Genomic DNA, 72089 nt, shown 5'->3' on the forward strand with positions numbered 1-72089 from the left:
CATGAGCAAAACTATGTGACACATAATTTGAAGCTCTTAGCAATATTTGTTTAGAAAGAATTTCATCCTAATCATAAATAGGAATATGATGGACAAGGCAAGGAGAATATAGTTACAAGATTTTTTCAACGACCAAGCTGTAGGAGTCCTCATCTAGGAGGAGTTCCTAGGGTAGGTAGGTAGTTTAGACCACCACTCAGGATGGCATTTTTGATAGTTTTTTTTTGCCAGGCTATGTTGGAGTAGTTGGTTAGCGACTAGCTCCCAATTTCTGTTAGATCATGCTGAGCCTAGCCCTTGTGGATTTCATGCCTTGATTTTGTCAGGGGATAGGGTGAGAGATGATCTTGTGCTTTGTTGAGTATTTTGTTTTGTGGCAGCTTGATGCTTTTTATGGTTGTTGTTTGTGCAGATTGGTTTGTGAATTCGATGGGCTGAGTTGCCCTATCCCATGGGTGGTTGCCAATGAGAGCTTGATTTTGAGGCCCATTTTTTGAGCGCAAAAGTGACTTGAGAGATGCGTAGACGAGTAATTTTTCATGGAAAATGAGTCGAGCATAGATCAATGAGCTAGAGTTTTCCTAGATGGATTTCGATGCCAGGAACCCAACACAAGTCTCCGTTCATCAATTGAAGGTCATTTGACCCCCATTTAATACCCGTAAGGTTTGATGATATGAAGCGATTATTAGATCCGCGAGTTGGAAAGAATGGGATGGAAGCCAAGTTGATAGATTTCGATGCCACAAAGCTAGCTATCTAGTCAAATCTTGATTTTGAGGTCGTGTACCCCCTCAATGGAGCCAAAATCCCTTTCGTCCAAGTGTGAACACATGGAATATGAACTAGATAATTAGTAATTAAGTTAGGGATTAATAAAAAACATTTTTTCTCATAATTTGGGGGCACAAATTTTTTTGCACCACCTCAAATAATTAATTTGTCAAATCTACAAGTGTTGGAGAGGAGGAGAGGCATCGGAGGCATGAGATCAACAATTTCCATGCTTCTTATCACTTAAACTCTCACAAAAAATGGTGTAATGAACAAAATATTTTGATTTTAGTCTTTCTCTCTTGTCTCTCTCTCTCTCTCTCTCCTCTTAGTGCTTGTTTCCATGGCTAATTCTACGTGAGAGAGGGGTGGGATGAGATGAAATATTTTGAACGCGGAATGATGTTGAAGCATTATGGAGCATAGATCGATGGTCAGAGAGGCATCAACGGCCACAGATGAGTGTCAGTAGCTTCCCGAGCGCACGAGATACATATAGATTTTTATGCATAAATATGATTTTTCATAGTTTTATGATGCATTTTGGTTTGTTGGAAATGGTTGCTATTGCTAGGTTCACAAGTTGAAGACTCATCATTAGACATCTTGCCAAGAATATGTGGGTTGAGAAGAGTATGGATCTCTAATAGGTATGCAATTCTAGAAAAAAAGTTGATTTTCAAATTCGATCTATATAAGAGATTGCATGTGCTGACATCACTTACCATATTAATCATCATACATGAATGCCCACACATGTCAAATTTATTGTATGTGTTTTTGTGACATGTGAAATCATCAAGGCTATAAAGGCCTCAACCATCATCAAATCCACCTTTCATTTTTATGGTCTCTCTTTCTTTCTCTCTCTCTCTCTCTCATTCTCTCTCTCTCTCTCTCTCTCTCTCTCTCTCTCTCTCTCTCTCTCTCTCTCTCTCTCTCTCTCTCTCTCTCTCTCTCTCTCTCTCTCTCTCTCTCTCTCTCTCTCTCTCTCTCTCTCTCTCTCTCTCTCTCTCTCTCTCTCTCTCTCTCTCTCTCTCTCTCTCTCTCTCTCTCTCTCTCTCGTGTTGTATACCCTCTTCATTACGATTGAAGCTTCATCTATCCTAAGGTTAGCCCTCAATTTAGTTCTTTTTTCTCCCCCTCCCATATGTATAGCTAGGCTAGCATAATGCAAGGGCACTATCTCCAAGATCCCCCTCCATGTTGTGTAGGTCCTGGATCTACACAACATGACCAGGGCTCTCAAAATCTCTAGGCCTCCCCCTTGTGTTGTGCATATCTAGGACCTACGCAAGGTGATGGGGGACCCTCCAAAAAATTCCACCCCCCCCCCCCCCCTCCGCCACCTTGTGTTGTGTAGGTCCTACAACATGAGTGGGGGCTCACAGATGGTAAGAGTCCAATCCTTGCATTTAGTTGGCCCACCACACTTTCCCCTCACATTGTGGGGATCTAAGATCCATACAATGCGAGGAGGGGCCTTTGAAAATTCTTAAGGGCTCCTTTTATGTTGTGAGGGTTTAGGATCCACATAACATGAGGGGATCCTCCAAAATTCTTGATGGCCCATGTTGACACAACATAAGGAGGGCCCTATGAAAATCTTTAGGTCTCCCCCTCATATTTTGTGGGTCTTTTACCCACACAATGTGATGGGGGCCATAAAAAAATATCCAAGCCCCCTTCTCATGTTGTGTGGGTCCTAGATCCACACAACAAGGAGAGGACCTCGAGACAGTCAGAGCCCCATCACCCTTTGCATTCTATTGCCTAGCACACCCTCTCCTTACATTGTGTGGGTCTAAGATTTTCATGACACAAGAGGGACCTCTGAAATTCTCGAGGATCCTCCCTTAGGTTGTGTAGGTCTTACATACACAACATGAGAGGGGACCTTTGAAATTCTTGAGGCTCCTCCCTCACATTATGTTGGCTTCCTCCCATTCCCCTCCATGGAGTCTAAGGGGAATAGCCATTTTCGCGATATTGATATAATTATATGTTTGTAGATGGATATTACTGACGCGCAAGATATGGAGAAGGCTCAATATCCTAGAAGGAGTGAAGACACTCCTAACAATATGCTTTAATATTTCCTTTCTCCAATGGGACAAGAGTATCTGCAGCCACAAGTCTCCTAGGTATTTTTTGTCACTACCTCTATAGAGGATGTGTGAGGGCTTCATGAAGCTACCTTGAAGAGCAAGAGGCCACTTTCTTCGAGTGTGCATTTGCTAGAGAGGTTCATATAGAGGGTGCTGAATACATGCACATCAATGATATCTTTGTCAAAAAGTCCCTAAGGAAGAAATTCAAGCAGGCATTATCGAGGGTTATAGAAATATTGAAAAAGGTAGACTTCTAGTGCCCTAAACACAATCAAAGGTATAGTGTCATGGAACATTTTTGTAATGTGTTCCCCTGTCCACTTGTAGGACACGTCTTAGTAGCCCATCGAGAAGAGAGTCTAGAAAGCGCCGCTCGGCACTCATAAGGAATGTCACGGGATTTGCGATCAAGGTCTTCCCAAGTCTACCACGAATCAGAAACATCTGGCCGTTTCCACTTAGGACCGACCTGAATTAGGGTTTTCCTACTAGTCAAGTTCCTAGGATGTAGCTAGCGTCGAGCCCCAGACGAACCACTTTGTGTAGAACATCAGGGTCAAAGCGGATTTATACTGCACTTGGTTCAAGGAGAATGGGAAATGAGAGGGATGCGAAGCTCAACCTCTCTGCCTGTAAGGCATAGTCCCATTCCGTTCCCCTAAAACAACATAAAACAGGACTCTAGCTCTATTGATTCTAGGTCATTGTTACCTCGCTGTCAATTCCTTTGAGAAAAGTTCCCGGTCAACTGGGACCAGCCTTCCGTAGGACGGACCTAGAGTCGCGTCCACTGCACTTTCCTCGGGTTGCTTAGTTATCTAATTACCTACCATATTTAGTTTGACAAGCAAAAACAGCTTCCTTAATTAACCAATTAATCATTGGTTCATTCACCTAACTTAGGCACTGACACAGAAAAAAAATGTGAAGCAAGTTCCTTTTTCAACATTTGATCTTTATTTATCATAGTCTTTGGAATACATCAAATAACCTGCCCGAAGGCTATCCCAGCAATCCTTAGGGATCGCTATTCCAAGTTCCACCCGTTGACTAGTATACGGGCTTCAAGATTCCATCTCGAGTCACGTTAGCCTCTTGTGCAGGATTCGGAGGCAAGGAATTTATGGCTAGAGCCTCCCCTGGCACCCAAGTGTCCTCCTGTTCCAAGTAGCACCCATGGAGAGACCTCTTGCGGTGGGTTCGGTCCATGTACCCGGCATGGCTAACAACCCCCTTGGATAGGGTCAGGTAGACAGTCAGAGGTAACTGATACTGCCTCTCCCTCTAGGCTTTTAACCTAAAGCATTAGTTGTTTTTCCTGAATTAGTTCCTTGAGCAAAGAAGTACAAACAATGCACCTAAGTATACAATCATGAGCATTCCAGTGGTCGTTCGTACGGCTAACTGCTAAGGTGTGATTCCTTCTCCCCGAATACTTCCAGTATTCGATCGTGGATCATCCGCGACTTGGCAAGATCCCAAGGGTTTCATGAGCTGAGTTGCTTGTTTACCATTTTTCCTTGGGTTAGGGTTTATACCCTGTTGACCCAAATTGTCACTACCTTAGGTTTCCTTATATTATGGTCAATAAATCCTGGACACCCCTGTCGCCCTAACTTGGTTGGTCAATTGCTTTCTTGGAAATTCATAACTACCCTAGCTTGACAAATCAGTCCCAAGGAAGAGTGTTGTAGCAAGATGACTACCCAATTTCTAGAAAATTAGACTTGTAATTAGAACTCGCCAAACTCGGTCTAAGGTGTAGCAGTACTATTTTGTGATTTAGACGCAAGGGCATATGACGTTGCAGCTTGTTACACGAGATAGGTGTCAATACCTAACTTGTGGGATTATATCTCCCATCATAGAGTATTTCTTGATCACGATATAGGGTTTGGGAGTACTATTGACCCCAATCCAAAACCCTAATCCTACTAGGCTGATAAACGTTTTGGCCCTAGGGTCCCTAAATTCCTTGCGGGAGTCTAGCATTTGGTCAACTGATGCTTAGGGTGAGAATCCCTAGATCATTCTTACACGGGCGATTTGATAACCCTAACATTTCATGAACGTGGGTAGAACTTTTAAGATCAAAAATATTAATTCAATATCCCAAGTATGATACTAAGCAGAATTTTATCATAGCTTAACCCTACCTAGCACATTGAGGTGACCATCATATGTTAACTAATCATATCTTTATGAATTTCATGTAAGTTACTCAATTACACGCGAGTTACTTAGTTGATCTAACCAACCCACGATTAAAGATGATCCTCCCTTTAAAGATGCAAATACTTTCTTCTAACTTGCAAGTACTTTCCCTAAAAGATGTGAGTAACTGCAAGATGTGTGAGAAGTATCATTCCATGCCCTATACTATAATGATTGACATTTAGAGCTAATTCTTATAAACCCTATGTTGATGCATTGAATTCAAAGCTTTAGTATTTTAATGAAGATGCATCCTTTCCCAATTTCGAACTATGATAAAAGAACTCTATGCATAGATGCATCATTTTTTCATGACCAGATGCCAATGAATACATCATTGATTTAATCCTTCTTTTATCGCTTATCTCAACCTAAAATGTAACTATCATTGCATGTGAATTGCATAATATATGTTTTATTGCCAAAGTTCATAAATCTTTTCCTTTCATTGCAACTATTTAGACATCATTTAATGACCGTCTACGATTATCTTATACACGAGTCACAACTAGGAATTTATTACATGAGTGCATTATGTGTTATATGCCCTATCCTTTGTGTGATGCAACAAGGATGCAGTCTTAGCACAATTTCATCTTTTAACTTATGCATCCTACGTTCAAAAATGCGACTACCCTTGACCATGGAAGTGCAAGCAAATGCAAGTACTCGTCATGCAACTGAATTTTGTAAATCGAACAAGTATATGGATTTTGCAATGCATTTAAGTTTCCCTATGTGAATAAAAAAAATGCTTTATGCATTATTTCCATGCGGGGATATTTTTCGAAACCTGGGCATTCAATGTCGGGGCATTGTCCACTCTCGTACTTTGGGTGGAAGCTCCCGCATGCGCTTCTCTCGACTTTTGCTTAGGAGCCATTGACAAAGTAAGTTTCGACTCAGCAAACTCCCCCTTTGGCACCCCTTACGAGTTTCGAAGTTGCTACTACCCCAGATCTCCTCTCCTGCATAGGAATCGAGCCTTGCAAGACATGGTCTAAAAAAAAACCGGGAGGCAGGGTTCTCAAGCTTCTGGAAGAAACAGAGATGACATGTGTTGGTGAGGATGATTGGAGTGATGATGGTGAGGATGACGATGAAGATGATGATGGCGATGGGGGCAGCAGCAGCCAGGCGGTGTGGCGTAGATAGGCAGCGGCAGCAACTCGACGGTGGGTAGCACACACGATTCCCCTCTCTCCCCTTTGAAGCTTGGGAGGGGGGGTTCATATATAAGGTGAAGGTGGGGGGTGGCCACACAAGTGGCAGATTGCATGCCCTCCTCCCCATGCCCCTCCACAAGCTCCAACACATACTCTCTCTCTCCCCGCCATGCAATGGGTGAAGGAGAGGGAGTTAATATTTAAAAAATTTGCAATTTATTGATTATTCCTTTTCCCCTTGAAGGGGAGTTCCCGCGGTGGGTTACGGTTTTGATCCACGGTTTCGTATGCACAAGGCGGGGGATGGTATTATTAATACACGAGGATGGAGCACTTAGGCCAGAGTTTCTTGGTTGCGGGAGACTACTTCGGATTGCTTTTGCACGGGATGTAGGGTCTTTAATATTTTGTTGTAGAAATATTACAATTTTCATAGGATGGTTTACTTTTGTATGTGTTGCTAGGGGATAAAGGGCTATTGAAGTAGATATTGATGAGATGTGAGAGATCTCTTATCCATTAGATATGGCTGTTGAGAGGGAGCAAAGTGCTCAATTGGATGTTGATGCTTTGAGAAGGGAGAACACGCTAGTGGGTTTGGTTGATGGGCAAGTAGCTGAGGTGGATGATGATGAACTTCCTACAACTCTACTCCCCACCTTCCTTATTAGTAGAAAAAGGCAATATCACATTCTCCTAATTGATATCCAAGGCCTTTTTGACATTAGGGAGGACTATTACTTAGCCATTATAGCATAAAATCTTAAAGAAGATTTTAAATTTTTTGTTCTAGATTGGGATAAGTATCTATTTGTGAATTCAAATGTCAAAGATATAGAATACTCTATAGCACAGACTTTGATCATGATCTCCAAGGGTACACTCTGATATGATTCAACAATTCCTTCCGAGGGAGAATTCGAAGAAACACAAAAAGAAATGGTTGTATGTAATGTCCCCATTACTTAGTTTATTTTAATGTGCATATACATTCTAAAGAAAATTGATTTATGTTGCACATTAAAAAAAAAACTAGCTCTAATTATGAAACTGACTCTCATTATGAAGATAATTATTATTATGAATAAAGTATTATATACAAGCTCATGGAAGAAAGACTTGGGAGACCCTCCCAATACTAGCTTATTAAAACTATGTTTGTAGTATAGAACAACAAAAAGAACTAGCCTAGTGGATAGTCACTTGGCAGTTAAGTGCACTTGGGTGACGACACTACTGGGATGGGTGACCTCCTAGGAATATTTTCCAACAAGCTAGTGGGAGCTTTTCGTGCGTAGCCAATGACACCAATGAAGCCTTCATAGCCCATTGCCAGGCATGTCAAGGCTAAGATGCCAAGGTCTATGCCTTGGTCGCCACCTTGGTCGTAAGCCTTGGAGTGACGGCCACCTGACGACACACCACGTGGTGCTCGCCCATAGATTTGTAAATTTTTATCTTCATGCTACAAAAATGGAGCTCCCTCTTTGATGTCATCAATGATGTCATCAGAAGCACTAAAAGAAAGTGTTATCTCTTTGTCATCGATGATGTCATCAAAAAATGCTAAAAAGCAAGGGTCCTCTCTTTTACCCCCCTTACAAAACTATAAATTTAGGGCTTGGGGATGACTAGGAAGAGGAACAATAGCAATATTGACAAGGAGAGACACTGATCGAGAAGGAGGAGACTCTATTTCGCGAGACGAAGAGACATCATTCCATTCAACCCAAGGAAGGGGATACACAAAAGGTCTCTCATCCTCTTCTACTCTAATCTGAGAAGAGAAGACATTGAAGAACTTTATCCTATTCTATAAATTCGGTTAGAAGTCATACCTCTACTCTCGTCCCTATTCCGCCTACTAGAGAGAGAGAAGTATTGCTCTCCACGAGGTAAGAAGAACCATCTGCGAGGCCTACATCATCATCATCATCTCGAGAGTCTTACACCCTTGCCAACCGATATTACTACCGTGTTTTTCTTCTTCTACGAATCATATTTCCATCATGGCCTCAAAGAAAAGAATTCAAAAGAAGAAATCACGATTGACCCTACTAACGTGGAAGCAAGAATTGGAGTTGCAAGTGCATGGGAGTCACTAACGGAGTCACGTGCACGGATAACAACCCTTTACCAATCGCGGTAGCACAAGTTTTTCTAAACATTTCTATTCGAATTACTTGGTTCCCTGTATGGCCCAAGTTCTACTTGGGACACCTAAAAATGCTAGCTATAGGTGGATTTGATCTTGGTGAGGTAATTTTTCTTCTGTATGGGTGGGAGGACACACATTATGGAACATATTCAATGAATTTGTTTTATTTTGATTGTATGTCTGTGAGTAAATCATGCAAATGAACAATTGTGCATAAAATGATTCTTTTCATTTAATGAAGCTATTTTTATATGTTTCACATAATGTGGTAGGTAATTAGCTCGGGGGGTCACTCTATACAAATCCTATATATTACGTGCATTCATGGCATGTTTTATATATCCCTATGTGACCTTTTTTGTGATATTTGTTTGACCCTTCTATGTTTTTTACCATAATTTATAAATCCCTTTCTATAAGTTTATTTTTTTAATACAAGAATTTAAGAGACGCTTATGTAATAAATACAAAATACTAGTTTTATCGTAGAATTGATCGTGAACTAGTTGCATCAATGCCTATCTGCCACAGCACCTGATTTGCTACATTTTACTCCTTTGCATCTTTGCCAGGCTATCAACTCATCAGCCACTGCTATGTTTGCTGTTTTTAGCCTTAACTACTCTATTAGACATTGATCTAACCTTCTTGAGCTGTGTTTACTGCTGCATGACATCTCTGGAGATTTTTTGCTGTGTTTCGGGATCCCTCAAAGTATGACACACTCTTCAACTCATACTCTTTGCCCTGGTCCTCAAGACACGAGAGTTCAATGTTTAATATTCACCCTACATAGTGTGTTTGTTGCATTGAGAATGATATATATATTCATCCTACAAATTGTTGAATGGGTGTTTGATGATGTCAATAGCCATACATCCTCCAACAAGCAGGCGGCTAGTAGGGTAGCATGTCTCGACAGCAAACATGTGCAATAGCTCCAAGCTGATGCAGTAATTGCAAATGTTGAGAGTGCTAGAGGTAGTAGGTAGACCATGAATTGACTAGGCAACAATTAAATAGGCATGTAACAGCTCAAGAGTGTCCCAAACCAACCAAGCAACAATAGTAGGATAGCTAGTAACAAGGCCGGTAATCAGGTCACCTTCACTGTAATAGTTGTAGACAATAGAATAGTACTTCAACAAAACTCCACAAACTAGAAATGTCCTTCCAAAGGAGTGAGGCCAATAGTGGGCATCAGAGGGATGAATGATAGCTAGCTAAAATAAATAAATACTCTATTAATAGACTCCTATTTATAGAGCATTTGAGATGTAATCTATTACAAAAAACAAGCCATTTAATAATAATAAAATAGCACGGATGTGCTTTTGGGGCTGGTTTAAGGAGTCTTAACCATGGATTACTAGAAACCCTAAAATTAGTGGCTAAACAATTACTCCATGTCTACGACAGCTTTCCATGCCTCAATGAGTTACCTAGATGTTGCCAAAAGGCCAACCATACAAGAAAAGTGATCTAGAGTAGGTGTCATGCTATGGTCTTTATGCATTAGCTTGAAGTACTTCACCCAAGGGGAATAAGCTAGCATGGACGCATGCAACAAACACACAAGTATGTAATGGAATCTACCTTAACACTTTGTTGTGGCATGTGCTCAAAGCAATGTCTGAACATTTCATCCTCTTGGTTTTCACCATAGGTCTTAATCATTGTTGTCCATGCCACCACACCTTGGGAAGGCATCTTGTCAAACACTCCACAAGCTTTTCCTATCAAGCCATATTTTCGATACATGTCTATCAACATAGTATCCACAAAAAAATCATTGTCTAGAATTTCCATGACCTCTGTTGTCATGGCATGTTTCGATAGCTGCTAAGGTGCTACAAGATTCAAGCAAAGAACATATGTGGAAGGATCTATAGACATGCCTACAAATTACATCATCTAAAATAGTCCAGCACCTCATTGGCACACCCATATTCGGAGTACTTTGCAACTGACAAATTGTTAAACATATTTCTTTTATTGACAAACCACTGAACATAAGTGAGCCATATTGGTGAAGTGGGATTGTGTAAAAGGATGTCTTAAAAATGATAATAATGGTTGGAATCTCGAATGACGGCACCAAGTTTGTGGAGTTCTTCTATCTACACTATTTTAATAAAGGAAAAAAGAAATAAGGGTCCTCTATGCTATAGAAAACTTCAAGGATGTAGCATGAAACTAACATCTTCAAGGAAACTTATGCTTATTCAAGGTAAATTTGAAGGATGTAACATGTAATAGTGCATTAAAAAGAAAACTTGGGTTACCTATCGTAGAAGGATGGACAAAACTATGTAGGTATCTTGGAAACATGTAGGTATCCTCCCTAACTTTACAAGAAACCCCTCCTCATCAAGTGCTCCTAAGCAGTACATCTGCTCCACATCAGAGATCAGAACCTGAGAAAAAAGTGGGGGCGGTTGTCTCCATAAAGTCAAATGATAATAAATCATTAATGACCATAGACTTCATCTGTGAAGTTATCATACCAAGATTGATTCTTTGAATCTCTGGCATAGTTGTTGGTAGCATCTCATTTCTGTATGCACTTTCTGTGTAGATCCAGTAGCACTTGCCTGGTCCAGTATAGCCATCTCTCCATGCGTGTTGTTTTGCAGATGCTTGATAAATGGGCGTAATGATAAGGGAGTCTAAACCAAGCTTGGGATTGTAGACATTCTATTCTACAAATCCTGATCAACTACATAATAAATGCCATCAATTTCAAAGAGGCTTTAGCAATGTTGGTGGCTACTACCGCTTTTCTTATTCCTAGAGGAGCTAGCTCAAAAATTTGTCTACATCTATTAGGGAGGGTACTATAGACAGGGAGGATGATTAGCTCAGGTACTATAGACAGGGAGGATGATTAGCTCAGGGAGGATGATTAGTTTCATCCTTTCATTTAGAATTTGGTGCTCATTTTCATAAAATACCCTCATCTAGTAGACCTAAGTGATTGCATGCATTGAGCATGCAAACAAAGGTACCTGGGTTTGGAGACATACCCTTATAATGCATCTGTTCTAAATAGTCCAATGCATTTGTACTACGGGCCTGACTTGCAAACCCTGTGATTAATGCATTCTAGGAGACCACATCCCACACAAGAAGTTCATCAAGCACTTCCCATGCTTTTGTGAATGTGCCACACTTGGCATACATATCCACTAGAGCATTGGAAGTGCCCACATTTCAATGCTTCAGATTGTTCACTAGAAACTTGCTCACTAGGAACCCATCCTGTTGCCATAGCTCATTGCCATCGGCAAAAGGAATGCTGATGGACTCACCAACCCCAGAGAGAAGAGCCTTATGAGCCTTGCACTCCTGAGTTCTTAGAGGAACATTTTCCATAATTCTATGACCATAATTCTTTGCTTCTGTATCTCATATATGAGTGCTGTAGCTCTATGAAAATCATTACAAACTCGGATATTCGTAGCAACAGTTATAGTTGACCATTCCCATGTGTTGATCAAGGCACAAGCAATTGCAAACTTCTCATTGTGCCCATAGAACACATCCTTCTTCATTGCATCAAATATGTTTTTTGAAACCAGACCCAAGCTTGGACAATAACCCTCCCGTGACATCTTTTTTGTTAGATCTTGTAGCATACATATTCATCAAAGCATTTCCGGGCACAGCATTTTCCTCCAACAACCCTAGCGTAACAATCTCTTCATGATTTTTTAAACCCTTGTCAATGGCTCCTATCTCAGCACATGCTTTGAAGGTGCTCAAGAAGGTGATTGCATTAGGAACATGACCCTCCCATCACATCTTGTCAAAACATTTCAGTGCTTCCTTACCTTCCCCATGCTGTACATATCTTGCAATTAGTGAACTCCAAGAGACAACATCCCTAACAAAAATCTCGTACAACACTCCCTCTGCTTTTGCAAATACACCACACTTGGCATACATATTCACCACAAAATTGCTAGGCACACTATGTCTCTCCAACCACCCTAGTCAATTTATCTCATCATGAATTTATTCACCCTTTACAATTGTTCCTACATCTCTCCTGCATTTGCATATGCTTTCAATGCACAAGTAAACGAGACTACAGTGGGGCAATGCAACTCATGTCACATCTTATCAAAACATTTCAATGCCTCCTTCCCTTACCCATGCTATGCATACCCTACAATTAATGCACTCCAAGACACTACATCGCAAACAAGAAGCACATCCAAGAGCTCTTGCGCTTTGCAAGTGCACCACATTTGGCATACATATCCACCAAAGCATTGCCAAGCACAACATTTCTCCCCAGTCACCCCAGTCTAACAATCTCATCATAGATTTGTTTGCCCTTGTCAAGTGCTCCTATGTTGGCACATGCTTTCAAGGCACAAATAAAGGTGAATGCAGTGAGGGAGTGCCCCTCATGTTGCATCTTATTGAAAAATTTCAATTAATGCATTCCAAGTGACTGCAAAACTGATCAACATTTGATGTGCTTCTACAAACAAACCGCAATTGCCATACATATCTAACAATGTGCAGCAAACACAGTGCTCACTTTCCAAACCCTTCATGATCAACTTGGCATGTATTCCCTGACCTATTTCTAAAGCTCTTGATGCACTGCAAGCTTTCAAGGCACATACAAAAGTGAAAATCCTTGCAGACACACTTTTTAGCTGCAGTTTCAGCATGTCCAAGTTCCACATAGCCTGCCCCATGAGTGTATTCCATGAGACTTCATCACGAAGTGGCAACATGTCAAAAGCATGATGTGCTTCTGAAAGGGAGTCACATTCGACATAAACATCTACTAATGCATTGCCCACATAAAGCTCTCTTTCATATCCCCTTTTGATGATTTCTACATGTAATTATTGACATGTTTCAAGGGCTCATATAGTGGCACAAGCTTTTAAGCTACAAACGAAGGTGACAAAATCAGGGCAGATACCCTTCAACTGTGTTTGGTTAAAAATATCACTGCCCGCTCACCAAGCTTCTGTTCAACATATCCTGCAATTAATGCATTCCATGATGTAACATCTCAAATTTGTAGTTTATGATAGACTTCTCGGGCTTCTTCAATCAAGCCACATTTCCCATACATGTCTACCAACATTAAGTTCCCCTTCCAAATCCTCAAAAGTGCAGAGCCAACATTAAGCTCCCCTTCCAATCCTCTTCTAGTTGTTTCAACATGCATTCTTGATACCAGTCTAGCATGATGCACATGTGCCACCATCATGTCCTGATATTAACACATGATATGCAAATCCTTTCAAAACTCCACTAGCTATAACTCCAGCTTCAGACACAAGCTTCACACTAATACGAGCTCTTGGATTTGAATTCTAAAATGACATAGGAGATATACTAGTAAGAAGTTCTCAAGGCAATCAAATTAGACACATAAAATATTAGCACGTGGAACTATAGTACCGACAGTATAGAGATACATCAAACTTAGAAATCTATCTTGAGAGCCTACCTTTAAATCATAGATTAATTGTGCAAGGTGCTCAATGGAATAAATATCATGGTGTGGTGGCAGATTGATAAGTCCCACACCAAGAGTGGAATTTCTTGTCACTACAATGTCACCTACTACTTTATGACTGGGAAGCTCACCACCCTCACTTGGTTTTGCTCCCTATTAAAATGTGGAATGTCAAGGTTACGAACCTGCACAAAATAAGTCTTGTATAAGAAACAATAATGTTATGCAAAACTTCCTAACCTGTGCCATCTTGATCTGTAGCTCAATTGCATTTGTCAGATAGTAGCTTTCACACCAAAATGACCACTTGCAACTTATTTAATTGCACTTCTTCTGGGATTTGGAGACCCGTTTGGAAGCTCTTCCAAATGAGAGGCATTCTACCCACCTTCACCTGCATGTACAGAAAGATTAAGATAAATAGTTAGCAACCAGGACATGAATCAACACAAGGACTAGAGTAGACCATTGAAGCATAGTAGAGCTGACTTGAGTTTGATTTACCACCAATAGTGTTCATAGCCAATATTGTTTTCATCAGAAGTGTTAACCTAGAAAATGCATCTAGGAGACTTTAGCAAACAATTATCACATTCAGATATCGTTCATTATAGCAAGCTCAAACAACAGAAGACACAAACTAGGGATGACAAAACATACATTAATAGAACCAATTATATGCAGTGCCACCAAATCTCTTTCTGGAACTAAATCCACAATCTCCTTCAAGATTATCTTTTGATTGCGCAACTACTTTGAGTATGGACGAGCAATGGCAAACTGCATTTTTAATTGATCATCATGCACAACAACATGCTTCTCAAAGTCCACTAGAAGCATCATTCCTGGATTAAGCCATCCCTTCTTACTAACATCCTCGGGGGGAATATCAACCACGCCTGCTTCACTTGCCATAACCACACGACCGCTGTGTGTCTCATAGTATCTTTTTGGATGAAGCCCATTTCGATCCAAAGTTGCACCAAGATACCAAACATCTATAACTGTACCACACAAAAGAACATTAGAGGCACCTCAAAACCTTCAACATAGCATACAACTAGATAAATTCAGGTATTCCATACAAGCTATAGGAGCTAGCCCATCCCACGGCTCCATCAATGCAGAGAAGTACTCATACAAAGCCTTCCGATAAGGCTCCATGTTTGGGTCATTTTGCCATGCCTCCAGAATCATCATCATTATGGCTTCAGGGAGGCTTCGACCACTGCATACCAGCAATTCCAGTACATCATCAAAGGCACTTGCAACATTCATCATCAGAGATCAGTCTACACGTACAAAACTCTTTCGAACAAACAGTATTCCACCACTGCTCTACATCTAAACAGAGTCCATAAGTAAGACTTCCAAGTTCAAATTCATGAAAACTTGAATCTGATGAGCTTGTGTTAACTATTGGTAAAAGTTTCTACATTTCATGTGGTGAAAGATTCAATGCCTTGCATTTGAGAAGTCCCTCCTGAGCTTGCATCCTATTTATCAAGGAAATAGAAAGGTTAAGTATTTATCATGGAAACAAAAAGGTGAAGCTAGACCCTTGAATATATAGTATTGACAGTAGAAACTATTACATCACAACACATTGAGACTATTCTTTTACTTCGTAGTCCCTTGAGAGCATGCATCACACCAGAACAATTAGATGCAAGTCCTAACCAACCCTTTTAACAGTCCAAAAAACACATCAGTATGTATCGTCTTTTCATGTGTCCCATCAAGCATGATCAGAGAATAAGCTAAAAGATTTCCATCAACAAGTACCTCTCTCAAGAGCATACCAGTTGTCATGTACTTTATTACTGTCTCTAATACTGTATTTGGATATCCATGCCAAATACTTGTCCTGGCATCTCTAGAGCCTTCTTGTAAAGATCATTACGAGGTTTTTGGATACACAAGAACCCAAGTTATTGTCAAGATTGTGGGAGAGAAGGAAGGAGTCTCACTTGTAGCTTTCTTGCTTGCACAATGGGGGAATACACACAAGGGTGGAGGCTGAAAACAGTTTTCCTCTTCTTAGTTGTGGAAGCCAAAATGAACTCTCTTACAAAGAAATAGAAGAACCATGTATATATGGGTCTCAAACCAAACTCAACTAACTAAGGTGGCATGCTAACTGAGCCACAAACTAGAGTAGATAAGGATAGCTATCGTGTAGCTATTATTCAGGGGCGGTGTACCAACTGCGTCTGCAACTAACACGTCGGTGACATAAATGCACAACGGTCACCCTGGCGTATCACGAGTGGAGCTCGATATCTCAACACTCCCCCTCGAGCTCAATCCCAATTCCTGCACACCAAGCAGGTCTCTGAACTTGCGCAGCTTCTCTGCGCCCAATGCCTTCGTGAATATGTCAGCTACCTGATCCTCTGTGCTGACATAAACTAGATCAATAAGACCTAGTAAAACCCTCTCTCGCACATAGTGATAATGCACCTCAATGTGCTTTGTTCTAGCATGATAGACTGGGTTATTTGCCAAGTGTATACTACTCATGTTGTCACAATAAATGACAACTGGCCCATCTGTAGACTGATGCATATCATAAAGTAGCTTATGCAACCAAGCTACCTCACATGCAGCCATTGCTGCACCCCTGTACTCAGCCTCTGTGCTCGACAAGGCAACTGTAGCCTGTTTCTTGCTGCTCCAAGTGACTGCAGCACTCCCAAAAGAGAACACATATCCACTGGTAGATCGTCTATCAGAAATACTACCAGCCCAATCAGCATCAGTGTATCCATGCAACTGTATCTGAACCCCAGTCTCATAAAATAGTCCATACTGCAATGTGGACTTCACATACCTGAGTATGCGTCTAGCCGCATCCAAATGTGGTTTCCTTGGAGCCTGCATAAACTGACTTACCAATCCAACAGCATAGCTCAAATCTGGCCTGGTAATAGTCATATAAATCAAGCTTCCTACTATGCGTCTGTACATAGTAGGGTCTTCCAGAAGCTCACCTGCATCTGCGCTCAGCTTCACATTCTGCTCCAAAGGAACTGAAATAGGCTTACAGCCTGTCATCCCATATTTGGACAGCATGTCCAATCCATACTGCCTCTGCAAGAGCTGTATCCCACTTGGTGATCTAATCACCTCAATGCCCAAGAAATAACGCAGCTCTCCCAAATCCTTCATCTCAAACTTCTGCTTCAATAGCATTTTCACATGAAGGATATCTTCATCACTGTCACCTGTCATAATCAAATCATCAACATAAATGACAAGTAGCATAATACCTTTCTCTGTTTTTCTCACATAAAGTGAGAAATCTGCCTTGGAAATCTGAAAGCCAATAGTGACAAGATACTGTCCTATCTTGTCAGACCATGCTCTAGGTGCTTGCTTCAAGCCATACAAGGCTTTCTTCAACTTGCAAACAAACTCAGGATGAACAGCATGCACATAACCTGGTGGCTGCTCCATATAGACCTCTTCTTGCAAATCACCATGCAAGAAGGCATTCTTTACATCCATCTGATGTAAAGACCATCCCTTTGATGCAGCCATAGCAATGACTGCTCTTACGGTTGCCATCCTTGCAACCGGACTGAATGTTTCTTCATAGTCAATGCCATATGTTTGTGCATACCCCTTGACTACTAATCTTGCCTTGTATCTGTTCACAGAACCATCAGCATTGTGCTTCACCTTATAAACCCACTTACAGCCAATTGCATTCTTACCTTTAGGCAAAGGCACCAATTCCCATGTAGTGTTTGCTTCCAAGGCATCCATTTCTTCATCCATGGCTTTCTCCCATTTTTCTTTTCCCATGGCTTGCTCAAAAGAAGTGGGTTCTGGTTCCTGTATCACCTTGACCATATATGCATAGTGAATGGCTGTAAATCCATCATATTTCAGCCTATCCACAGGATACCTAACTCTGGTAGACCTGCGCAAAGTGGGTTCACTCCCAGGTGCTCTCAAAACATCCCTAGTCTTCCTTACTCCAGGTGTAACAATAGAAGGAATACCCAACTCATCATCAATGCTCTGTTCTGAGCCACTGGATTCTCCATCCACATAAGAGTGACCTGCATTCACATCAAACATGGGCTGATCAACCTTCTCTTTTCCTTTTCGTGATACATGCATACCACTATCTGCATTACTTTGAGAAGATTCTCCTGATCTCAATCTGCCTGTCCATGGCGAAGAATGTGAACCACTGCTAGAGGACACTCCAGGTCCACTAATATTTTGTGACTGCTGCTGTGAATTCTGTGCAGCATTACCATTTTGTGCATCTACATCATCAATCACATTTACTGGTTTATACCAGCTACTCATCTCATCAAAAACAACATCTCTGCTCACTGTAAACTTACGAGTAGAAGGGTTATAGCATCTATACCCTTTTTGCTGCAGAGAGTAACCAATAAAGATGCACTTCTCAGCTTTTGGATCCAACTTGGATCTCAACTCATCTGGCACATGTACATAGGCAATGCAACCAAAAATTTTCAAATGAGAAATATCTGGTTTCCTACCAGTATACCTCTCCTCTGGAGTCATTCCATGTATTGCTGCAGTGGGAGTCCTGTTCATTATGTAGACTGCTGTAGCAACTGCTTCAGCCCAATAAAAATCTGGCAGGTCTTTTTCATTGAGAATGGCACGAGACACCTCTCCAATATGTCTGTTTTTTCTTTCTGCAATTCCATTTTGCTGTGGGGTATGACTGCATGAATATTGCTGCTTTATGCCATGCTCCTGCAAGAACCTTGCAAACTCATTTGAGAGGTACTCTCCCCCTCCATCTGACCTTAGGCATTTTATCTGCAGACCTGTTTCTTTTTCAACCATAGCTTTAAGAGTTTTGAAATGCCCAAAAACTTCACTTTTCTTTTTCATAAAATACACCCAAACTTTTCTGCTATAGTCATCAATAAAACTGACAAAATAATGACAGCCTCCAAGAGATGCAGCTTTAGTAGTCCACACATCAAAGTGGATTAATTCCAATGGCTTCTTACTCTCTTGAACATGTCTAGGAAATGGTTTCCTTGCCTGTTTTCCAAACTGACAGGCTTCACATACCTTATGCATTTCTGCAACCTTGAACTTAGGCAATCCTGCAACAATATTTTGGGCCTGCATTGATTTAAGTCTCTGTACATTAACATGACCAATGCGTTTATGCCAGATATCAATATCTGCAACTACACTGGTCCCATGTGCAAACATTGCTGCACTCAATTCAGGCATGTCTGCATCCAATGTAAACATTCTGTCCTTCTTCTTTCCTTTTGCTATCAAGCGACCTTTATTTTTCATATCCTCAACAAAGCATCCATGAGGATTAAATCTGACCTGCAAGCCCTGCTCAACCATTTGACCAACAGAAACCAGATTCTTGGTGATATTCGGGACATGAAATACATCGGACAGGTATTTCTTTTTCCCATCCTGCATAGACAAGGGAATTTTTCCAATCTGCACAATAGGATGTGCAGTATCATCACCAATCTCCACAAATCCTGGTTTTTCCATTTTCCTTGCATCCTCCATCCATTCTGCATGACCTGTCATATGGTTTGATGCACCTGAGTCAACATACCATACATCGTTGCTTTCTTCTCCACTTGTCACAGAATTGTTCATGTGCTGCACCATGAACAAATGCTCATTTCTGTCATCACCCTGTCTGCTAGAAGATGCGTAATTCCCTTGTTGCAGTTTTCCATTCATGATGTCATTCTGCTTTTTATAGCAGTCTTTAGCCATATGACCCATTTTACCACAGTAGTAGCATTCAACATTACTGTTTGCATTTTGACCTCTCTGCCATCCACCACGACCTCTTTGGCTCCCCCTGCCTCTAGAGTTACCACGTCCTCCTCCGTAGGACTGGTTTTCTTGAGTTTGCTGCATATTTTGATTTCTACCACGGCCTCCAAATCGGCCTCCTCTACCTCTGCCTCTACCTCTTCCAGCATTTGAGTAGAAGACAGCTTCTTTTGAAGTTCCTCCTGAAGAAGATGCACCACCATTTCTCTGCTCCTCAGAAATTAGAAGAGAAATCAACTCTTCAAAATCAGGAAATCTTTCACGGACGGAAATGGATGTCCGAAACTGCGCATAATCCTTTCCTAGACCATTCAAGGTCACAGAAACTAAATCATCATCTTCCACTGGCGACCCAATGGAAGCAAGTGCATCTGCAATCTTCTTCACCTTCATGTGGTAGTCATTGATGCTCATATTTTCTCTTTGCACATTATGCAACTCTTGCTTGAGCTGCATTTTCCTCGCTTGCGTATTTGTGCTATACATTTTTGACAGAGTATCCCATGCCTCCTTTGGCGTACTTGCATCCTGAATATGCACAATCATAGAGTCTGAAATGCTGATAGACAGCCAGTACATAACTTTCCTGGCTCTCTCATGCCATGCTTTAAATGCCTGCATTTGCTGTTGATTGGGGACATCAGGAAGAACTGGTTCTTCTTCATTTCCTGCAACAAATTCCCAATATCCTTTTCCCATAAGGAAATTCGTCATTCTAAACTTCCATGCTTGGAAGTTGTTCTTGTCAAGCTTTTCAGTGACAATCTGTGAAAGAGAATCAGATGCCATTACAGAAGACTGCAAAAAATTCTGTCACTGCAAAAACCACAGCTTCACCCTCACAAGGGAAAATCTGCAAAACTGGCGAAAGTGGTATTTGACCACACAGTCACTTCCTAGTGACGATTTTGCATCAACAGGCAATAGGGATGATTTTGTAGCTCCCAATGTCTCTGCGCACAAGCATACAATGCAATGTTTACAGTAACTATTCACCGACCTGTAGAACAGTGGCTGCATAGCATAAAACTGGGCCTTTTCCTGAGTGCGTGCAGAAAACTTCCGCCTCCAAAACAGGCCCCGAAATGGCCTCAAATCAAAAAACAGGGTCGCCGAGAGCTAAAGCTTTCTCCCGCAGCATATACTGCCCTCTTGCTTCATCGCGAAGGGCGTCTCAACCTGAGACAATGCACTCCTGCAATTTCCGGCTGTGCTACCTGCAGAGATCTGCTCCCAAAACAGAAAATGAAAGCAACACTGCTCCTCTTACCAGAACACCGCGAGCTTGGCTTGCTTTCTTGAGCTCCTTACCACGAACAAGGCTCTGATACCATGTCAAGATTGTGGGAGAGAAGGAAGGAGTCTCACTTGTAGCTTTCTTGCTTGCACAATGGGGGAATACACACAAGGGTGGAGGCTGAAAACAGTTTTCCTCTTCTTAGTTGTGGAAGCCAAAATGAACTCTCTTACAAAGAAATAGAAGAACCCTGTATATATGGGTCTCCAACCAAACTCAACTAACTAAGGTGGCATGCTAACTGAGCCACAAACTAGAGTAGATAAGGATAGCTATCGTGTAGCTATTATTCAGGGGCGGTGTACCAACCGCGTCTGCAACTAACACGTCGGTGACATAAATGCACAACGGTCACCCTGGCGTATCACGAGTGGAGCTCGATATCTCAACAGTTATTAGGAAAACCTATCTTAATAAAGCTAATAAATCTCAACAATGAAAATTAGGCTCTGGCAATACCTCATCTAAAGCTTGTTAAAAGCATTTGGAGGCCTTTTTGAATAGTTCATTGGCCTTCTTAGACTCTGTTAACAGAAATTTGTTAGACTTTATTAAGAGAAATCCATGTACTTTATTACTGTCGTGTACTTTATTATTGTCTCAAGAGCATGCTAGCTATCTCAAGCACCTCTCTCAAGAGCATACTAGCTGTCATGTACTTTATTACCTCTCAGGTCTAGATAAACCATAATACTATATTCAGATATCCATGCCAAATACCTTTCCTCACATCTCTAGAGCCTTCTTGCAAAGATCATTACGAGGTTCCTGGATACACAAGAACCCAAGTTACTCTGATAGCCTATCTCAATAAAGCTAATAAATCTCAGCAATGACAATTGCCCAAGCATCATAGTGTGTTAAGAGAAACACATGGGAAGTATGGGCATTGCCCAAGCACCTAAGGCCAAGCACACTTTAGCTATAAAACTATAATATAAGAATCCCCATTGTACTACCTTCCACCATGTTGATAGATTCGTGGCCCTGCTGAAATTGTACCAACTCTAGAAGGGCCCCTCCCCATCTCAAAAATGTGTATCTGAAAACCTGTTTGATTCAAGGTGCTGCAAAAGCAATAAAAAAAAGGACTCCATCATTTCTATTTTTATGAGCCTCTGACATTGACAACAATATCCCATCTATTTCTCTGAGCCATTGACATTGACAACATACACATGTACAAGACAACTATTGTACTTACCTGGCGATGTTCCTGATAACACAAGAATGAGTCCAAAAAACAAGACAAGAATATACAACATGGTCAGATATTCTTGTAAAACCTTGCTGCAATACATGACAAAGAATAGAGTTAGAACCCATTTTCTCACTTGCATTCAAAACCTTATGATAAAGCACACTATAACATACATGGAGTACTAATTTAAACCCACTTTCTCCACCTTGGTTCAAAACCTTACTGTAATAAATCTTCAAAACCTTATGATAAAGCACACTATAACATACATGGAGTACTAATTTAAACCCACTTTCTCCACCTTGGTTCAAAACCTTACTGTAATAAATCTGGAGGTATGATACTCGATGCTTTATTTGCAGCATGCTAAGATGTAGTAATCATGTAAGAGCATGCACTATCACATCAAGTCTAAATCCCATCTCAAAAATAAGTACAATGCAGTTTAGCATTTTGCTACACTGCATCTATTTCTATGAGCCACTGACATTGACAACGTACACATGTACAAGTGACTGGAGAAATTACCTAACGATGTTCTTGATATTAAAATTATGGGAGGTAGCCTGCATTTAACAGCAAAAGAAAGCCAGCATGGAAAATGGGTCTCCCGTCAAGTAACACAAGAATGAGTCCAAAATCTACCAAAACAACACAAGAATATACAACATGGCTAGATATTCCTAGAAAACCTTGCTGCAACACATGACAAAGAATAGAGTTAGAACCCATTTTCTTGCTTGCGTTCAAAAGCTTATGATAATGCACACTAAAACATACCTGAAGTACTAATTTAAATCCCCTTTCTCCACCTTGGTGCAAAAATTTGCTATAATAACCCCAGAGATATAGTACTCAATGCTGTATTTGCTGCATGCGAAGATATAGTAATCGAGTGAGATTTGCACTATCACATCAAGTCTAAATCCCATCTCAAAAATGTGTATCCAAAAACTTGTTTGATTCAAGGCCCTACAAAAGTGATAAAACAAAGAACTCCATCATGCCAACTCTATTCCAAGAAAAATCACAAAGTTGTGCTTCTTGTATGAGAAAAAAGAAGAAATAAAGTGTAATAAAAGATTAATAAAAGTACAAAGAAGAAAAACCTATTAAATGTTTTTAATGCCCCTTCACAAAGTCATTGAAAACATTCCAATCGTTATCATCTAGTTTGTACTTGTTTGTATTGCAATCGTAGGTCAGATTTGCCAAGGCAATGATACTATAAATGTCTATTATAGCAGGATCCGTAAGGTCATATGTAAAGCATCGTGAGCCTTTTGTCTTTTGGTACCATCCAAGTTGGACTTCCACTCCTAAAGGCCTATCTGAAAGGTTAAACCCTCTCCTATACTCCACATAACCCCCTCCGACCTTTCTCCTCATCTTTTGCACTCTTCCAAGGTACCATACAGTGTGTGTCCTTTTCTTACTTTGCAAAGAGCTTAGTTTGCATTTTCTTGTGCTCTTCCTTGTTGTGTCCTCTTGAAAGTATACAGCACAATCTGAAACTATCCCAAATAGATTCTCATTTGACATAGCAAAAGGCTTCTCTTCCTTGTTATAGTATACTCCTTGGAGAAGCCTAGTAAGTCTATCTTTTGAGAGTGTGGGATTTACATTGAGCTGACTCACTAATGTAGATTTGAAGAAATATTTACCCTCAGTAGAAACAATTGGGTTCATAGCTTCTTGTTCGTCTAGCAGAGAATCCACTACATGTCTAATCTCACTTAAGCATGCATCATTGTCACTATCCTCACTATTTATTGACTCTTGGCTAGTTGGTTGATCTTATTCTTCTAAGTCAGATTCTTGTGCGTATGCATTTGTAAAGCTAATTGACCAAGGCTCAAGCCACCATTTCATTTCATTCTTGCCATTCGGTTTTACATGTAGTCATTCACAAATTTCATGAGCACTTTTCAGCCCCTTCTTCAAAGCATCAATAATTTTATCATCACTTGACACGCAATCATAGTCTCTTAGATTAGCTTCTGGCATGGTCTTTGAGATTCAACACCCTCCAAAAAAGCTCTTGCTTCTTGTGTGCTCTTGCAAACAAAGGACCATTCTCTTTACACTCCAAGTAGGCAAGCCTATTCAAACTCCCAGAAGTATGCAACATATCCATCATGTCATACGAGCGTTCTTGACCCACCATGCTCCCAATCTTGCTAAAGAAGATTTCAATTGCATCTAAGATTGTAAGATGTAAAGGGCATTTGAGACTCGGAAAGAAGTCTCTGAAATACTTGATTAACAAGACAACAAAATGGCATGAGAGCTACACATCCAAAAATGCCTCCTTGCTTATGAAGTTTACACTCAGCGTATAAGTGGTATGATGCATAATCCACGACCTCCAAATCTGAAAAAAGAAAGAGACTTTTCCTACAAGATAGACTTGATCCACCAAGCTCAAGTGTGGAGACAAAAATATGTCAATGTAGTCTCCAGCAATTTCAAGATACGCTTGCATTCCGAACATACCCCACTCTGTTCTGCGTACTCCATTATTTCCTAGTTCTCCCAAACACCATTGCACTTGCCTACTACATATTCTTTGAGCTCTTGCCTAGTTTTGACGATCATCTTTCCTAATGTCTCCCTCTCTTAGCATATGCTTGTCAACAGAGAAAGCATCATACACGATGAGAACATGATTTAGGGTGATCCAAACATCATCAATAGCCAAGTGACGCTTAGGCTTGTCAAGAACATTGACTAACTTTTTCCCATTGTGTACAAAGTCCTAGTCATGAAGCCCATAAACTTCATTTTTTGAATGTTTTGATGAGCGTGGCCATCCATTCCACTTGAGTCTAAATCTACTGCCAAACTTGTCTACATAATCTGAAAGCATCAACTTTCATCGCCAACTATCACCATTGGATGCATGTCCAATGATTGGGCCAACTGTGGGCCCTAGCTTCTCATCCCACAAACTTAAAATGTCTGCCCATTGCTTGCGAACAAAGCTTGCACCAAACCGATTCCAAGTACAATGAAGAACTAGGACTAAGCGAGGGAGAGCACCATGCAAAGGGTTTGCAAGGAAAACTCTTGCATGCTCACCAATAACACAATTCTGAAATGCACCAACAATCTTCTCATACCCTTCTTGTCCTTCTCCCACTTTGATCATGCATGCTGTCAAGCACTCGTGATTGTTTGATTTATATCTGTCAAACCCCATAACTGTATCATCCTTTGGGTTCCACCTGCAAGCATTGGTGAAAAAAGCACAAACTCTTTTACAATACTTTGTTAATTCAAACAAGGTATGAATCCATTTTTATTGGAAAGACCACAATATTGTTACCTGACCCGCTTCTTTATGGTAGTTTTGTCTTCCACTAAAATGAAAGGAACCTTCAACATTATGAGCAACATGTCTTTGCCCTCTCTTTGTTGTTGATAAAGAGGGTCCATTGGTTGGAACTTAGGAAATCATGTAGCCTTGGGCCCCCCCACATCCTCACAACTTCAAATACCGCCTTTGTGCTTTCACTATATCTTTGTCCCGCACTTGACCTAATCATGTTTGTGGAAATGTCTTGTAGAAAGTCCCACAAGGCAGCTTTACCACCAAACTTGCCCAACCTATGGGCTTCAATTATGTTGTTGTAGAACCTTTTTACATCCTTATGATTAAGAGACTCTATGTTGGCTTCTCTTAAAGTTTGGACTCTCACAGAAAGAATGGCAACTTGAGATTTTTTCCACCATGGTTGCATGCTAAGTTCCCTTACTTGCTTTTGAGCAGAAATAGATGCCATTCTAAGCTCATTATTTGTGAGATAATCTAGTCTTCTTCCACATCTAGTCCCCCTATATCCTCTTTTGGTCTTAACCTTCTCATCTCTATACAATCTCATTCTAAAGTCAGACGACTTAACTATCCCTTTGCAGTGGTGGCATGTGAATCCTTCAAATGGATGCCCATCCTGTGAAATGCGTAGGCAGTTAATGTGACGAAAGCATCCATTCACATGAAAGTTTGTCCCTCCATCTTGTAAGGTTACCTTGGTGTGTGGCTCAGCAAACCAATTATTTCCATCATATTGATAATGTAAGAAGGGCTTTATCTTAATATACTTGTTGTTTACCTTAACTTACTCAATATTTCTTTTGAAGAAGGCACACTTCTTCTTCTTGGCATACAACTTGTGTGTTCTCATTGTCTCTAGGACAATGCGAAGATGTGGTTCATGATCTTCCTCCTCCTTAGAATAAGTTAGAACGTCATCAAAGAATACAAGAACAAAATCATCAAGAATGAGGTTTGAAAATGCCCTGCATTAACCTGCTCAAGGTAGCTGGAGCATTTGTCAAACCAAATGGCATCACGATGAATTCGAAATGATCGTATCTTGTGTTAAAGGCGGTCTTTGGAATATCTTCATTCTTGACTCTAATATGATAATATCTTGACCGGAGATGGATCTTAGAAAAGATCTTTACTCCTTGTAGATGATCAAGAAGCTTGTCTATCCTCGGGATCGGGTACTTATTCTTTACTGTTACCTGGTTTAGCCCTCAGTATAGTCGATAAAAAGACGGAGAGTTCCATATTTCTTCTTTTGGAATAATACAAGGGCTCCCCATGGTGAATTAATTGATCGAATATACCCTTGTTCTAGCAGTTGCTTGAGTTGCTCTTTCAGTTTGATGATGGCTTCAGGAATAGACATTTTGTAATGTCTCTTTGCCATTGGAGCGGCTCCTGGAACAAGTTTGATCTCATGATCAACTTCTCTTTTTGGAGGTAACTTGGTAGCTCTTCAGGAAATATGTCTATGTACTCTTTTAACCAAGATGGTTCTTCTTCTGTTTGACCATCTTGATTTATCTTATTAAGCTTGATAAGGTAAATAGGTAATCCCTTCTTCAAGCCTTTCACAATTCGAGAAGCTTTTGCTAATAGAACTTTGGGTTTCCCTATTTCACCTTGTGTAGTTGTTATTTCACCATTCAAATCTTGAAATGCGACTTGACCTTTTCCACAATGGATATGAGCATCATTGGGAATCAGCCAATCCATTCCTAGTAAACATTCCTAGGCTCCTAAATTCATTATTCTAAACCTCATACTTGAAAGGTTTTCTCCTAGGTTAAACTCTACCTTGGCAATTTGCTGAGTAGAAAGTAGTTCCTTTCCATTTGCTAATTCCACAAGCAGTTTTAATGCATTTAATGTATCTATTTCTAACTTCTTAGCACACTTGGATGAAATAAATGAGTGTGTACTTCCACCATCAATCAAAACTTTAAATGATTTACCTTGGTGACTAGCTGGTATCTGTATTACCGAATATTGACAATTTGGACCTTTCCTGTGGAATGCAGCATGAACAGTTGCTCTTTCAACATCTTCTTTCATAGTAGGGTCTTCCTCCCTACTAGTCTCTTTTAGGGTAATATTTGACGTTCTTCCTCTTGCCATAGCTACTTGACCACGACATTGGGCAGTTCTTCCTTGACCTCGAAATTGGCCTTAGCAATGGTTTCCACCAAGCTTTGGACAATCTCTCCTGAAATGTCCTATCTCATTACAGTGAAAGTACCTAAGACTATCCCTATTTCCCTGGGTAGGAACAAAATTTTCAATTGCGTTGGATTTTTCCTTTTTCTTTTGACCTTGGTAAAATTGGCCTTGGGCTTTTTTTGCTTGAACTTTAAATCCTCCTTTGTTTTGGTTAATGTAGCTCCAGAACTTATTATTGTTGGGCTTTGTTTGTACTTCTTGCACAATAGGAGCAATTCGAATCAAAGCATCTTGGAGGTATATTGGGTGCATTGATTCCAAATGAGTGTTCAGAGGATAATTTAGCCCGTTGTAAAACTTGGACACTTGTTGAACAATATCCATGGGGGGTGCATATTTAAGAAAGAAACAAACTTGGAGTAATATGCTTCCAAGGTCAATCCCATTTGCTTCAAATTAAAGAACTCATTCATCTTCTAGGTGCGATAAGCTGGAGGTAAATGTCTTCCTCTTACAGCTTCTTTCAACAAATCCCAAGTAATGGTATTTTCAGGGATACCTTGATCTCGACACCACAGCTTCCACCAAAGTCGCGCTTTGCTGATTAATTTTTGCTTAGCTATCATGGCTTGGTTGGTTGGGATAGTTCTAGCGGTAGTAAAATAATCTTCCATGGATTCGATCCAAATTTCTGCATCGGCTTCCACATTCTCGCCTTTCCCGTCAAATTCTGGAGGTTTGACTTGCTTCAAAAGATTCCTTTTCTCTTGAGCTTCATTGGGAATTATTGTGGGTGCGAGATTCTAGGACATTTTCAACAATTTGCAAGGTAAATTTTTTGAAATTTATATAGTGTCAATACCAGAGTTCAATACTCAAATTATTTATTGCTTAGTTTATTGAAACAATTTTCAAATAAAACTCTCTTCCCATTGCTAAAGCTAAATTGCAATTTCATAGGTTTCAAGGGAAAATAAGGTTGCATTATTTCTTTGATTGATAAAGTATCAATCAATCTTTATTACAATGGATGTACAAGGTAATCAGATGAAAAGAAATACATTATTAAGACCTATGACTTTTATTTAGTCAGTTGGAAGGATCTTTGTAACTTCCTCATAGATATACTAGTTTAGTTTGATCTTCTTGCCTCTAGTATACAAGGTTGAGTTTACACTGGCCTCTTGAAATAGATAGATCTTTAAGATATTCCATCCATTTTACCATTTTTAGATTATTTTGAAGATAAGCTAGACGACTTGCATCGATATAGCAATATCCTCTGCTAATCATCCACCATCTTTCACGATATAGATGCGAGGGGTTATACAACTGATGTAGTACCACCGCATCATCTGAAATCTCCAGTCAAAACTAGATGAATGCATAACTGACATAAACATTACTCGAAAATTCAAGAATCATTTCCAAGATTCATTACTGTGCCATAATTCAAAAATATACATTAACAAAGAGAAGAAAACATACCCTAGGCTATGTTATATATATATATATATATATATATATATATACCTTAAGCTTATGTCGTGTTTTGTCTTTAGTCGCGCTTGCATTAGCCACACCCGATGTTTCATTGGTAGTGGCAACTCCAGCAACCTCGAGCACTCCCATATATTTGGCAATATCCGTTGCTTGACCAGTTGCGGTGGTCCCCATGGTCTTTCCACTTTGTCACTTTGGAGCCATCATCCACGAGTAGTTGGAGAGATAGGGAAGGCGGAATAGATTTGAGATGAGAGAGCATAAGAGAAGATGGCTTAGTCGAAAATCGAGATAGGGGAATTGAGCTAACTTCCTCCCTCGCAGCCTCTCGAGGCAATCTCTCTCTCTCAATCTCTCTCTCTCTAGCTCTCTTGGAGGGGTATCCTTCTACCTCTCTCTCTCTATTACTCTCTCACAGCCTCTGGGGGTCTCCTTGTGTCTCCCTAACTGCTCCCCATGCCTCTTATTTATAGTGAATTGGAGAAGAAGGGTTGTGATTAAGAAGTGGAGCTCTTTGTCGAGGGGATCTTGGAAAAATCAGTGATCTGATGCTCAAATCATAAATTTGATGGTTCCATTGGCTTCGAAAGGGGGGTAAAACACCAAGACACTTGGTTAGAAATCTTTCAATTCACTCCTTCTTCTCCCTATTCCAAGTGTTGTTTTCTGTTTGTAGACTGGATCACAGCGCGCACGATTTCGCCAATCTCTCTCTTTTTTTTCTTTTTATAAAATCTCGAAAACTAACTAAAACATCACTTACCTTTTAAAAAAAAGACATCCAGTTCTAGAAATCTCCATATCTTTTTAGGATAATATCTAAAATATCTAAAATATACTAGTCTTGTAAAAAAATCTAATATTTTGGGACCATCCATACCATACACATTAACACTAGTGATTAATATAGCTCATAACTCTCATTCACCTTGTAACTTCCATGAAGGGTGGCTATGGTATTGTCAATCCGAGAAAAATATCAGATTACGACCCTCGATTTTATTTATTTATTTATTTTTAATGTTAGTTATTTATTAACATTAGTTAAAATTTTTACTTTAATTAGTAACCTTACTAACTTATTAATTGACTAACTAACTTTTGAACTAACCAACTCACTTTCATTGCATGGAAATATTACATGTCCACTCTTCTCTAGGTCATACTACACAAAATATTGTGGACTAGTGAAAAGTATTTGAAACAAGGAATAAGTCAAGAAATGTCTCATAGATGTAATTATGCTCATTTCTCATTTATTCCTTATTACAAGTACTATTCTCTATTCATAGGAGGAGGATATTAGTATGGAAAGAAAAATCATAAAAATATTATTTTACATGCCTGCTAGTTACCCTCTCAAATGGATGTTGTTGCCCTAGGTCATGTTTTGGAATTTCTTCTAGATTTTATTACAATCCTCCTTTACTTGTAGATCGTTTTCTCAAATGGATAGTGGATAAATATCCTAGACCCTAAGATCACTTTCCACCCTAGAATAAAACTCATACAAGTTATGAATTTTTCTCATGGGATGGATAATAGAATGTGACTCTACAATCCTTTAGAGGTCATTTCATAATTTTTAGTTACAATTCTCTTTCAATTATAGCCCCTTACCCTCAAACAGATAGTGAATACATATCCTAGACCTTATAATCACTTTCTCATCCTCAACCCTTTGCTTGAAGCTCTAGAACTCCTCATGGAAGCAAAATATGTTTGATGACAAAATCACACTTTGTGCTAAATGGTGCATTGAATACTTTCCTTACATTATCAAGATAATGACTTTATCCACCTTTATAAAGGAAAGAAAACTAGTTTTTCAAATTGAGGATTTCTCTCAACCACTAATAATAAATTCTTTTTCAATATCCTTACCCTCAAAGGATTTTGTGCTTTTAGCATGCTCTTGACCAATCTTAGGGTCCTTTTAAACTTCTACATCAAGGATTGTCTCCTCTCAAATGTCTAGATCCTTTGGGGACTCTCAATGACCAAATAGTGTTGCTATGCCAAACAAAGAAGGAGGTAGGAGCATGAACAAATACTTAAAATTCAAAGGGATAGTCACAATGGTCAAATAATTCAATAGAGGCTAATCAATAAACCTTGAGAAAAGATTGAAGGGTGTCAAAAGTTAACTTTTTTGTGTGGAAAATATGAGAAAATATCATGTAGTGGGAATTCATAGATAGGACATTTCTTTGTGATGTGCTTGCCTAAGACATCCTTAGCTACACGATTTAGTGGTCCATGGAGATGATTTTCTAAGCAGCACCACTTGTTAATCTTTCAAATAACACTAGGTTTACTACCTACACTCTCTCAATCCCACTTTACAACAGAAGGTCTTGGCCGTACCCATGAGAATCAACTTGAATTTAGATTTCTAAGTAGACTAAGGTTTCCTATTTTTGGTTAACTAGCATCAGTGTCAGAGCAATTGCTTGTGCTAGATTTTTTGAATTGAAGCCAACTCATATCACACTTGGTTCAAGGAGAGTGAGAAATTGTTAGAAATGCGGGATCTAGAGCATGGCAGAGGTGGAAGCTATGGAGGATGGAAGATGAAGATACTACTCATGTTGACATTGACAAAGAAGACAACTGTTACACAAGTGAATTAGGTTTCAAGATTGAGACTTGAACTCATAAACGCAATCTTGTGTAGGACTGACAATGACACAGAGACTTGACAGAAAGAGACAAGTACTATTGCATTATCATCATGTCAAAGTGATAGTCAAGTACATCATTATATAGGATTGCTTGGTAGCACATTTCATCACTGTGCCTATGGGATCTGTCTCTCTTCCTAGAATGAACTGCACCTTCCTAGCCTAGTTGTTCCATACAAAGGGGCATACATAGGGTGTGATTGGCAGATTCTCAACACCCCTCCTCAATCACAACCTAAAAGTACAAAGTGTGTAGAGGCTTTAGTGAGAGCAGCACCTGCAAAGTGTGGGCATACCACAAACATGGCAAAACACCAGAGGCTATCGCAGAAAAGGCTAAGTGTGGGTACCATAAACATGGTGGACATCCAGAGGCTGTAACAGGGGCCTCACAAAGTGTACAGAGGCTGTAGTACAAGGCTACATGAGGAGTTTTTTTTAAGCTTATGAAAGGAACATTAAGGCAGGTACAATGCTTTTAAAACAGAAAATGATAGACAAGGATCGATAGGCCCTTGTGGTCTTTTTCAGCATATGATTTCTCTTTGTCAGCATGGAAAATCTTCTTGTCTTTCATCTTTGGTTCTTCAGCTTTGAATGATGTGGTCTTTTGGTCTTCATGGCTGATCTTCTTATTGTCCTTCTTCCTTTGCTCTTTGATCTTATGGTCCTCTTGGTCTGGTTCCCCATGGACTTTGCTTGCAGCTTTAGTCTTCATGTCCATGTCCCCCTCAAGCGAAGGTATCATCTTTGAGGTAGTGGAAATGTCTTCAAAATCTTCTGATGGATTCATTGATTGAACTTTGATGTACACAGCTCCATGTCTTTCTACAAGTAAGATAGTCAAGTCTTGCATGCAATGTAAATGGGCACCAAGAGTAATGTTACTCTTTATAACAGGTAACCACCCAAGAGACTTCATGCTTGGCAATTCCATGATGGAATCAGCTTAAAATTTCTGAAACCTTCTAGCACAGAGTTGAAATCTAATGTGTCAGAAGACACAACCAATGGCAGTGTGAAAATACACTATGTAGTATCAAAAGATACTATGGTTGAACTTGATGATGATTCTTGATGCTTTGATTTTGTTGATGCTTGTCTTCTTGAATCTTTTTCTTGCTGGGAACTTCAGTAACACAGTGGATCAGAGTGATAGAGGCTTGGATTGAGTGTCAGGAGATAGAAAATGAAGAATTTTTGAGTTTGAGAGATTTTGGCTATGGTGGATTTTAGGGTTTCATGATAGGGGCCTGGTTTTTCTAACATTGCAGGAGCTATGGTGGACCATTTTCAAAACTTTTGTTATGGAAATGTAGCTTATGTGATGCTCTACCAAAGCCCTAATCTCCTCGTCCAGATCGCGGCCCCTACTACATGCGCAGAGAAGAATACCGTGAACAGGCATAGTTTATACAGATTTCTGCGATTTCGTCAATGTTGGAGCAGAGGGTGACCAATGTCATGGTTGTTGGTGCTGGGATGAAGCATCCTGATGTGAGGAATGATTCCTTAGAAGGAAGCAGGAGGAGATATGCTTTGTGTTGGGAGATCCAGGGACTCCAATCAAGGTATATCCTGCAGGTCACAGATTTGGGCTATGGCAGTGATTGACAATTTAAGCAATGCTGAGCTATGGAGTGGTCAATGTCAAGCTCTTAAGTGATAGAAAGAAGCCTTGGGAGTCAAGGAACAAATGTCTAAAAGAGAGCAGGTTCAGATATGACCTATGGAGAGAGATCCAGGAGCTTCAAGTTGACAGGGTGCTGCTGGCTATGGCTGCCATGGAAGCTTCAGTGAGGATAGAGATAAGAAATGGAACCATGAGCTGGACTTGAGCTGACCTAAGGTTAAGAGGGACTGAGAGAGCAGATAAGGGAGTTATGCCATGCCCGACTGGGCTCTGATACCATGTTAGAAATGCGGGATCTAGAGCATGGCAGAGGCGGAAGCTATGGAGGATGGAAGATGAAGATACTACTCATGTTGACATTGACAAAGAAGACAACTGTTACACAAGTGAATTAGGTTTCAAGATTGAGACTTGAACTCATAAACACAATCTTGTGTAGGACTGACAATGACACAGAGACTTGACAGAAAGAGACAAGTACTATTGCATTATCATCATGTCAAAGTGATAGTCAAGTACATCATTATATAGAATTGCTTGGTAGCACATTTCATCACTGTGCCTATGGGATCTGTCTCTCTTCCTAGAATGAACTGCACCTTCCTAGCCTAGTTGTTCCATACAAAGGGGAATACATAGGGTGTGATTGGTAGATTCTCAACAGAAATGAGGAGGTATGAGTACATCGACCCCTCTACCCATGAGGAAAAGTCTCACTCTGTTCCCATAAAACTATATGGAGTCAAGGTTCTAACTAACTCTAGGGGTCAATACTTCATATACTCTAGCATATCGAATTTGTGAAGAAACTCCACTTATCTCGAGACTACCTTGCCTTAGGACCGTGGATCTGTCAAGAATCACCCCCTCTCGCTTTCCTTGGTTGGGTAGTTTTAGTTGTCTACTTACCTAACATATTTAAGTTGTACACATAAAATCAGCTTCCTTCATTAATCCATTTAGTCACATTGTCTATTCATGTAATTTAATCACAATACAAAAACAATGAAAACAACTTCTTTCATTAATCTTTTTAGTCGTAGTGTTCATTCACATAATTTGATCATAACACACAAACAATGAAAACAATCCTTTTGAAAAATAACTTCTTATTTAATAAAAATTCTTATACAAGTGTTTGCCTTTCGTACATATGGAAGAACAGCATGAAGGTCTTTATTTTTCTAAGATTTTTGCCCCCAACTCTATTACCAAGGCGTCAAGAAGTCCGTGCTGAGTCATGTGGGGTTTGGAAGATTCCTAGGAGTCCAAGAATTTACTAGTGAGAGCCCCCTTTGGCACCCTCAACTCCTCCTATCCAAGGATCCCCCAACGGAGTGACCTCTCGCCATCGGGGTTGGTCCAAAGCCCTTTGAGACGATAACTAATCCCTTTTGGAAAGGGATCTGCAACAACTAGCCTTACTGGAGGTCTAGTGCGCTTTCCTTTTTCTCATGTTGTAGACTTACTATTAGGATTTTTTATTCAATTCGATCAACTTCCTAAGTACATCAAGTTAAACTTGTATGTACTATTACAAGCATAATCAATTCTTCTTCAAGAAATATTCCTAGCAAATAGAGAGGTAATTTGAGCAAGATCTAAACTTAAAGGTAATTCCTTCCAACTCAAACCTCTTCTAAGTTCTTGAAATTTTTTCTCGTAACCAAGACTTTGTAGGTAAATTAACCTTTCTTCATTGGGTCTTTCCTTGGTTATCGTTAGTCTTTGTTCACAATTTTCCATAGTACAAAGACCCAATGAGAAAGGGATGAGAGGCACAAAGACTAACGATAACCAAGGAAAGACCCAATGAAGAAAGACTCTTGTCAACATTAAGAACTCTAAATGGTTTGGTGGGCTCATTGTGAGACCAAGACTTCGTAGGTAGGAGAAGGACTTGTTCCATAGGTATGAGAGGCACAAAAGCTAGATTAGTTCCGCAATCCAAAGTAGTACTCTCCTTTTCAATTGACGGTGACCTCCTCTTACTCTCTTTGTCCCACTCTCTCTCCTTCTTCACTCTCTTCCTGTCTATTCTCCTCTACTCTTCTTCTACCTCTTCCTTTCTTCTTCTCTACTCCTCCCCTATTCTCTTATTTTCTTATCTTCTTCTTCTCCTCTCCTATTCTGTTCCTCCTTCTCTTCTCTTCTTTACTACCTCTTCTCTTCTTCACCACCTCTTCACTTCTTCTCCTTCTCTTCTCTCCTCTTCTCCTCTTTCTCTTCTCCCTCCCTCCCTCCCTCCCTCCCTCTCACTTCTCAACAATTGGTAGGGGGAAGGGGCCAAAAATCAAAGTACTAGCCTAAGGTTAAGGCTTTATGGCCTTTATAAAGGCTAACTATCTCATTCTTCATGACAACGATTTCTCTCTCCCTTCCATAGCTTTGAGGTTGATTGTCCTACTTGTGTGAAGTTCATGGTGTTTTTTAATGGGATCGAGGCAGCTTGGATGGTTACAATGTGCACATGATGATTATGAGATTCGATAATTGCAAGATACATGGTCCGAGAGAATGACAATGATTTTTCAGTAGTGATAGTTTATTTATTTTTTCATTTTTTTCTTTAAAAAATTTATTAAGGGTTTTAACCTTAAACCCACTCTCCCCCCTAACATTAGTTTGTGAGGGGGAGACATTACATCCTCTTCCCCTTAGAGGAATCGAGATGTCCTCATCTCAATGGAACTTGAAATTGTTAATTCTAGTAGAAATGGAGATCATAGCGCTTGTGGGTTAGGAGCCATTAAAGCTTTTGCTATGCTATTCTAACTACCCACATCATTGGAAGCTTTTAAGATTATAGAGACAAGGTGGAATAGCCATTATAAAGCACTTCTTATTGCAAAGTGTAGGATTTTGAAACACTTCTAAGATTTTTTTGGGTCCTAGTTTCTTATTACAAAAAAAAGCTAGGGATGTTTCTTACATAGGGTATCCTTATCCATCCAAGTGGCATCCTTGTTGTTGCTCTCGTGAGCACATTGTCAAGACCTATGGACTGCATAGTGCTTCAAGCATTTCAAACCAAAAGCTATGGCCACCTCTCACATAGCCATGCACACTCTCCCTCACCACACACAAATAAAGTGAACTTACTTTTGAATCTGATCGAGTTGCCCACAAATCCACCGATAGCTCCATGGTCCAAGATAAGCTTTCAATAAAGCTTCATCTCCAAGCTCCAAGCTTCAAACTCCATAGCCATACGCTAGAAAGGAGAAGAGAAGAAGGAGAAGATGAAAAGAGGAGGAGAAGAAGAGCTTCTCCACAGTCCCTCACTCTCCCACATACACACTCTCCCTCTCTCACACTCCCTCTCTCCCTCTTTGATATACAAGAATAAAGCAAGAGCAAGAAGCAAGAAGAGATCCAGTGGCCACACACCGAGAATGAGCTTTCTTATTGACTTTTTGACTTTTATACATGCCCTATCTCCTCCTTGGGCAACCATCCCCCTTTTTGGTCTGGCCTTTGTCCATTCTTCCACTCTTTTTCCTCTTCCTTACCTATTAGCATGGTCTTAACCTTGCCTCACATTATTTACAACTTGCACAAAGAGAGCTCGGAGCTTGACACTCTTTTACAAGATAAATTAGGAGGCAATTGGTGTTCTTTTTGAAAAAATATTAAGGTGTGTTTATTCTTGTGTGCCTTCCTCTTACATTTAAACTTTTTCTTACGCTTTGTGTCTTCAAATTTTCCTTAGTGCTTTTTTCCTCCATCTTTCTTTTGCCTTGGGACTATCTTCTGCTTTTGATTTGTCGAATTTTTAAAATTTTTCTATCTTGGCCTTTCGAGGGTTAACACATTACCCCCCTCCTAGCTGAGTGCCAGTCCCATGGCACTTGATGTTATGGGTTGAGGATGTTGAGGGCTAGTGTGGAATGGTTCTTGAGCCTTTGGGGAGGTAGGTCATGTTAGAGATGCTCCGTGAAGTAGGTTTTGAATATTGCGATGTCAAAGATAGATGGGTGGTTGAAGGAGGCTTCCGTAGTTATTGGCTTGTTTGTAATATTTCTACAACAAAGTATTAAAGACCCTAGATCCCGCACAAAAGAAATCCAAAGTAATCTCCCGCAACAAAGAAACTCTGGCCTAAGTGCTCCATCCTCGTGCATTAACAATACCAGCCCCCGCATTGTGCATATGAAACCGTGGCTCAAAACTGCGAACCACCATAGGAACTCCCCCCAAGAAAAATGATAATGAATAATTTGAAAAAAAAAATTATAAACTCCCTCTCCTTCACCCGTTGCATGGCAGGGAGAGAGAGTGTGTATAAGAGCTTGTGGAGGGGCATGGGGGGGAGAGCATGCAATCTGCCACCTGTGAGGCCACCCCCACACCCCCCCCCCACCTTCACCCTATAAAACCCCCCCTCCCAAGCTTGGAAGGGGGCATCGTCAGGAGCTGCCCGCCGTCGATCTGCTGCCGCCACCATACTGCACCCCGCCGTTAGGCTACTGCCGCCGCCAATGCCATCATCATCAGCATCCTCATCGTCATCCTCACCATCATCACTCCATTCATCCTCACCATCATCTCTCCATTCATCATCACCATCATGTCTTCACATGTCATCTCTGATCATCCAGAAGCTTGAGAAGCTTATATTGAAGCTTCTTTAGACCAAGTTCACCAGCAGTGTTAGATCTCTTAGACCGTGTTCCCCAAGGCCTATTTCCCATGCTACGAGGGAGATCTCGAGCAGTAAGCAATTTTGAAAATCGAAAAAGGGGACAAGGGAGAGTTTGTTGAGTCAAAATTTACTTCATCAATGGCTCCTAAGCAAAATTCAAGAGGAGCGCACGTGGGAGCTTCCACCCAAAGTACAAGAGTGGACAATGCCCCGATATTAAATGCCCAGGTTTCGAAGAATATCCCCGCATGGAAAGGATGCATAAAGCATGCTTTAATTCACATAGGGAAACTTAAATGCATTGGAATATATATATACTTGTTCGATTTACAAAGTTCAGTTGCATGGCGAGGTACTTGCATTCGCTTGCACTTCTATGGTTGAGGGTAGTCTCATTTTTGAACTTATGATGCATAAGTTAAAAGATGAAATTGTGCAAAGGCGTCCTTGTTGCATCACACAAAGGATAGGGCATATAACACATAATGCACTTATGTAATAAATTCTTGGTTGTGACTCGTGTATAAGATAATTGCAGGCGGTCATTAAATGATGACTAAATAGCTGCAATGAAAGGACAATATTTATGAACTTTGACAAAAAACGTATAATATGCAATTCGCATGTAATGATAGTTACATTTTAGGTTGAGTTAAGTGATAAAGGAAGGATTAAATCAATGATGTATTCATTGGCATCTGGTCATGAAAGAATGATACATCCATGCACGGAGTTCTTTTATCAAAGTTCGAAATTGGGAAAGGATGCATCTTCATTAAAATTCTAAAGCTTGAATTCGATGCATAAACGTAGGGTTTATAAGAAATAGTTCTGAATGTCAATCAATATTGTATAGGACAAGGAAAAGAAAGATCATTGTAGATCCCGTAGTTGCATAAAGGTAGAAGGCCTATGGCCTTGAAATTGCATATTCGCATGAAATGATACATCGCATAGATCTTGCAGCTACTTTCATCTTTTAAGGAAGGTACTTGCAAATTTTAGAGGGAAGTATTTGCATCTCTAAAGAAAGGATCATCTTTATTCGTAAGACAGTTAGATCAATTAAGTAAATCACATGTAATTGAGTAACTCACATGAGATTCATAAAGGCATGAATAGTTAGCATACGACGATCACTTCAATGTGCTAGCTTGGGTTAAGTTATGATGAAATTCTGCATAGCATCACACTTAGGATGTCGATTTAATATTTCCAATCTTAAAGGTCCTACCCACATTCATGAAATGTTAGGATTATCTGAACGCCCGTGTAAGAATGATCTAGGGTTCTCACCCTAAGGAACAGATGACCAAATGATGGACTTTCATAAGGAATTTAGGGACCCTAGGGCCAAAACGTTTATCAGCCTAGTAGGGTTAGGGTTTTGGATTGGGTCAATAGGAACTCGCAAACCCTATATCTTGATCAAATGTATTCTTGATCATGAAATACCGTATGATGAGAGATATGATCCCACAAGTTAGGTACTGACACCTATCTCATGCAACATGCCTGCAAGGTCCTATGCTCTTGCGACTAAATCACAAGTTAGTACTGCTACACCTTAGACCAAGGTTGGTGAGTTCTAATTACAAATTAGTTCTCTGAGAACTGAGTAGTTGCCCTACTACAACACTCCCTCTTGGGAGCTGATTTGTCAAGCTTAGGGTAGTGGTGAATTGTCAAGAAGCAACTTGACCAACCAAGTTAGGACGATGGGGTTGTCCGGGAGCTATTCAACTATAATATAAGGAAACCTAAGGTAGTGACAATTTGGGGTCAACAGGGTATAAACCCTAACCCAAGGAATAAGGGTAAACAAGCAACCTAGCTTGCTAAACCTTTGGGATCTTGCCAAGTTGCGAATGATCCAGGATCGAATGCTGGAAGTATTCGGGGAGAAGGAATCACACCTTAGCAGTTGGCCATACGAACGACCATTGGAATGCTCGTAATTATACACTTAGGTGCACTGTTTGTACTTCTTTGCTCAAGGAACTAATTCAGAAAAAATAACTAATGCTTCAAGTTAAAAGCCTGGAGGGAGAGGCAGTATCAGTTACCTCCGACTGTCTACCTGACCCTATCCAAGGGGGTTGTTAGCCGCGCCGGGTACGTGGACCGAACCGCCGCGAGAGGTCTCTCCGTGGGTACTATTTGGAGCAGGAGGATGCTTGGGTGCTAGGGGAGGCTCTGGCCGTAAATTCCTTGCCTCCGGATCCTGCACAAGAGGCCGACGTGACTCGAGATGGGATCTCGAGGCCCACATACTAGTCAATGGGCGAAACTTGGAATAGTGATCCCTGAGGATTGTTGGGATAGTCTTCGGGCAGGATATTTGATGTATTCCAAATATTATGGTAAATAAAGATCAAATGTTGAAAAAGAAACTTGCTTGACATTGCTTTTCTATGTTAGTGCCTAAGTTACGTGAAGGAACCAGTGTTTAATTGGTTAATTAAGGAAGCTGTTTTTACTTGTCAAACTAAATGTGCTAGGCAATCAGATAACTGAGCAACCCGAGGAAAGTGCGACGGATGTGACTCTGGGTTCGTCCTATGGAAGGGTGGTCTTGGTTAGCCGAGAACTTTTCTTGAAGGAATTGACAGCGAAGTAGCAATGACCTAGAATCAATAGAGTTAAAGACCCGGTTTATGCATTTTAGGGGAACGGAATGGGACTATGCCTTATGGGCAGAGAGGTCGAGCTTCACATCCCTCTCATTTCCCATTCTCCTTGAACCAAGTGCAGCATAAACCCGCTTCGACGCTGATGTTTCTGCGCAAAGTGGTTGTCTGGGGCTTAATGCTAGCTACTTCCTAAAAACTTGACTATTAGGAAAACCCTGATATAGGTCGGTCCTAAGTGGGAATGGCGGGTTGCTTCCGCTTCGTGGCAGACTCGGGAAGACCTTGATTGCAAACCCCGTGACATTCCTTGTGAGTGCCAGGCAGGGCTTTCTAGACTCTCTTCATAATGGGCTGCTAAGACGTGTCCTACAAGTGGATAGGGGGACACATTACATTTGGTATCAGAGTGAACCAACGGGATCTAATATTTACAAGGGAACTTAATGAGGGGAAGTAAAGCAATGTTGCCGTTAAGAACATTTCCTTACTCAGTTATGGATATTGGGCTGCAGAATCGTGAAGCATGGAACAAATTCTTGGTGTTCCAAGTTATGTTTATGACTACAATGCATGCTTCGGATTATCGACGGAGGCTAGGCATGATGAATATTCTAGACCGCATCTACAATCCTTCACCCCTGTACATGGAATGGAGATGGACGGGTGAATCAGGGATATATTACATAGCAGCCCATCGACTTGCGTACCTTCAGACCAACTTGAAGAGAATCAAGTGGATGGAGGACTTAAAGATCGTGAAGCTGTTCATCTTTGTCGAGGCTCACACAAACGCAACCCTACATGTGAGCGGTCGAAAAGTCAAGCAGAACAAGTATGTGTACGAGGAAGTGACTCGAGTAATCCCTGCCGACAGAATCAAGGTGCTAGGACGTTATGAGAGGAATGTGTATCAAAGGAAGGGATACCCCAAGCTTCCTATGACCTATCGATTCCTGAAAATCCATGACCCCTCTCCATATTATTTCTGAGTCCCCATGGCCGAATGTAACACAATCCTATTTTCCCAAAACTGATGTGCCAATCAGCTTGTTCTACTTTCCCAAAATAAATGTACTCAAAGGGGCTATGCCCACATGAATGAATAAGATTTTTATCACTATCTATCGTGGCTGTAAGTGTTGGAGTTAAGTGATTAGGTCACTTGGCTAAAAGCTGAACTGGGCATATTAACGTAATGTGAGAAACGTTTAGTAAGTTTTTAACGTAAAGAATCTTATTGCCCAGGCGCAACCTCAAGTGCAGATTCCTAGTCCGACCCTGCACTAAGTACAGCTGTAATTCAAGAGAAGAAGTTCCTTCTCAAACAAATCAAGCCACCTGAATTCGATGGTAAAGGAAGGACTGTCCAAACTGACGCCGAGGTCTGGATCGAGTCCATGGAGGACTACTTTGAGGCATCAGGAACTGCACCCGCTAACCAAGCTATGCTTGCCAAACTGAAGCTTACTAGCGAAGCAAGACTTTGGTGGAAACAATGGTGCAGAGACCAAGGGATCTTGGAAGGGTTAGTTACTTGGGAGAAGCTTAAAAAAGCTGTGCGAGGGAGGTATCTGCCACCTGCCTACCGCACATAGAAGATGAATGAATTCTATGAATTAAAGCAGCTTGGACTATCCCTGGATGCATATTATTCAAAGTTCGTCTCTCTCTTAAAGTATGCGCCACAAATGGATATGACACAACAGGTGTCAAAGTTTTGTGCTGGGTTAAATCCACCCATAAACACCCGCTTGGAATCAATGTGCCCAACGGACCTACAAGACGAACTCATTCGAGCTGCACCAATAATAGAGGAGGTGCAGACCAAGCCAAGGAATAACAAGACTTGGTCTTACAAGGATCAGAACAAGGGAATGTATAGGTCTCAGGCTAAGAGAGCACAGGGCCAAAATCAGGTACAAAGGAATAAAGCTAGGGCCAACACTGTCAACAACTTTGTTCCTACACAAGGTAATGGCCGCAATCTTCGTTGCTTCCATTGCAATGAGCCTGGTCACTTTAAAAGGCAGTGTCCCAAGCTTAGCAGAGGACAACATCAAGGGCCATTCCAAGGAGCCGTCCATGGCCAAGGAGCCACCATCATGGCCAGAGGGAGAACCTCCAGTGTTGCCAACAAGGAGTTGGGTGATGAAGAAGATCCATCCATGGAAGTTGATATTGAGAGGGCAATGGTTCATGCCGCTCTTCACAAGAAAGGCCCGAATCGCCAATTCTCGGTGATTCAAACTCCATCGGATTATCAAGGTAAAAGCTTCAAAACCTTGATTGATTGTGGCAATACACATTCCTTCATTTCACCAGTCTGTGCAAAAAGATTAGGAATAGCCATAATAGATGCACAGACATGAATACAGAGCAAGAAGTCCTTTGACAAACAAGTTCAAACAAGTTCCTTAAGTTATCTCAGGTTAATCTTTGTCTCCTGCCCATACAGGAGAATTATATATCCCTTCTGTCCAACAAAAGTCTCGGTCCAAATCACATGGCACCATAATTTCTATCCAGTATCTAGAATAGGATCTTCCAATGCCTCCAGACATTGTGCTCACGGCAGTCTACAACTCCGTATTGGGCTTGACAAGGGGTGTCTAGAGCTCCATTGACCCCAAGTAAACTAGGAGAGATACACATTTTCTGAGGTTGGCCTTTTCACCACTCAACCTTCGGCCCATGAATTGAGTAGTGCCCTCTAAGGGTAATCCGTGGTGTGATCTTGGAGATGATCCACACATGCAAATATCCTTTCTTAATTATTCCGATTACGAATCAAACACAATCAAGGCAATCAGTCTAATATCATCTTCCAAGGAAACATTCCTTTATTTCCCATGGCAAATTGTCATCACAGACCCCTGCCATGCATTTACCATCAAACACAAGCACTTGGAATAATCATCCAAATTGCATCCCAACAATCAATTTAATGCAAAAGCATTTAGGACGTTATTTGATCAATCAACAAAAAAATCATTTTCCAAACATTGCCTCCCCCCTCCATCATTCTCATATCCATCGTCGCCATCTTCTTCTTCTCGACGTCATCTCACCTCCACGTCGCATCGTCGTTGTCTTCCCTCCCCTCACCATCTGTTTGGCGGCAACTGGGGAAAGATGGGATTAAAAATTTCAATTAATTTATTAAAAAAGGAGGGGGGGTTACTGACCATGGCAAGGTCTTCTGACAGCATTCTAGCGTCCAGTTTTGGACATCCTACTTTACACAGAGATACCTAAGCCATAGTTGACCCATATCGCACTTGGTTCAAAGAGAATGGAAAATGAGAGGGATGCGTTGCTCAACCTCTCTGCCTATAGGGCATAGGCCCATTCAAGTCCCCTAAAACGGCATGAATCGGGTTCTAACCTAGCACTGCCTAAAGGTCGAATAATGAAACCTTGTGAGAAGCTTCCCAGTTCTCTAGGACTACCTTGCCATAGAACAGACCCGTCGGGTTCCACTCACCCACTTCCCTTGATAGATTTAGTTTTCTAATTAGGTCCTATCATATTTATGTGTGACACTCAGAATCAGCTTCTTTAATGAAGCCTTTTAGGAAACAGGGTTCGTTCACGTAAGTTATGTCATAGACACGAATACAGAGCAAGCAGTCCTTTGACAAACAAGTTCCTTAAGTTATCTCAGGTTAATCTTTGTCTCCTGCCCATACAGTAGAATTATATATCCCTTCTGTCTAATAGAAGTCCCGGTCCAAATCACATGGCACCATAATTTCTATCCAGTATCTAGAATAGGATCTTCCAACCCCTCCAAACGTTGGGCTCACAGCAGTCTACAACTCCATACCGAGCTCAACAAGGGGTGTCCAGAGCTTGACTGACCCCAAGTGACCTACGAGAGAGACCCACTTTCCGTGGTTGGCCTTTTTACCATTCGACCTTCGGCCCATGAATCGAGCAATGCCCTCTCGGAGTAATCCACGGTGTGATCTTGGAGATGATCCTCCCATGCAAATATCCTTTCTTAATTAATCCAATTAAGAATCAAGCACAATCAAGGCAATCAGTCTAATATCATCTTCCAAGGAAACATTCCTTTATTTCCCATGGAAAATTGTCATCACAGACCCCTGCCATGCATTTATCATCAAACATAAGCACTTGGAATAATCATCCAAATCGCATCCCAACAATCAGTTTAATGCAAAAGCATTTAGGACGTTATTTGATCAATCAACAAAAACAATGGTATCCTTTTCCAAACATTGCAGGAATAGTTGTGATAACCTTTTCATCGCGTGCTTGCTCTCCCCCTTGGGATCAAAAGTGATTCTATGTAAAAATTACTTAACACACCCTCTTTTGACTAAGGCATATGTTAAGGTTTCAAACACAGTACAAGACATAAGTTCTATAGGTCACTTACATTGTTTGATAACTCAACCTTCTTTCCAAAGAGTAGTGGTCTTTACTTTGACTCGGTCTTCTCAATCCCTTGAGCTCTCTACTTGCTTAGGGGGGCCAGAATTGTATCCAGATCTAGCCCAATCCAAATAGGATTGATAACATACCGGCTATTAGTCGGAACCCAAGACATTCTTAGTCTTAGGCCTTATGACCGTTGTTCACGTTAACTACACATATCATCAAGATCCCAATTATCTAATAGATTCAAGATTGAATTTCCCTTAGGCTAGATTACTTATCATGCATTATGCTATGTGTGAGTTGTCACATAGCCTCCAGATACAATTAACTTCCCTTGATACCCATGCTTTGCACTTTATCTTTCGAATGTAAGAGGAGATGAAGCCTATCCCTTCCCATGACCTATTATTTTGTGGCATCTAATGTACTTCATGTGGAAATCAAAACAAGGATCTACTACTTTGGAAATACATCACTTACGACTGGTACCGTAGTTGGATTGGCAGTGATGTCCTCGCCCGAGGCTCCATTGCTCGTTGAGGGATTGCCATCCAAGCGCGATAATATCTGCTTGGGGGACATTCTCAAACCTCTTCTCCCTTAGATATGAGTCACACAAGACTCATACACCTTGTACTCGATTAGTGGGGTCAATTGGGGAGAGAGTTGAGTTTACGAGTGGGGGATAATCCTACGAGATGGGTATAAGTTCAAGGCTACGGGGGGGGAAAAGATGTGTGTGGCCACCTTCTTCGGAGGGGAAGGGAAAGAATCTCTCTCCCTCTCTCTCTCTCTTCTCTCCTCTTTCCCTCTTCTTCTTCTTCCTTTTCTTCTTCTTCCCCTTCTCTTCTTCTCTCCTCTCTCTCTCCCTCTCTCTTACTTTTCTTCTCTTCTTCTCCCTCTCTCTTTCTCTCTTCTTCTTCTTCTTCTTCTCTTCTCTCTCTTACTCTTCTTCTCCTCCTCTTCTTCTCCTCTCTCTTCTCCCTCTTATTCTCCTCCTCTTCTTCTCCCCTCTCTCTCTCTTCCTCTCTCTTACTCTTCTTCTCTTCTTCTTCTCCTCCACTTCTTCTCCTCTCTCTTCTTCTTCTTCTTCTTCTTCTCTCTCTCTCTCTCTCTCTCTCTCTCTCTCTCTCTCTCTCTCTCTCTCTCTCTCTCTCTCTCTCTCTCTCTCTCTCTCTCTCTCTCTCTCTCTCTCTCTCTCTCTCTCTCTCTCTCTCTCTCTCTCTCTCTCCCTTCCTTTCCCTCTCTCTTCCTCAGCAACAAAAGGGCTCTCTCTCTTTCTTATGGGAGCAAGGGGGGTGGCAAGTGGTGGTACCTCTACCTACGCAACTTCGAGCACTTCAAGGTCTCTCTATCTTCTCCGTGTTGGGGGGGGGGGGGGGGGGGGGGGGGGTTATATAGGGGAGAGAAGGGTAATATTGGGGGGTGTGGGGAGGAGGTAGAGTCATTGGTGTCTCCCTCCACCCACCTCTCTCACGGGTGCATGGCGGTGGGGGTTTGCAACCTCCCAGGTGGCTACGGCTGGTCAGGGGAATCAGTGGGGGTGGGTAAGCCATGTGGCCTCCCGCCTCCATCATTGTCATCTCTGTCGTCATCAGTGGGGGTGGGTAAGCCATGTATTTTAATCTCTATCGTCGCCATCTTCTTCCTCTCGACATCATTTTGTCTCCACGTCATGTCATCATTGTCTTCCCTCCCCTCGCCACCTGTTCAATGGCAGTTGGGGAAAGATGGGATTTAAAAAATTCAATTAATTTATTAATAAGGGGGGGTTTACTAGCCTCCGTGGATGGGGATATTGCACTAGCATTCTCACATATGATAAAATATTTAGAGAAATCTGAGCATACAAGGATAGGCGTTGAAATCAAAAGAGTTTTCAACTCATTGAAACTTTTATCGACTATGGAGTCCCAAAATAATGCCTCTTTTTTAAGAATATCCATCAATGGAGCGGCCACATGAGCATAATTCTTGATGAACCTCCTATAGAAGGATGATAACCCAAGGAATCCTCTCAAAGAGGTTGCATTTGTAATAGTAGGATTTTCTTTTTTAACACATTGCATCTTGTTTGGATCCACTCTAATGCCTTGCTCTGCCACAATATGACCTAAGTATCCCACTTCATCTTTCAAGAATGAATACTTTGTCATCTTGGCAAAGAGTGTGTATCTTTGTAATGTGTCAAAGACCTCTTGTGCATGCTTCGAATGCTCATTCTTGGATTTGGTATAGATAAGGATATCATTAAAGAAAACAAGGATTGTTTTGAACAAGAAGGGTTGCAATATTTTATTCGTGAGGGCTTGAAAAGTAGTGAGTGCATTGGAAAGCACAAATGACATAACCAAGAAGTGATATAACCCCCTTTCAATCCTAAAAGCTATTTTTAACTCATCTCCTTCCTTCATTCAAATTTGATGACAATTCGAAGAATGAAGATCTATTTTGGTAAAGAAATTTGCATCTTTAAGTTAATCCAAAAGATCTTGACCACTAGAAACCTAGTTCAAATTTGATGCTAGAATGCTGTCAGGAGATCTTGATCACTAGAAACCCAGATTTCAAGTCGATCCTAGTGGGTTCGGCCGCGAACATTCCATTGCGAGGTGGAATCGAGAAACCCTAGGCAATAAACCTCGAAACATTCCATGGGAGTTCCGGACGGTGACGCTTAGATTTGTTTCTCCATGGACCGCTAAAATGTGCTTGGATAGCCGATAGGCGGGCATGTACATGGAGAGATTTAAGTAGGTGTTGGAATAGTCTCTAACAGACATCCCTCTTTGAGCACATAGATACAATCTTCTTTGAAACCTTTCTTTTTCCAAAGGGGAAATACAAACATCAATCATTGCTTGCTTGAACTCCTCCCAAGTGATAAAATCTTATCCAATCTTGTGCATATAACACCACCAATTATATGTGTAACCTTCAAGATAAAGAGCCGCAAAATAAATCTTGGCTTCTTTACTTCGAGGATAAAGGGTGAAGTACAATTTAATCTTGTTAATCCATTCCTCCCATTCCTAAGGTGAAGCGTTATCCATTCCTCCCATTCCTAAGGTGAAGCGTTATCCCCTTTGAAATTAATGATTTTAATCTTTTCCATATACTCCTTTTCATTCATAAGATGGATGTCCATAAGAATGTTGCTTTCATGAATATTTTTTCCCAGAGTATTGCTTAAAAGTAGGTGGCTCAAAACCATGTGATGAGGGTTAACTATTTGAAACATGCTCTTTATTTAAGAGATCATGGGCTGGTCTTCTCCCATCATTTCTTCCACCTTCATGAACTTGATTGTCAACTACATTTCCTTTTTTTACATTAGGGGGTTGATGGTAAAAATACTTGTAGAAGGGGTTCCACCCATGATAATCATCATCCCATCGATTGTTATCTTGTTACCCTTCATGTGTAAGACTATCTTTTGGGATGTTGAATTGAGACCATGTGGTATGAATACCATGGGATTTGTGAAGGATGATGGTTATCCCTCTCTCTTGATGGTTCTCCTCTTTCAAAATTATGCATAGTTGGCTTAGAACTTGCTTTGTTTGGATGAGATAAATTGCCAACAAGAGGGGTTGCATGTGAATCTTCAATAGTTTGAGGTTCCCTTTGTGGCTTACTACCAATTTCTTTTATGGTTGAAATGAGTTCTTAAAATAAAGATTTGTTGCTTTGTTGTAGACCAATGATACTCTTGTTTACTTGTACCATCCCTTGTAAAAAACCTTGATTCATATGTATTAAGCTTTTATTCAGTGTCTTGAAATCTTTGGAAAGACCTTCATTCATATATCCCAACTCTAAGTAACCATTCACTGCATGTACTTCATGTGTGTCCTCCCTTTCTTGGTGTGTGCTATAAGCAATCCCAATGCTTAAGTATTCATCTATTTGCTTAAAATTATTGGCTACCTTTTGTGTAATTTTTATCCTCTTGGAAGTTTCTGACACCCTCATTCAATGCTTCTATAATAATAGGTATTTCTTCTTATTCTTGGCCATTAGAAAATAATATTGTAGTAGTAGATAGTTTGTCAATAATTTTACTATTTCTCTCAAAATATAGTACCAATCCCAATTCTTAATAGCTCAATGGAAATATTATTATATGTTAATATATGATATTTGAAAAGATTTCAACTTGGGTTGGAGATTTTAGGTGAAACAATGATAAATAATGTCACCTTGTATGTTGTCTGGGTACTGTCTCACTATACCTCTGTCAACTCCCGATATCGGATCGATAAAATTTTTGATTCAAATAAAAGCTTAGGATCTTCTCTTCAAATGGAGCTATCAAGTTCTCAATATGGATCAGTAAAAAATTCTCTGTAATAGGATCTTTAGTGCTGAACAAAAGTTTCTTGCACCCTGTCTCAACCTGTAAGTGACATGTTTGACCCTGTGACAGTTCCCTGAGTGAGAGTAACCCTTGTAAACCTCTATAATAACCTTAAGGGGGTTATGGGACACTTGTAGGACTCAATAATTGCCTATAGAATGGTAGGTACCTAATGTATAAACTTGTGAGATTGTGACCACCTGTACGTATCCAGAGAATAAGAGATGCCCTACACTTCTTCCAATATTGTACCAATGGAACTTCAACAACATGTAGCTCTCTAAATATGGCTAATCACTACTATTCTATTGTCTAGCTCTAACAATGGGTATGTACCTACACCTAAACTTGAAAATTGCATGGGATCTGGAGACTTGAGGGGTGTGCAAAGTTCCTCCTCAAGCCAAGTTCTGCACCCCTTTAGGGTCATAATCAAGAAGGGAGGGTCACCTCACTATTGTCTTCCTGACTAACCTGGCATCCACTTTTCCTCGCAGAAATCAACATGTCAAGTACATTCTAATGGATAATTAAACAAGGATGCTATGCATTGACTAAAAAAGTCTTTGGATTCTTCAATGAAATGCTAGTGGGTATTAGGAAATGAATTAGTTGAAAGGGCTAGGGATAAGGCATTACCCTTTTGCAATGACTCACTACTTTTACAAATATCCCACTTACCATTTTTATCATTGTTTTAGTCTTATAGCACCAATGTTCAATCATCCAATCAAATTTCAAGTTAAATAGGCAATGAATAGCATTTATACGATCAATTTGGCATCAATTTATGAATGGGCAGGAAAGAGAATTCATAAAGCAATCACAAGCAATCCTAGGTTGAATTCTACATGCTCTTCAATGGTGATTTAAGAGAATCTATTACACTCAATCTCTCTTTATCAACAATGGGATTGGTTCAACAATCGGATGAAAAGAGAGATTTAGATGAAAGCAATAGAATTATCTCTTAATGTTGATGAAAAGTAGTAGATGAACCACAACCAATCAATATACAACACAATCCATCATCAATGGATCAAGATTGAAGAGCATAAGGCTAGCTTCAAGAAGAATTTGTCCCGTTATAATTGGTTCCATGTAACTTTATCTCCCAATCATAAAGATTGCTCTATGCATCAAGAGAATCCAATACTTGAGTAGAAGTCCATCATAATTTGTTGGAGAAGATCCTTTCAAGTCTTGAAGAATCCAAATTCTTGATAGAATCAAGAATTTGAAGAATTTTTAGACATTGCCATGTTCAAGAAGCTGAAAATGCCTTCAATCTTTATGGAATGCTTCAATATAAGCCAATCCTTGATAGAATAGCTTCAATCTAACCTTTTCCGAGTTGTAGACAACAAAAGCCCCATGAATTGAAGCCTCAAGAAAGCAAAATTTGATGAATATTGATGGCTACTCTATTTTTCCCTAATTTGAGATGGGAAAAAATGCTTCCAATCTTGCTTTAAAGCTTCAATGTATGCCCAATGTTGGTTATAGATGCTTATATTTCACTTCTTGAAGCTAAAAGGCACCAAGATTGACTCAAAACTTCAAAGAATCTCTAAAATTTTCATGTTGTCCAAGTTCAGCCATAGTTAGGGTTATGATGAGAGCTCCAAGGTTGAAGGAGAGTGAAAGATCAAGTAAGAGATAGCTAATACTTCAAGTCAGGGTTGCATTTGATCATGCAAGAGAGATCATAGCTTCAACATGAACACGTTTGTTGATTTTGGAGGAGAAGAGGCTACTAAAAATTAGTATAAACTATCTAGGATATCTTCGTGCATCATGTGATGAGAATCAAGCCAGAGATTAAGCATAATGGTAGACTACAAGTTGCTTCAGACCTCAAGAATCAACATCTATAGATAGCATGTGAAGTGATGGCCATGGGAAAAAAATATGAGAAAAGAACTCCATGAAATCTCTCACTAGGAAGCTTGGAAAGAGGAAAGAGAGATTGCTTCAAAAAGTAACTACAGTTTAACTCTTCCAAATCATGTTTAGACTCCAGTTAAGTCCAAGAACCTTCAAAATGGCCCCAAATTGACCACAAGCCACTAAATAACCTTGAATATGTCATTATTGTGAGAAAACATGGATCTAGAGCATAGCACTGACTATGGAGGATAGAAGTTGGTAATAAGACTCATAATGACATAGATAAGAAGACAAACTATTGCTCAAGTGAATTAGGTTCCAAGATGTAGCTGCGCTTGGACTCGTAAACACAATCTTGAGCTGACCATGACAGAGACACAGAATGAAGTACAAAGTACAAAATAGCATTTCATGAAAAGTGAACCAAGTACATGTCTTTATAGCTTTTCAGCTTCTCCACTCTCCTCACTATGCATATGGGATTCAGGACATCTCTTCCTAGAGCATACATCATTTTTTATTTCTCAACAACCCCCTCAAATGATGAGTCCCTACACTTGTTGGCATTTTCTCCCCCTACATGCTAACATGGCCCGGGAGACTAGCTCATAGGCAGCCTAGTCAAGTTAAAGCTTGAGACTTTACATCTTTGGCAAGGGTTTTTACAAAGCAAATCCACTATGGGGAAATTTTCCTTAGAACAATCGGACAGAGTTGTTGACGGTAGCGGAAGCATCTTCTTCTTCATTCATGAATTGACTTTGGTGGTAGTCATTCTACATCTGCTACACTCTTTTCTTGTGGAAACATTCACTAGCAATATGGCCAATCTTACCACAATAATGACATGTCATCATAATTTTTTGTCAGTGTTGAATCCTCGATCTCTTCCTTTGGGTCCAATAGCTCCTTTGGTGTATAGGAGATTTTCCCTTGAGCTGGTCTCTTTTGCATCTTTGCTTTTAAATTTTCTTTCTCCATCGAGCAGTGAGTGCTCAATGTCTTTGAGTGAGAGACTGGGAACATTACTTTAGTGTTGAAACAAGGTTCTCATACGGTTCATGATTAACACTGGCAAGTAGCACTGCTATTGCCTCATCCTCATCAATGTTCTTTTTAAGAGTTGCTAGCTGAGTTTTTAAGGCTCTTGAACTTATTGATATGTACAGTCATAGATGAACTATCCTTTACATCCAACTTATAAAACTTCATAAGTAATTTTACCTTTGATTTCTTTGCTTGTGTACCAAAGATCTTGTCAAGTTCTTCCCATGCCTTTTTTGCATCCTTGATACCAGAGATGTGGTGTAATACATCATTTGATAGACCCCAGGCAATAATACCTAGAGCTTTGTTGTTCATCTTCTTCCATGCCTTTGTTTTAGGCTGGCCTTCTACAGCATCTTCTTTCTTGTCATCAACATCTTCTTCCTCATCTTCAAATAAGTCCCACAAGTCTTTCTACATAAGGTGGTACATGGTCTTCTCCTTCCAGGCATGAAAGCCTTCCCCATTAAACTTAGATATTTGCTCAAGATTTTCCATTTTTGACCAGCAAAGAAGTTGTATCTCAATGTGTCAAGGGACACATGATGATTAGTGTTTAACAACACTGCATAAGTATCAAGGAGATACTATCTTGGAGCTCAATGTTGGGCATTGATGATTGATCTTTTTCTTGAAGCTTTTTCTTGTTGGCTTGTAGAGGAAATCTTGTTGGCATCTGAGTAGGTTTGATTGGTAGAGACTTCAGTGAGGAGGAAAAAAATCAAGTTTTAAAGCTTTAGCTATGGTTTCTAGTTAGGGTTCCAGGACAAGGGCTTAGTTTTTCACTCTGTGTGGGCTGTATACACCATTATTTTCAAAGGTTTTTTAATGAGACGAAAGTGTAGTTACTGGGCTTCAATTACCCTATGATGTCCACCTAGATTGCGCCTTGCACTACGCGCACAGACATATGGACTGTTGTAGTATTCTGAACTGCACCGTTTTTAATAAATGCACAATGTTGTGTTCTATAGGGCATAATGTCATCATCTCATGTGATAGCAGGGAGTGCCTTAAGTTGAGAAGCAACTTTTTTGAAGAAAGCAAGAGCTAAAATAGTCTGTATGATGAGATCTAAGTGCTCAACTGAAGGTAGGTGAAGTCTGGTTATGGCTGCTAAGCAAGGCAGTGAGAAGAAAGAGTAGAAAATGGGGTTCCATACTTGTCCTGAGTTGGTCTGAGCTCAAACTGAGCTCAAGCTAAGCTAGATAAGAGTGAAATGAAGCTGGAGGAGTAGTGCCATGCTCGAATGTGCTTTGATACCATGTGAGAAAACATGGATCTAGAGCATAGCACTGACTACGGAGGACAGAAGTCAGTAACAAGACTCATTAGTAACATAGACAAGAAGACAAACTATTGCTCAAGTGAATTAGGTTCCAAGATGTAGGCTTGGACTCATAAACACAATCTTGAGCTGACCATGAAAGAGACATAGAATGAAGTACAAAGTACAAAATAGTGTTTCATGAAAAGTGAACCAAGTACATGTCTTTATAGCTTTTCAACTTCTCCACTCTCCTCACTGTGCATATGGGATTCAGGACATCTCTTCCTAGAGCATACACCATTTGTTCTTTCTCAACAATTACTCCTTCAGGCCTTTTTTAAGATCCTCAAATCTAGTCCCAACTTACTATAGAGAACCTTAACTAGTGATGGTATTAATTGTGTCAAGTCTTATGACTAATTCTTGTTCCTCCAATTACCTTGTGCCTAGTCTTGTAACCAAATTCACCATGAAAATGGCATTCCCATTGCATCAAAGATTGGCTCTGATACCAATGTAAAGAAGCTAATTCCCATAGAAAATAATTAAATTGAAAATATAAGAATAGAGTAATTTTCCAAGAAACCATAGCCAAGGTGGCTAGGGTGAAATGATATTACCGTTAATGGCTGCAAATCAGTTGATGAGAGGTTGTAGTATGGTATGCACCCCAATCTATGGTAGCCAAGAGTCTTCACCCTCTTAGATGGTGGGAGGTTGAGACCTCAAATATGAAATGTTAGAAATGGAAAAAAGATCCTTGGCTAGTTACAACTTAGCCTTTTATACTTAAACCTAGTATGCTAAATATTGGCTAAGGCATTAAGGCATTTTTACTCTATTACAAGAGCAATAACAGGGGTCTACTAGTGAAACATTTATGAAATCTTGCTTGTGAAACGATTTTGTAAAACCCTACTTATATTGGACCCTCTATAAATTGTTATGAATATGAATACAACTTTTTTTGGCATATTTTATTTGTATTTAGTCACTTCTATTTGTTTTATTTATTTATTTGAGTTATCCTTATGTGCCGTTGGATAAATAAATTTTATGCATAAATTTGATAAAGTGTTGTATATTAAATTTAAATAACAAATCAGGTTGCGTATAAATTTGACAAATAGGCATTACATTCAAACACAAACAATAATAAATGATACGTATCACAAAATACATTGCACACAAATCCAACAACATCGATTTTTATTAATATAAGAGAAGATCACAAACTACGTTACATTGAAAAGAGACATCATTAGGTCGTAAGTGCATCTAATCTATCATAGGCCTCTTGGAGCTAGGCTTCCCATGGTCAGAGCTACTCTTTATCATAGGCAACAATACATTTTGCCCTAGAAGTTCCTATCTAATGACAGTGGGGTCTTCAACTCTAGCAACCATACCACAGGCCACCATGGAGAAAAGTGGACTAGACCCAGTACTTGTGAACAAGTAGAGCAGCTTCGAATGCCGAAGTAACACTACTTTCTCCAAGTTGGAGTTGGTCAAGATGGTCTTGAAGGGGCCAACCTTCATGAGTGCCCTCAGTTTCAGGAAGTTCTCAGAGAAAGCATGAGAATATATCTTATGAAATAGTACTATGTCATTGAAAAGCTTGCCAATGTGCTCTTTCAATGCAGAGTCATGTACCCTTCCTTGGCCACCAAATCGGTCACCTTACCTAGATGACAACTCATGTATATAGATAATGTCTTGTGTCATATAAGTTCAGTATCAGACTCTCTATTCATGGAGTATTGAAGATATATACTTCAGTTTTGTGTGCAACTTCACCCATAGGGCCTCCAAGGCATAAGGATGACCCACAGCATGAAATTTGACTAGGATCGTGACTAGGATTAGACCCCTAGAGGTCCTATGGGTCATTATGACCTAGAGGCCCTTATGCCCTGGAGGCCCTATGGGTGAGGTTGCATTGAAAACTAAAAACATTACCTTCTCTGTGTCATTTATCTACCATTGAAATGGAGCATCCAACTCTGCTCCTGCAATCAGGCCGCCCTCATCTCTCTCCTGGGAAGGTATCATGTAGTTGGGTCGAGGACCAAAAAGGCTTTCCTGCAAGCACTCACAAAGTCCTGGTTCAGAGATATCATACTCTGGCACCACATCCTTAATTTGCTTTTGGATGGTCACAATGGCAAAGATTTCATTGATGTTCGTGCTATCATATCGAGCTACCTCATCCATGTTCGATGAGATCCATCATGATGTGGTCCTATGATGAGGTGGATACAGCTCTAGCATAGACTTTTTGCCCCACATGCACTAGAGCTCAGTTTATTACCTTTGCATGGCTCGATTTGGCACATAGACTATACAAAAAATCTATCGAAATCCACCTAAGAGCAAAGTTCAGGATTGACCAAGTGAGAGGGTATACCTCATCACAAAATGATGTCAATATGCTAGAGCTAGGATCTACCATGGAAAGTGAGCCCTCTAGATTCAAGGTCATGCAAAACCTTTGGTAAATTTGGTCTCCTATAGGCCCATAGCGTGTGGAGCTAATCCATGCAGTGAAGGCAGGACTAGTAGCCATGGCACATGCACACACACACACACAAAGGGAGAGAGGGAGAGAATGAAGGAGAGCATAGATATAGAGAAGTAGAGAATGAAAGTGAAAATGAGTTTGGAGATCTAACTTTTATGTAGCCAGGGTTTTAAATAAAGGTTCTTATAAACTTTTTAATGTCAAGGAGAGGAACTGGGAGAGAGAAAGAAGAGGGAGAAGACTGCAGAGAAGAAGAAGAACAAGAAAAGAACAGAGAGAAAGACAGTTACGAGGAGAGAGAATGACTAGAAATGGAGAGAGAATGACTAGAAGAGAGGGAGGGAAGACATGGAAGCTTGGAGAGCAAGGTGAAGGAGAAAGAAGACTTGTATAATTATCTGATGATGAAAAATTAACTCTCTCACCTTATATACCAGCCATTGTAGCTAGTCTCTCTTACATTCCATCTCGACCCGAAGGTTTTTGCCCTCAAAAACAATTTGGGCATGTGTGGTAATTGGGAGGGGTGGATCAGAGTACTATTCTACGGCATCATTACAAGGGTATACTGAGTATGATGGGCTAGGGGGTATGTACGATACATGCTCCTTATTGGGGAGTTATAAACATGAGTTTTTGACCCAAATATCTGGAGTAAATATGGGCTGCAAACAGTGGACAGCATGTTGTTTACTACAAGACCCTGCTCTAGTGAATCTGTCATAACTTTCTATGGGAGGCTCTGAACGGGGTGTGTTATACATCAAAATGGAGCTCTTGAGAAGTACTTTCAGCCATGTATGGTGTGCATTGTTGTCCGTAGTGCAGAATAAAATCTGCTTTAAAATAGAGTACTGTCTATAGTCTGTCTAGGGAAAAACAGGGCCATAGTTAGCTAGATTTCAGTCAAATCTGCTTGTAAAAGGTATGGGAACTCTTCCAAAACTGAAGCTGGCCTCCAAGAAGCTTCCTTGAGTGGTAAACCTTGCCATTTAATCAAGTATCCCATGATCAAGCGAGAGCGAAGCCTCTTTTCCCTTTGTCCTATGACTTTTTCGGGTATGTATTGAATGATGCCTTCTTCATCTATCGATGGGAGTTCCTCAACATAGTCCACTGCTGAGCCAATGAAGGGCTTCAACTGACTCACATGGAAGACATTATGGATCTTCGTAGATGGGGGTAATGCCAATCGATATGCCAAGTCTCCCACTCTCTTGATAATCCGGTATGGTCCATAGAACCTGTGTGCCAACTTATTGCTGGGGACCCATCTTTAAGGGAGGCATATCTAGACTTGGGCACTTTCAAGAGCACCAGATCCCCTTCTTGGAACTCCACATCCTGTCTTTTGTTATCAACATAAAGCTTCATTTGATCTTGGGCTCTCTTAAAGTTAGCTTTACATTGCTGAAGTAAGGCATGCATTCTATCCAATTCTTCCTTGCTTTGTGGATTTATTTTATCATTGAAGATAACCACACGAAGGGGCACGTTGTAGCCATACAAGGCCTCAAAAGGTGAAACTCCAATGCTAGCATGTGTAGAGTTATTATAGGTAAACTCAGCCAACTGCAACCATGAGTCCCAAGCATGCTACACATCATGACAAAAATGCCTCAAGTAAGTTTCTAGCCATTTGTTAACCCTTTCTGTCTGACCATCTGTCTATGGATGGTAAGCAGTGGAAGGGGCTAACTGAGTTCCCATAGAGCTGAAAACAACCCGCCAAAAGTTACTCATAAACTTAGCATCTCAGTCATGCACAATGACATGTGGTAAGCCATGTAATTTGAAAACATATTCCATGAATTGGCTGGCTACTTGAGAAGCATTATACTGAGTCTTTGTGGGAATGAAATGGGCTGCCTTTGTGAGTCTATCCACAACTACATAGATGTTATCCCAACCTTTCTTGGTCTCACCGGTAGGCCGGTAATGAAGTCCATAATAATGTGTGTCCACTTGCCTTCAGGCATAGGCAATGGCTAAAATAAACCAGTTAGTTTTAAGGTGTTGTCCTTGTTTTGCTAACAAGGCATGCAGCCTAAGACAAAGTCTTTCACATCTCTCTAAAGGCCCTTCCAGTAAAAGCTTTTAGCAATTTTATCGTCATAGGTCTTAAAGACTCCCAAATGACCAGCTATAGGGGCTGAATGCATCTCTTGCATTATTTTCTGCTTGAATGGGGAGGTATGAGGGATGGCAATTCAGCCATTATACCATAAAAGCCTATTTTTCAGCTGATATAAAGAGTTTTTCACACATTGTCCTTGCTGTAATTTCTGAAATACATTGTTGAAATCAACGTCTAATAGGTAAGCCTCCTAAAGCTCATGTATCCAATCACTGTGTAACTCCATGATAGCAGAAACTTTACATGCCCACATCCTAGACAGGGAATCAGCCACTACATTGTCCTTCCCACGAGTGTGGGTGATGTCAGTCATAGTTCTATAAGGTGGCTACCCATCTCCTCTGCTTCGGAGTCAGATTTGACTGAGACAAGAAGTACTTGAGTACTCTATGGTCGCTTTTTACTCTAAATCAGCTGCCATACAAATAATGATGCCATTTCTTAATGGCATGAAGGATGGCCAGCATTTCTTGATCATAGACATTCATAAACCTCTTATTTTTAGCCAGCTTTCGGCTCTCAAAAGCTATGATCCCATGTTCTTGTAGCAAGACTGCACCAATTCCTCTCCCACTGGCATCACACTAAATGGTGAATTCCCTAGAAAAATCAGGGCATACCAAGATAGGGGTTGAAGTAAGCAAATCTTTCAGCTGATTAAAGCTTCTATCTGCCAATGCATCCCAAAAAAATGATTCTTTCTTCAGCCTATCAGTGAGAGGGGATGCAATAGTGGCATAGTGCCAAATGAATTTGCGGTAAAATGAGGAGAGACCCAAGAATCCTCTCAAAGAGGTAGTATTTGCAGGTGTGGGCCAATCTCTGACACACTGCACTTTCTTTGGGTTAGCTCTAATGCCGGCCTCACTGACAATGTGTCCCAAGTACTCAACATCAGCCTACATGAACAAACACTTTGTCTCCTTAGCAAAGAGTCTATGCTGTCTAAGTATATCAAATATCTGCCTCATGTGCATAAGGTGAGCTTCCTTTGAGAGACTATAAATGAGGATGTCATCAAAAAATGCCAATAAAATTTTGAATAAGTAAGGCTGAAGTATTTTATTCATGAGGCTCTGAAACATGGCTGGTGCATTAGTTAAGCCAAAGGGCATGACTAAGAAGTGATAGAGCCCACGATCAATCCTGAATGCAGTCTTTATCTCATACCCTTCACGCATGCGTATCTGATGGTAGCCAAATCTCAAATCAATCTTTGTGAAATACTTAGCTCCCTTCAACTCATTTAACAGGTTGTCCACTGGAGCCCCAAGAGGAACACCAAGGAAAAGGGAATTCTCTTGCAAGAAAATCTATCTTGTAACATCAACAAGCTTGTTTATTATGTTTCATATGATCATGATGAAGAAAAGAACACCAGGCACAACAAATCTTCATACAGCATCATGTAGATCTCCTACGGATTTGATAGAATCAACCATATTCTTCAATATCTTCACAAAATCCATCAATATAACAAAGAAAGCAAAGGAATACACCATCTTTGAATGGAAATACATCACATAGTATTCATCTTCAATATCTTCATAGTCTTCTCTCTCAATCTCTCATATACATCAGTAGAATTGGCTATCTCTGACTCTCTCTCTCTCTCTCTCCATCAATAATACATCATATCCTTACTACAATCTCTCAAAAATCACTCTCAATAATCCTTCTTAGGTCGTGGATACCCCTCCCAAGAGGTATGTCTGATATGAAGAGTCACCAGAGCCACTACAGTGTCCTTTCATAGCTCACTACTGTCACTTCACTCCAGTCTTCACTTGAGTCTTCAGCAGCTACTTCTTTCACTTCTTTCAGCCCTTTTGCACTTGTATTCACCTCTTTCCAAGGCTAGAAAACTTTCCCAAGCTACACTCTCATCCATCAGAACACATACAGAAGCATACAGAACAGTCACAGTACAGTACCAGAACAGCTACAGTACAGAACAGAACAGAACAGAGACAGAAGCTCTACAAAAGACCTACATAAGGTTACAGAAGGTCATCAAAACCTTATAACTCATACTCAAACCATTCCAAACTCTCACAAACTATTCAATAAGCTTTCACAATATCTCAATCTTCATCAATCAATACTCCATCCCTCCTTACAGAAGACAATCAGAACAAAACAGAACAAAACAGAAGCTATACAGAACCAATCAGAACCTATCAGAACATCACATCTCTACTAATAAACATCATGAACTTCCAAAACACAATCAATATCATCCAAAATACTCTCAAACCACTTCCAAACCAATTAATCATCTCATAAAATCAACCATTCAGCTCTCAAAAACAACAAAAATCAGCCAAAAAAACACGTCATTTCCTACACTCAACATATCCCCACACTTAATAAGGAAGCGTCCTCGCGACCCAGGAAAAAGGGAATACAAGTTCATTCAAAAGCTCAACTTTAATCTTCAATATGTCTTCAAAAACAATCCATCCAACCACGACCCCAACTTATAACCTGTATCTGATATAAAAATACAACGAAAGGAAAACCCTTTATGCATTAACACTTCTTATCAAACTGGAAATCACAACAAACTTGTAAAGGATATAAGAGTTTTCTTCTTCTTCATCTGCATCATCTTCAACTCTCCAACCACGACTCCATCACCATAATTCTCCAAAATGTTGCTCGCACAAAATCGAATCCAATAGGAAACCACCACGTTCTTTTTACATAAATGAACTCACAACACAAACACTATACACAACACAACCATCTGAATGACTCCTCCAAAAAGAGATTTTCATTAAAAATCAGCCACCATACATTGGAAAGGTATCAATGAAGATGATCCCTCTTGAAAGATTGATGATTTCGGAAACGATCCATAGACAAGGATTCATCCACAAATGTTTTGGGAGGATTTTGAAAAAACTGAAGACAGCACATCCTTTCCAACAGGACAAGGTATCTGTTAGGCAAACAAAGGGCATGAAAATACAATATATCCAGCTGTTGGGAATCAATGCTCACATTGACATTCATGCACAACTTTGGAATAGGCTTGGAATCATTATGAGAGTGCCTATGCATATACGCCAAGTACCAAGCAAAGTGAGCAGTTAATCGCACTGAAGGATCTGCAGACTGTGAATACTACTGAGCAAAATGAATATAGTTCTGATAAGCTTGACTGGCAGCTGTCCATCCTCCTGGAATTACTGGCCAATTGATCTGAGGTCCTGTAAGGGAATCATTCGAGCTCCATCCCCTTCTTCTGGAAATCTGATGATCAAACCCGTCATAGTCACTAACCAACTGAGGTGGTTGAGATATAGAAGTGTTAGGTGAGGGAAGTGGAATAAGGAAAAGTGGATGAAGAGAGGGATAGGCAAAATCATAAAAGGAAGAATGATTTAAAGAAGGAGTCGTAGAAACTTGTATGGAATCACTTAAAAAGGGTGTTAACTGATAAATAAGAAATGTGGAAGGTACATGAATGGATAGAGAAGGACATGGTGGAGAAGGGGAAAATACTCTATCCTCAATAAGGGAGCAGTATGTAAAAATGGAAATTTGAGGGAAAGATGAAGGTTGGAAAAGAAGGGGTAAAATGGTTGTGGAATTAGATTGACAAAGGGAAAGATATAGATCATATCGATGAGCCATTTGTTAGTAATACAGGAGGGTAGGAACAAAAGGTCCTAAGAGAGATCTTCTATGATAGGCATCAAAGAAGGTAGAATCAAACGGATTATGTTTTGAAAGATAAGCTAAGAGATCCATCCTCAATTGATTAGTACTCTGGGCATAAGTAGAGGCTGTGTTTTGTCTTTGATTCAGGACCACAGAATCAATCATGGTATGCCAGGAATTATCATGACAATCAGCCACTTTGGAGGAGTAACTCTGGAACATGTCACCTATGCGCAACTCCAAATGGTTGACATAAAAAACAGCTTGTAGAACCACGTCTCCCACATACCATGCCATATCCACCTCATCTGGAATTAACAAGTCTCCTCGTAGATACATGTATGACATCAACATGGTATATGTCGTGACAGAATCTTCAAACACCATCCTGACCACCTCTGTCAGCAACTCAGCAGACCAAGCCCCACTCCATCCATCCTCTGGAAGAGGTAAATCCATCGTGGAAAGCTTCATGTAGAAGGCCAACTTCTGTAAGTGGTAGTGGACAAAGAAAGAATGGTCTGGTGGAACATATTCCTGAAATTGCTCAAATGTAGACCATAACAAGTCCACTCTGGATTGCAATCTTTCCACTTTATCTTGGAATAGAGGACACAAGGTAGCCTGTCTCTGAAGAGCAGCCAAGTCCTGCTGTGAGAGAGAAGGAATCAAGGGAACATTAGGGCTTGGAGGAACAGACCGTGATTTTGCCAGTTAATCTTGCAACTGCTTGATTTGGGAAGCTTGTGATTCCACTGCGTCATTAGTAGTCTGTAAGGCTGAAAGTTTGTCATCTAAGAGAGTTTGAAACTCCTACGCTTCTCTGGACATCCTCTCCTTCTCCTTTGAAAGGCTAGTAACCTCTGATTGAGCCTCTGTTAATTGAATCTTCAAAGAAGAGATCTCATCTCTTTGGGTTGCAACCAGTTGGGTTTGTTACTCCATCTGCTTAAACAAAACTGCTAGGGTATCCTTAGCAGAGGCTAACTCGGATGTTGCCTTATGCAACTGGTCCTTAGACTTCATGAGCTCTTCATAAAAGGAAGCGTACAGCTATTGAACACAGGCTGTCCTCACTGACAATTCAATGGAACTCTGAATATCTTTATAGAGGAAAGGAATTGCATCTCCTGAGACTAGACTGTTCAGTGAGGGAACTGATATATCCAATAAACCTTCGGGATGTGCTCTGAACAGGTTATTACAAGTGAGATACCCAGGGAGATCACTGCCAGAGGTAGCAGGAAAGGGCACTGAAGGAAGAACCGAAGGAGCTTTATCCGCTATCCGCTTCAAGCGTTTGCGCTATATGACCAGGGGAGGCGGAGAATCATCATCCTCTATGTCAATGGGTTCTGACTCATCTGAAGGTGGAGGAGGAGGTACTGGATCTGAGGGAGAAGGTGGAGGCACACTCTTCTGTAAACCTGAATAGGTCAAGAAGGCAGACAAATACGATCCATATGTGACATTGGTAACATTACCCCTGGTGACTTTGACGAAATGTTGATCCATTTTAGTGAGGAGGTAAGTGCTCCAATCAATAGCGACTCCTTTCAACACCATCCTTGAAGCTGTGAAAAGCTCTTTGGACAAGTACTGGGATGGCGTTTTGGCAGGGATAAACCTGTCCTGGAGAAACTGATAGACCATCTTCCACACGGGATCAGTGATCATGGAAAAGGAAACTCCTGAAGAGTTGATCACCTTCTTAACATCCAGCATTTCCCTTGTCTGCTTTTGTAACAGCTTCAAAATCTCTTCATTAGAGAAAAGCTGATGAGTGGTAACAAAAGGTTCACCTTTGGAGGGAAGAGACAGGGCCTTCCCTAGACCTCGAGGTGTCAAAGTCATAGAAATACCCTGGACCAGTCCCGACTTCTTGCTGTAGGAGGCCAGAAACTCATCACACAACGATGGATCCTCTGGAAGCAATGGAAAGGAGGTAGCCACAAAAGCAGCGAGTCCCGCCTTCGTGAGGGGCTCAAAAGTGAGTAGGGAAGAGTAATCCCTAACTGACTAATGGGACATACTGGATAGGGGAGGAGCATGAGAAGGCGCCATTCAGATGGTTACACACACACCACAAACACAAACAATCAAGGAGAATGCCTGCAAAGCAACAGACAAAAACCAAGGATAAGAGAACAACCAAAACGATAAAACGTGACTCGACCAACTATCCCCAAGCAAACCACAGCCTAGAAAAAATTCGACATGACCTCGAGACATATGCGACCGAAAGCTTCATGCTATGCATCATACAAACACCCAAAACCCCGTATCAGGCAATAAAGAAAAAACTACACACCGTACCCTTAACCGTATCAAAGACACTAAACCAAAACATCACCACAACCGACACATATCAAGACCACATCTTGGATAAACCGGTGTTTGACTATGGAAACAACTCCAAAAACTGCGCATACCCATCCCACGAAACGGGTGCGTTAAAAAGGGGAATTTAAGTGCAGTGAGGGGGAAATTAATTTAATGAAAGGTTCATTTTAATAAATTATTAAGAAATGGATGAAGTTTTATTAAGTGATAAACCTTAGCAAGAAAACGGCGGTTCCTTCTTAAAAATTAAATTACCAATTATTAGGTGAAAGATGTGCTTTAATTTGAATCCCGGACTTCGATACCCAGACTGGGTCTCTAAATGCAAGTTCATTGATTACAAATTAAAGTGATGTGGAGCGCTTTTTTGCCAACCCGTGCTCTTGTGACGGCTGGTTCATTTTAATTAAAAATTAAAGTGCCTCTTTAGCGCACTTAGCGGGTGCTAAGTGAACGACGGGTTTATTTTAATTTAAAAAAATATGGTGTGTTTAGCGCAAATGCGCGTGCCATGGTGGTGTTGAGGGTTTCATTTATTATTATTTGTTTGTTTATGTTTTTTTGTTTCTTGTTTGTTTTTATTTTTATACTAACCGTGGGTTTTGGGATAGCTGAAAAAAATAACAAATAAAAGGGAAAATACCTGGTAGTGGGTGTATGGAAATGCAAAGAATGCGCTCTCCTCAATCCAGAAATATCTGGATTTTTTTCTAGATGGTTAGTGTGTGTTTGGATGAAAAAGGTTTTTTTTTTAATTTTTTTTAAAAAGGAATTTAGGTGTGAAATGAACTATTGGGATAGCGTAGAAAAATATGCCAAAAATAAGTAAAAATGTTAAGGAAAGTGTTAGGAATTTTTCAAAAATTAATTTGGAATTTTTTAGCATTTTTAATGAATTTTTTCAAATTTTTGGGTATTTTTAAAAGATTGAGGAATTTTAAAATGGTCAGAAATGTTTTTTCTAAAATTTATAGGTTTAGAAAAATATGGCCATGGGTTGCAGAAATAATAGGAAATTTTCTAGATTTTTCTGTATTTTTTTCAGAATTTTAAGTGTTTGTGAATGTTTTTTTTTTTAATGTTTTTTTTAAAAAAAAATTTAAAAGGGTTTGTGGGTTTGGGAATTAAAAATCTGGGAAAATACCTAGAAATAAGTTGCGTGTCAGCAACCGACGATCAAAGTCCCGCACCCGCGCACGATCAATCACACGATCAACCTCAAGCTCCCACGCGCACGTGTGTCAAGTGGTGGAGAATGGTATCTGCGGGGTCGGTGTGGGACTGCTGGTTGTCAGCAGATGAAAGGGGGACGTAAAGAGGGTGTTCTGCGGGTGACAGGGGGCTCACGGGGAGGTTTCTGCGGTTCAGCGGGTTTCTTGGGGGGGAAAGGGGGCTTGTGTGGAGGTAGGGTGGGTTGGTGGTGGGACTGGGGGGTGTGAACAGGGGGCTAGGTAGGAGGTGGGGGGGTGTGTGTTTTCGGGGGGAAAAAGGGCCTGGTTGGGGGTGGGTAGGGAGTGTGTGGTTGTGGGGTGTGAAGGGGGGCTAGTGTGGGGGTGGGGGAGGTGGGTGTGTGTTCTGGGGTGTGAAGGGGGATTAGTGTGGGGGTGGGGGGTAGTGGGTTTGAATGGGGGTGGGAAGGCGGGAGGCCGTCGAGGCGAAGAAGGCGCAGACGAGGACGGCGGCGGGGTGTCGTGGCGGGCAGGCAGCGCTGTAGGGGGCGACGCCGGGCGAAGGCGGCGCAGAGGACGGGGGCTGCGGGGCTGGCGCGGGCGTCAGCGGGGCTGGCGCGAGGCAGGCGAGGACGAGGCAGACGCGGCCGGGCGCCCTGGAGGTCAACGGGGCGGCGCAGGGCGGCTGACGGGGCGGCGCAGGGCGGCTGACGGGGCACCGCAAAGCAGGGTGGCGGCTCGGGCAGCTGCGACGGCTCGGGCGGGCGCTGCGACGGCGAAGGTGCGGCGACTGCGAAGGGACAAGGGCGCCTGCGGACGAGGATGAGGTAGAGGCGGGACTAGAGGACGACGAGGGGAAGAGGGAGGGGAAGGAGGGGAGGGAGAATGACGGGGAGGAGGGAGGAGAGAAGGGAGGAGAGAAGGAGGAGGGGAGGAGAGGGAGGAGAAGAAGGGAAGGAGAGGGATGAGAAGAAGGGAAGGAGAGGGATGGAACAGAGGAGGAGGAGGGAAGGGTAGGAGCAGAAGGGGAAGGAGAGGAGGTGGAGATGGAGATGGAGGGAGAGGATGGACACGCAGAAACGGGAGAGGAAGGGAGGGAGGGAGGCAGTTAGAGGGAGAAGGGGTCGGGGTAGGGTTGGGCAGGTTAGCCCATGGGTAGGGTACCCAAGGGATGGGGCAGGGGGGTCCATGGGGGGGGGTGCCCATAGGGAGATGGGGATGGAAATGGACGGGGTACGCCCATGGGAGGGTGCCCGGGGGGAAGGGTAGGGGAAAGGGTGGGGTAGGGTAGGGTTATGGGCGGGGTAGGGGTGGGGGGTGCCCGGGGAAGGGTAGGGGTGGGGGGAGGGCCAAAAAAAAAGGAGGCGTACCCCCCCCGTCCCGCGTGCGTGCGCGGGGCGGGGGTAAAAAACTTTGTCGTGACGGGATTGAAAAGTCGCCCGGATGCGGGGACGAGGCACGCGCATGCGACTGGGGCACATTAAGATGCGTAAAATCGAAAACAGGCGCGTTCACGCACACGACGGGGCGCGCGAAAACACAGAAAAATAAAGAAAAATTAATATCTCCCAATCCAGACGTCAAAACAAAATGTTGTAAAAACAAAAAGTGGGCAGGACGGCAAGGGGAAGATAGGGAAAATGTGCAACGGAGGTTTCGGGGGGGTAAAGGGCGGTCACGTGCAAAAATCACAAAAAATGGGTCTAAAAATGCCATTAAAAATTAATATCGGAAAATCCATACATCAGAACGAGGTGTAGGAAAAAGGAAAAATATGTAAAAAGACGTCCCCGACAATCCTATCACATCAAAACATAGTTCCAACTGAGATAAGATGCGTTCACGTGGAAAAAACCCAAAAAACAGACCCGAAAATGGGATTGGAAATTAATATTGGACGAACCGTTCAACGGAATGACATGCAGTAAGAAGAAAAAATATCCGCAGGAAGGGGGGGTACAGGGTTGTCATGTTAAACCGCAGTTCCGGTGGAAGTAGGAGGGGTTCACATGCGAAAAACACCAAAAATACACCCGAAAACACAGTTAAAAATTAATAATGAAAAATCCAGAAGGCGAAAGAGGGTAGAGGAAAAAGGAAAAAGGTAGGGGAAGACACGGGGGACACGACTGTCAAATCAAATTGGAATTCCGATGCAAACATGGCAGGTTCACATGGAAAAATATCAAAAAGACACACGAAAAAGTCGTAAAAAAATCGGAAAATTAATATTGGACAAACCGTGCATCGGAATGACTTGGAGTAAAAAGGAAAAATGTCAAAGGAAAAGTGGTTGTCAGGGCTATGATTTTCGAAGCAAGAAAAGCGCGTGCATATGGAAAATCGGCTAATTTGCGTAAAATGCTTCAAAAATTAATAACTCAAAAACCGTGCATCAGAACAGGGGTAGGTAAAAAGGAAAAATGGTCAGTTCAAAGGGAGGAACATGGTTATAAGGTTGGATTTGGACTTCGGTGAACATAGGATGCATTCACATGGTAGGACAACAAAATCAGGGAATGAAGGAAAACTGCAAGGGAACAGCCCCAAGGGTGGGTGGAACATGAACGGTTGGGTGGGAAGGGACCCCATTAGGGTAAAAGCAAGGCATGGCATAGAGGCATTAGCAGGTTGAGGCATATGCAGAAGGATATGCAATGTAGTCGCGCAGGGACGCGTCCCCACACTTAAGACCTTAACGGAGAGGGTTAACATAGCAACAGGGACCTAGGACCATGCCACAGACCATCCACTAATGTCCCCACACTTAAAACATGAACGTCACTGAGAAACAAAAGTTGTAGGGTTAGAAAAACTTGGCCCATTTTGTTGAGGATCACGGTTGATTGTCAATGGCCCGTCCTGTATTGTTGTTGGCTGTTGGAGGTACCAAGGCATCTTCTCGGCACACGTCCTTCATGGCAGGGACCACGCAGCACCCAGGGAGGTAGCTGATTGAAGGAATCGCAGGAAATTTGTCGATGATGAGGGATACTACACTCAACTCACAGTCACTCAAATGGAATGAAAGAACTGTCACTCGCCCCATGACTAATATCACTCGAGGAAGAATGATTGAAACCCATATCTTGTACCCGATTTAGGAATCGACAAAGGGGAATGGTGCAGAGGGAGTATGCCAGGGTGCATAGTTGATGGTGCATTAGTGCGTCGAACCCATCTGGCATAAGTGCAAGGAGGAAGGCAAGGGAGCCTTACAGTGAAGTGTACAGAATAGGGTGATGTGTCTTGTGATGACGGTAGAGACCCATCCCGTGGGTACATAGGGAAACGGAAACATACCTGACTCCAAGTGTCGTAACGTCCCTCAATCTCACCTCTTGGTAATTGATTGAATAAACTCCAGTCACACTCAGCCCACCCTTTGTCTCACGCTCTGTTGATAGATACAGGAGGGCAACCATTTCCTAAAACCCATTGATGTAATCCTCACGGTCACTTGTGCAAAGGTTGTATGCCTTGTGCGCATTTGATGGTGCAACTGTGCATCCTGCCTTGTGCTGGCATACGGTGCGAGAAGGAAGGCCAGGGAGCCTTATAGTGCAGTGCACAGAAACAAATTGTGCTTTGTGCATTGAGAGGCCCATCCCGTGCGTGCAACACTTCATTCACACTACTCACCTCTCATTTGATTTGAAGGCAAAGACTGGTCACTCACCCCACCCTCTGTCTCACTCTCTGTTGATAGTTACATAGGGCAACCATACTCACTTTCCCATCCGGTTAGGATGAAAGCTTACGTCACTCGATTATTTGTCGATGAAGATCGTGTCGTCAGTTGTTGAAGAGGCGTACCCAGGGAGGTAGCCATCAAATCAAACGTTGTGTTGGATAGGAACATGTCATCTGCTAGAGGACAGTTAGACACTCTGCAGAAAGACCCAGGACACAGCATACCAAGGGAGGTAGCTTCGGAATTGGATCCTGGAAATATCAATTGATGAATCCACTTTCTGGACTGCTGGGTGTTGCCACCTTTTCCACAGCCAGCTTCTCGCCCAAGGGTGTGTGCCACCTTTCCTTGGAACGAGGTCTGCTATGACAGGGAATTGCTTCTTTTTCTCTCATAACAGATTTTTTTTCTTATCTTGTTTTTTTTTCCTTTTTTTCTTTGTTTTCCCCTATTCCCGAGGGTGTTTCCACCTTTTCTCGAAGAATAGGTCGGCATGACAGGGACCTAAGTCCTTTTCTCCCATGACCGATATGTATATTTTTTTCTTTTTTTCTTTTTTCTTTTTTTAAAATTAAGCAAGGGAATGATAGAAATACCACTTATCAGAACCCACCTCGCCACTGTCGCTGGTGGAAAATAGAGGATAAGAGATCAAGGCTGGACGGTAGGGTTGAGGGGACAGAGGGTTGCGTCCACCTCATCAGAAGTAACTGAAGAACGGCTATCAGAAGTAACATCATAAGAAGTACAGTGCCGCGCCAACGAGGGAAAGGATCAGATGACCATGATTGTCAAGATCCCCAAGGAGGGAAGTACTTCTTCAGGCGATATCCATTGATCAGAAAGGGATCATCAGAGACATCAACGGTCTGCACTTGGACAGAGCCATTAGGGTTGACAGCAAGTATCTTATATGGGCCCATCCAGCGCTGTTGGAGCTTTCCAGGAAATTTGCCAAATCGTGAATCATAGGCTAGGACCAAATCACCTTCTTTGAACTCCTTGTGCTTGATGAAGCTGTCATGGTAAGCCTTGCGTCAAGCTTGCATGGCTTCCATGCACTGTAGAGCCATCCTGCGAGTTTCGTCCAAACATTCCAAGTGCAGGAGATGGCGGTGCAGTGAATCATCGTCCCCCAAATGCTCTTTGATGGCCACTCTCAAAGAGGGTAATTCCAGTTCAACAAGAAAAACATCTTCTGTACCATACACCAACTGGAAGGGTGTCTGTCCTGTTGCTGCTTTATGGGAGGTTCTATATGCCCAGAGGGCCTCTGTAAGTCGATCATCCCAATCATGACAATGTGCGGCAATCGTTCTTGTCAGGATCGAGCAGAGGATGTGATTTGTGACTTCGACTTGGCCGTTGGCTCTGGGGTAGTAAGGAGTGGACTTGCGGTGGTGTCTTTATACAACTCTGTCAACTCTTCCATGACTTTGTTAAGGAAATGAGTGCCTCTGTCACTTACCAGCTCTAAGGGACTGCCAAAACACGTTATGATATTCTCGTACACAAACAGGGCCACGATGTTACCATCGTCCCGCTTTAGGGCTTTAGCCTCACATCACTTTGTAACATAATCCATACATACGAGGATGTATCTGTTCTGTTTCCTTCTGGTAGGAGGATCAATTGGACCTACGAAGTCGATGCCCCACTTCTCGAAAGGCTTCAGGGGAAGGATAGGTTGCAGTGGCATGGCACTTGTTTTGGTAGGTTTCCCCATTCTCTGACAACCATCACATCTTTTACAGTAATCATAGGCATCCTTGTGGATGGTAGGCCACCAATATCCTGCTATAGCAGAGCCTTCCTGGCCGTAGCTTCTCCTGCAAAGTGGCCTCCACATGGCTCGTCATGGCAAGCCTTCAGAACAATCCCAATCTCATCTCCTGCAACACATCTTCGGAGTACTTCATCTTTGCCTTTCTTGTACAGTGCACCGTCTAACAGGGTGTAGGGGGCTGATTCTAGCATAAGCTTCTTCCTCTCTCGACTAGAAATGCCAGGAGGGTATTGTTGGGTTGCCAGCAGATTGGCAATGTCTGCATACCAGGGAGTTACAGTTTCTACCAGGAAGAGAGAAGCATCAGGGAGGTCTGGATCATCCTGCTCCTCGTCTGCAGTTTGTGGGATACGCGACAGATGATCAGCCAGAACATGGGAATGACCACGTTTGGTAATTACCTCAAAGTCGAACTCCTGGAATAGAAGGAGCCATCTCATCATTCGTCCTTTCACGTCTGCTTTGTTCATTAAGAAGGACAAGGCCTCATGATCCACATAAAATTTAAAGTGGGTAGACAAGAGGTAGTGGCGGAACTTTTCTAAGGCAAACACCATTGCCAAGCACTCAAGCTCTGTCACTGTATAGTTCCGTTCCCTATCAGTGACTTTCCGGCTTGCATAATAGATCTGTTGATCCAGATTCAAGGAGCCCTTTTGGCAAAGAACTGTGCCTAAGCCTTCAATTGATGCATCAGTGTATGCATGAAACTCTTTCGTCCAATCAGGAGGTTGCAGAATGGGTGCCTCAATCAGACACTGCTTCAGAGTGTTGAAGGCTTTGTCACATTCTTCCATCCAAGTAAACTTTGCATCTTTCCTCAGAAGTTTGTGCAAGGAGGTTGCCTTTGTTGCGAAATGAGCTATGAACCTTCTGTAGTAACCCACATGGCCTAGGAATCCCCTCAACTGTTTGAGGTTGGTGGGTGCTATCAGAGCTGCGATCTTTTCGATCTTTGCA

The sequence above is a fragment of the Lygodium microphyllum genome, chromosome 23, assembly GCF_053477565.2.
Source record: "Lygodium microphyllum isolate KBCC chromosome 23, Lygodium_microphyllum_v1.1.10, whole genome shotgun sequence".
NCBI classification, from domain to species: Eukaryota; Viridiplantae; Streptophyta; class Polypodiopsida; order Schizaeales; family Lygodiaceae; genus Lygodium; species Lygodium microphyllum.